This window comes from Ziziphus jujuba, chromosome 8 (assembly GCF_031755915.1).
Source record: "Ziziphus jujuba cultivar Dongzao chromosome 8, ASM3175591v1".
NCBI classification, from domain to species: Eukaryota; Viridiplantae; Streptophyta; class Magnoliopsida; order Rosales; family Rhamnaceae; genus Ziziphus; species Ziziphus jujuba.
The window spans coordinates 21454935-21524501 of NC_083386.1; the positions used below are offsets into that span (position 1 = coordinate 21454935).

Consider the following 69567-nt stretch of genomic DNA (forward strand, 5'->3'; position numbering starts at 1 on the left):
TATTTACAAATAATTTTTTTTTTATTTTATTTTATTTTAAGAACAAACAAAAACGACCATGAGTATATATATATATATATTAGAACACTGATAATAATGGCAAAAACACAGATCAATATTCACATGCTAACTGCAATAAACTCCAAAGAAATTTACTATGCATATTAACCATGTGCTCTGATACCAATTGTTAGATTTTTATGGATCTAAATATACATAATAAATTCCATAAGTCATAATTTACTAACCTCCAAACGCAGCCATTGATAAATTAGATCTTTAATCCTGCAAAATAGAAAATAATGTAAAGTAGTGCCTATGGACACACTACTCTCAAACCACTCTCAGATCTCTGAAAACCCTAATATCAAAATACCGTATGGCATCAATTGTTTGCTTGCCCTAGACCTTTAAATAGTCTCTGCAAGTCAGACTTATCCATTAATTTTGACACATATCAAATAATAATAATTTGATAATATAATTATACTAGGAAAAATATGGATAAGTCATTGGGCTTATAAAGAGAGTTGGTCCTCCAGTCCAATGGGCCAACTAGAGTCTTATAGAGAGTGTGTGACCAAGGGCCCTACTACAAAATAATAAAATAAGCCAGTCCCATTAATGGCATAAATAGGCCCTGTAAGTGAGTAATTGATTATGCCAAATCCACAAATATTAATTTAATTCAACAATACCTAGATAAGCATGATTGCTTAAATTTTTGAAACAAGTGGTAATTTAACTTTGTATCAGAGTCAGAAATTTAAAAAATTTTAAGTTCAAATCTCAACAACAACTCCACCAAAAAATAAGAAATAACAAATAAAAAATTAAAAATTAAAAAAAATAAAAACACATATAGGATCCAGAAAAAAGTTTGACAAAGGTAGACTTACATGTGAAGGGAGAGTGTTGAAGAAAAATATAAATGAAATAAAAAATTCACATTCTATAAATTTAAATTTTTGAAATCAGTGGTAATTCAACTGAACCATGTAATAAGGAATTTTGAATAGTTTATAAAATAGTTTATTTATCAAAAAAAGAAAAAAAAAAACACAAACACCTGTACTAAAAATTCATCAAAAGAAAAATAGCTCAAAATATTAAATAATCAGATTTTCTTTTTTTTTTTTTGGCTGGAATATAATCAGAAAATTGACCGCAATAGACCTGTGCAAATTGTACCGCTTAGGAATTTGACACTAATAAGTGGATTTTTTTTTTTTTTTTAAGAATAAGTGAAGTTTGATAATATACCAAATATGAGAGGATATTATTATATTAGAATGTGAAAGAGGAAAATGGAGATATAAAAGTTATCTAATTTAAATCAATTTAATAGTAGATTACCATAATGGAATTTTATGAAATTTTATAAAATGACAAAATAGAGGCCTTTGACCGTATTAATTAAAAGTTATGGGAGTGTATTTGTAATTATCCCCAAAATGAAACATAAATCCATTGAATTATACTTTCTCAAATTGAAAAATTCAATATCATCATGTATAGTAAAAAAAAATTTTCCCCGATAGAAATTAATAAAACATGGTAACTTATATTATCACAAATCACAATCTTCTAATTTAAGCTTTGTCGAAAACAAATATTATAACTTAATACGCTCTGCGTAACCAAGTGAATGATGTATAAAAAAATAAAAAATTATCAAAAGAAAAACTATAAAAGAAAACCAGCATTCCAAAAAAGGAAAAAAAGAAGAAAAAAAAGCGCACTTGGAGTACAGAACATATATATATATATATATATATAATTATAGTAATGTAGTTAATAAAAAAATGCCTATCAAGTTTGCTTCTGCCATTAAAGGGCAACGAGACGAGACAAGTCGTTTCCTTCTGCAATGTTGAACTTGAACTCACAATCAGAGAATACCGTGTTTCTAATGATTATAGTAAAATTAGTTGAAATCTGTGTTACACAAAAGACTGAGAATTTTGTTTTTAAATTCCATTTACAACTCAAATTTATAAAGTTTCAACAGGATAAAATCGTAAGGAAAAAGCCATTGAATTGTTTCTCAAAAAATTTCATGCATGAATGAGAAAACGAAAAGATGAAAATAATTAAGGTGGAGTGAGAGCAAAGAGAAAACAAACCTCAAGTTATATTTTAAAACCTAATTAAATATTGATCATTGGTGAAATTCAATAATCAGTAGTTCCTGTATGTTAATAAAATTTAAAACTCATAGATAACAGCTTCAATGCATATATATTTATTTATTTAATAAAAAAATTGTTTATTATCATTAGTGACCACTATTAATGGGTAATGGCAATGAGATTTTTATACCATTTGCTAATTTAAATGATTGTTTAATGAACATTCACTTCCTGAATTAAATTTTTTTAGAATAACAAATTAACACATAATTAAATTTTATCAATTTACAATTACTATATTAAGATTTTCCCACAATAATCATCATCACTGATGAAAAATAACAATACTCATTTATTAAATATTCATTATATTAATTGGTTAACTAGAAAGTAGTAAAAGCATATTTTAACAACTGTAATAATGAATAAGTTTCAAAATACTAAACTTTTTCATAAAAATACCCAAACTCACATACTAGTCCAAAACAAAACTTAGGCTTGTTTTATTTTCGTTATACAAGAAAAAAAAGAATTCCATACACATCTTTACTTATATTTAAAAGAAATTATTGTCTTCTTCCTTGATAAATTTTTTAAATCTTGAGTTCTTAACAATCAAATAAATATTATGAAATTCAAAAAGCAAAAAGAGGGGGGAAAATTAGATTTGACTAATTTGATTTTGTGTAGGCATGACAAATAAAAGCCCTTTTTTAAGTGCAAACACTAACCAAAAACCTTTTAATCTTTTTTTAATTTTTTTGCTGAAAATACCTTTTAATCTTATATTATACTGCAATAGAGATTTATAATTTTTTTTCCATATATATATATATATAAATATATCAATAGAAGCAAAATACTAATTACAATTTTGGTTCCTTTTTAATATTTTTATAATCACTAAACTACCACAAAAAAGGGGGAAAAAAACAAAAAAAAAACAAAAAAAGAACCCAATCTATATCCAAGAAGGAAAAAAAAGTTTATATATAAAGGAAAAAAAATAAAAAAGGGAAACGAAATTTTTTTTTTTTTTTTCAGATTTTTATTTCATTGTATCCCAGTATTCCACGAGTCGATTCCCAGCTACACTCGTGTGTGGCGCATCGCAGGGAAGAACATGCAGGGCATCTGATCAAACCGTTCTCATTGCAGGCCATACAAGTCCTAAACCCACTCTTCTCCATGTAGACCTTATGGCTTCCATCACATAGATCACACACAACAAATCTCAGCCCTCCACAAGAATCACAACCTCTGGGGTCCACAACTGGCAGCCCTTGGATCAATCTGTTCAATTCCCCACGCTCATGAAGCTGTTTGATCTCTTCTGCCCCACCAATGAATCTCCCACCGATGAAAACCACAGGGAGGTTCAGATTCTTATGCCCAATAATCCCCTGTAACTCGTCTAGAAGCTTGGCGTCCATAGACACATCTCGTTCGTCCATTGGCACACGAAACCCCCTGAGAATAGATCGGACGGCTCTGCAGGCCTCGAAGGTCTTCCGCACGACACGGAGGCTAGTGTAGTAGATTACGATCCGTTGATCACCATCTGGTAGGGTGGGGATGGTGGAATTACGGTGGGCCCAGACGCGGAGGATCTTGACCCGGTGGAAAATGGAGGCGGTTCTGGGGCTGAGGTACCCGGATTGGTGGTTGGGTTCGGATTCTTCTTTGCAAAGGGTTTGGATATCTTTAAAAGATGAGCAAGAGAAGCTTGATGAACGTGATTTTGGTCTTTGAATTCTGCTTGGTGATCTCAACCATGGCGACCACATCAGAGAGAGAGAGAGAGAGAGAGAGAGAGAGAGAGTGAATAGGGAGGTTTTTGGGTAGTGTTGGTGTACAGTGGTGGTTTGTTGGAGTTATTTAAAAAGGGTCATTAAATATAAGCAAAATGGGAAACCCCAATTTTAACGTAGGTGGATTATCACCCTTCTTCTAGATAGGAACAAAAATGTATTTCCAAGCCATAAACCCCACAAAAAAAAAAATAATAATAATAAATGCACGATTAGAATTTATTTTAATTTTTTGCAAAGAAATTCGCTTAAATTGATGTTGGAACAGTTTCTAATTGATGAAATTGGTGTCATAAAAGAAAATGAGAACTTGAATTTTATTTTAAAGCGACTTAATTTAATTATTTTTCCCATTTCTGAAAATACAAAAGAAAAAAAAAACATTATTATAAACATTTTATATGATTAAATTGGATTTTGAACTATTGGGCAGAGAAAGTGAACGTGGTTCGGCCAGAAGTGAGATCTCCCACCTATACATTTCTTATATTTTATAAAGAACAAAATTTGGAGTTTAAAATAACCAGTGCAGTGAGAAACCGCAATATGGTTTTGGATTGGAATTTGTTTTTGGTAAAAAATTAGGGAGAGATGGCAGTTAAGGACTAAAAAGCTGATATAATAAATGACCAAGGCATGTGCATGCACCCATGGAGTTATTTTTAAATAATTAAACCATGTGCAATTGTGAGTTGTTAATGAGTGCAAAACAACGTGTAATGACCAAATCTTCAACTAATCCATTGTGGCTCTCCACCCATGGTTTTCTTTTTGTTTTTTCAACATTATTTTATTATTGTTATTATTATTTTATAAATTGAAATAGAGATTTTAGCTTTAAGTTTATGGTATTCAGAGATTTGCAATTATCATCTATAGTCATTATTATCTATGTGATTCAAATATATTTTAAAAATATTATTATTTGTTATGATTATTTATTATTATTATTAAAGAAAATTTTACATATAATAATCATATCATAATAATTGATATTATTTTCAATTATCGTGTGCGATGTATCTTATAAAAATAATGATTAAAAATTCAATTATAAATGATTTATGATGACATATTAACCACATATAAGTTACATACTTTTTTTTTTTTATATATATATCATCAATAAGATTAATGGAACTAAATGGTTGTATTTAAATTAAGGATTTTTTTATTTTTTTATTTTTTATTTTTCATTTCATTTGTCCTCTACGCAGTTTGAATAATAAAGCTGACTAATAAATTATCTGCCTTGGATTTTCTAAAAAAGTGGTAGCAAAGTAAGAACCTTATTGCAAATTATATAGAAAATTTTAAGGTTATATGCACTTTGATATCCTTTAATTTTAAAATGTAGTAATTTACAGTTTTAGTTTTTAAACCTTGCACATTAAGCCTTCTATTTTTAATTTGTTTTACATTAATCCAATTATAATAAAATTCTTCAATATCAATAATATATATATATATATATATATGTTCAAGTTGTTTCGCATAATTTCGGTCACAACTCATATTTCGGAATTGCATTAGAAGTCAAACGCCATAATTATTTAGGGCCCATCTGAATCATCATAATGAGCTGTAAAAATAGGATTGGATTGTATTGCATAACGTTGAATTGGATAGAATAGTCTAATACTGTTACTCGTTTGAAACACTAACAAAAGTGGGATTGGATTATAAAATATAACCTTTTTTTTTTTTTTTTTTAGTTTGAATAATTTATAATATAAATTTAAAATAAAATTAATTAAAAATTATTTTAGGACTTAACCAAACCCCAACACAATTTTCATGAATTTTTCAACCGGCGAGAACCGATCATCCGGTGGTTAACACTGGTCAAAGGTCGGTCAACATCAATAAAAAGTTGGTCAATGCCAGTCAATGCTGACCCGGTTAAGGGTTTCGAATGGAATAATTCCATCTAAACCTATGATTTTCAATTGGATTAATTAACCTAGTTGGTTAAAAATGGTATGATAAGGGCTAGATGATACATCATCCAATTGGATGAGAAAAAAAAAAAATTTCAATAAACATGAAATCAGACTAAATTCATTATCATTCAGTCCAATTCAATTTAATACGGACTTATAAAAGGGTTTTAAGTTTATAAAAGGTGTCCTTTTAAAGACATACGACGGTTTAAAGGCATACATTTTACACATTTGTTTTATATGCGAGGTTTTGTATTCAAGGAATTTTTTTTTTCCCCATAATTGTGTTCAAGTAACCCTAATCATAAACCCAAAAAAAAAAAATTATATATATATATATATAAAACATATATATATATATATATATATATAAAAGGCTAAATGGGCACCAAATTAAAAAAAAAAGAAAAACTCAATATAGTGATTTTTAAAGCTAAAGGTCTAAATTACAATATTCTAAAATTAGAGATTACCAAAATACAATCAATCCAAAGTTTTGATACCAAGTATATCACCATGTTTTTTTTTTTTATTATTATCATTATTTTGTTGCCAGAAAAAAATTGTTATTTTGTAAAGTTCTTCTGAAAATAATTGCAATAATGCTATTTAGCATTCAATAATTTGCTAAAAGAAGGAGAACTAGCGGACCAAATAATGAAATGCTAAATATTGTTAAATTATATGACAACCATTAATGTTAATATTATTTTTCATTCAAAAAAAGTTTTAATATTATTTTATTTTTATCAATTCCTCCATAAAAGAGTCAGATGATTTTTTTTTTTAATAAAATAAATCCGAAACTACTATAGTATGTAAGTCATTAGCTTATCTCTGTGGAGCGAGTAATGAAAAACGATAGTCTCTCAATCAATAATGGAGAATTACAATTTTTGGGTCGATCATATTGTGTCTTCTCAATTTATAAGAATAGTTATAACTAGTAACATTTGTGCTTGCAAGATCATTAGTTAAATAGGAAACTTCTATTAGTTAAGCAATGTTGGCTCATTTGGTAAAAAAATAAATAATAATAATTGTTAGAGTTTGTGACCCGAATTCTTGTTGACCCGACTCGAAAAGCTCGCGGTGCGACCCATTTGGTGAAACTAAATTTTGGAGAAAAATTTGAGGCTTTGTGGTGGAAGCGGAGGTCTCGGGCCGATAGGCCCGAGACCGTAGCCCACCACTGAGCCCGATGGGGGTGCGGGGGCAACGCCCCCGCGGTATGGACCTGTTCAATTTTAGAGTTTCTTCTGTACTATATATATTTAGTTTTCGGCTGTAATTAGGGTAAAGAAGGTATCGCACAGTCAGGCTCACCTTTTGTACCAATCTTTTGATATTGGATTTGTTCTCCCTGCCCGTGGTTTTTCCCATCAAGGGTTTCCACGTTAATTTTGTGTTTGTTCTTCGCTTTCTTTGTTTCCGTTGCTATTTGTTTTTCTCCCAATTCCGTAACAATAATAATAATAATAGCTATTATATTAGCATTAAAATAGTGCAAATTTATAGTTTAGATTAAAAATAAAGTAATCCATTTGAGGAAAATATGAATAGGTCTAAAACGATACAAAAATCTCTTCAATAGCTATGTTTTAAAAATATGATTAAAAAAAAAAAGTTATGTTTGAAAAATATTATAATTTAAATGAAAAACAATTTAAGAAAACAAGAAATTAATAAACTAGAATAGACTATAGAAATCAAAGACTCAAAGTAGAAGGACATTGAAGCAAAATAAATAAATAAATAAATATGAATAGAAAGAAATAGCAAGATTTTGTAAAATGTATATGGGTATGTTTGGCATAATTGTTTTTGGGGTTAAAAGCTTTTTTTGAAGGCGAAAAGCTTTTTTATTAAAAAATAAGAATATTTGGCAAAAGTCAACAAACACTTGTTGATTAAAAAAACAGTTTTTTTAAACTGCTTTAAAGAAGTCCAAAGTTTGTGCTTTTCTAGAAAAATTCTTCTTTTTAACTTATATAAAAACTCATTAAGTATTTAATATAGCATCTTTAGGTTATATGGAAACTCAGTGAGCATTTAATGCAGTTTTTTATTTAAAACCAAACACTTATTAACTTTTTAATAAAAAAAATTTTTCTTTTCAAAAAGATCTATAATATAAATCTCTATAAATTAAAGTTCTACTTTCATCAGCTATACAAAACGGACTTTATATGAAAGTGTAAATAATTTCACCAAAAAGAAATGCAACTAAAAAAGTAATAAATAGTAAATAAATCATTTTATAACAGTTTTTGGTCGTCACTTTGATTTCTTTAGTTTATGGATATGGTCTTTACTTGTTTTATCCATTAATTTTTGTTATTATTAAAACATAATTGTTACGGAAATATTTTATGTATTTTTAGTAATCAATTAAAAATTTTATTTTGTATAGTTATAATTTTTTTATTTTATTTTAATTTTTAACCATAAACGAAGTTGACACTCCTAAATTGGCCATAATTTACAATTTAACAATGGCACAAATAGTATTGCCAAAAAAGAAAAAAAAAAGAAAAAGCACAACTATAACCATTGGGTTCGGCATAGTATGATTAACCTAAATTATGATCTTCCATATTTATAAAACGGAGATTACCTTTGTTCCAAATTAAGAGTATGAAACTTCTTAATTCTATACTTTTGTTGTGCAATAAAAATAGATCATGAATAAAATTCTGATCAGAAAATTTATTTTTATTTTTTTGAAAATTTAAAATTATAGTTATATTATAATTTCTTTTCTAATTACAACGAGGGATTATAGTCTATAAGCTGAAAAAACAACTTAAGATATAACTCATATAAAACCGTCCATCGCATTAAGAAACCACCCTAATTTTGGACTAAGTCGTGGCGATCAATTTTAAAATATTAATACAAAAACTTAATGAGATAAACATGATATCAAAATAAATATTAAAATATGTATAAATTATCCTTACTAATATAAATGTTCAATGTCATTTATTATTAATATTTTTTCAAATCTGTATAGTGTATAGATGAAAATATTAATAGTATTATAATATATGAAGTAAAGTTACTTGAATTACTCTAAAATATCTTATACTACAAAATAATTAACAAATTAATATTTTGATAATTAGTTTTTTTTTTTTTTTTTTTTTGGGTCCTTTGGCTATCGAGTGTCCCTGTGCCCTAAATTGGAAAGGGGCTTAACTATTCCAATTTAAACCTTTATTTTTGGCCAGGTATTTTGATAATTAGCTTCACAACATAGATAATCTGACATCGTAATGGACATAAAACTTATATTATATGCTTAGGAGTGTGATGTAGCTAAGAAAGCCACATATACATGCTGCATAACTCTTTTTTTTTTTTTTTTTTGTCTATATCTTATAACTAAATAAGCAAAAACGCTGCGTTTTGTTTCTTCTTGCTGATGTGGCTTTACTTCTTTTATTTTACTCACCCCACATGGTGGAACAAGGAATATAAGGATTAGCCTACTGAATGTAAGGGGCAAAGACCTTTATTTTGAAATATTGAACTTGAGTTTTTTTTTTTCTCTCTTCTGTTACTGTTCGAAAGAACAAGGAATTGGACCAGAGCAATTAGGGACAGGTTGAAGACCTGAGAATTGTTCTTTGGTGATTCCACTTTGACTCTCTATGTTAATTGGTATCAGAGCCACCGAAATCCTCTCGAAATGCTCATGGCCAATCTCGGTGAAAGCTCGCATCAAAATTCCAATGAAGAAAATCACTCGAAAATTCTTCTATCTGCTGTTGCCAAAGTAGAACAAAAATTTGACATTCTCTCAAATGAGATTCGGCAGCTTTGTTCCGTGCTTAGCTCCACTTTGGTGCAGAATAATGGGACTGCTACTGCTCATCTTCCTGACCATTCCGGTGACGGATCTACAACAACTCCGGTTCAACAAACACCTGCTCAGCTGGTAAATCTTCCAGATCCGGACCTTCAAGACTCTCCACCACCTCGATTCCCACGAGTTCAACGATGGCATTTTCACAATGTGCAACCCCGTGCTCCTCTTCCACTCGATTCAGACTCGAAGGATGAACTAGCAACCATGGCATTGGGTCGTGGTACTAAACCCACAACTAGCAGGTATGCCCGAGATCAAAATGCTTCCAATTACCATATTAAGGTAGACATACCAAATTTTGATGGGTCTCTGAATATTGAGGACTTCCTTGATTGGTTGCAAACTGTTGAATCTTTCTTTGAGTATATGTCAATACCTGAGGAAAAATAGGTAGCTTATAAATTCCATGGAGGTGCTTCAGCTTGGTGGGAACAAGTACTCAATAACAGAAGGAAACAAGGGAAGGGTTTGATTCAATCGTGGTCTCAATTACGTCGAATGTTGATGGGCCAGATTCCTCCCTGCTGATTTTGAGCAAATACTTTGTCAACAGTACCATCATTGCCACCAAGGTACCCATTCTATTAGTGAGTATACTGAAGAATTTTATAGACTGAGTGCTCGGGTGAATTTGAATGAGAATGAGGGACAACTTGTTGCTAAATATGTGGCCGGATGAATTACTCCAATTCAGGAGAGGTTGGAGCTTAGTACTATTTAGAGTCTCACTAAAGCTGTTAATTTGGCTTTCAAGGTTGAGAAATAACTAGAGAGAGCAACCATTAAGACCCCAACTAAATGGAAGCCACCGAATGACTTTTACCCATCCAAATCTAAGCCCCAGTCCTCCTAACTACCTCACCATAAGAATACACCCATTGAAAACTCTGTGAAACTAGTTTGCAAACCTCAACAGCCATCCAACAGGGCTTCTAATACTTATGCCCAACCTTATCCTTTGAAATGCTTCAAATGTGGCCAGCAAGGCCATAAATCTAATGTGTGTTCACTCCGAAAGCAACTTAACCTGGTGGAAAATCAAGAGAATTTAGGGGAAGAATTTGCCACTGTGGGAGATGAAACCGAATTGGTAGATGAGGACCACGGAGAACCAGTAGTTTGCATCATACAAAATTTTTTGTTTTCTCCCAAACATCGCACGGAGCCTCAACGCCATGTTATTTTCAAAACTAAATGTACTATCAACAAGAAAGTGTGTGAGGTGTTCATAGACAGTGGGAATAATGAGAATATAGTGTCCGAATCCCTAGTTAAAGCCTTGAAACTTTCCACCATGAATTACCAAAATCTTTACAAAGTTGGTTGGATTAAAAAGGGGATTGAAACTAAAGTTACCGAGCTATGTAAAGTCCATTTCAGCATAGGGAAGCATTATGTTGATGAAATTGTTTGTAATGTCGTGGAGATGGATGCATGCCACATCCTCTTAGGTCGGCCGTAGCAATTCGATAATTTCGTGATACATGATGGCCGAAAAAAATACTCATTCCTTTCATTAGAAAGGAAAGAAAATTGTTCCACTCCCTTCCAAGCCGTAACCTGATCCTAAATTCCTGCCCACACAAGGACTGCCACCAGCTCAACCTTTGGACAAGGCTCCTGTACTTTTAATAATTTCTCGGAAGCATTTTGAGTTACAAACAAAATAGTCACAACTTTATTTGGGTATTGTTGCCTCGGTTCAAGCCACAATAAGTCCTCAAATTCCTCAACCAATTCAGCAACTCCTTGATGATTTTGTCTCAATTTGTCTAAATGAATTGCTCGACTCCCTACCTCCCATGAGAGATATTCAACATGCCATTGACTTGCTGCCAGGAGCGAGACTTCCCAATCTTTCTCACTACCATATGATACCGAAAGAAGCTCACACCAAATAGTTGAAGACTTGCTGAAAAAGAATCTCATCGAAGAGAGTTTTAGTCCATATGCAGTACCTGCCTTTATTGTTCCAAAGAAAAATGGTGAATGGAGAATATGTATTGATTGCCGGGCCATCAACAAAATCACTACCAAGTACCGATTTCCCATTCCCTGCTTAGAAAATATGCTAGACAAGTTGAGTGGGCTCAAGTATTCTCCAAGTTAGACCTTCGCAGTGGGTATCATCAAATACATATTCGACCCGAAGATGAGTGGAAGACTGCATTCAAGACTCCTTCAGGTCTCTATGAGTGGCAAGTTATGCCTTTAGATTTGTGTAACGCACCAAGCACCTTTACGCGCTTAATGACCCAGATTTTGCAACCTCTCATTGGACATTGTGTGGAGGTATACTTTGATGACATCCTTGTTTATAGCCATCCAATGAAGTCCACATTGAACATGTAAAGCAAGTTTTCTAGATTCTCAAGGATCACCAGCTGTATCTCAACCTCCAAAAGTGTTCTTTTATGAGTATGGAGCTTCTCTTCTTAGGATTTATAGTGGGCAAACATGGCATCCAAAGTGGCTGCAATTAGTGATTGGAAAACCCCGACAACAACAACTGAAGTTCGAAGCTTCCACGGACTTGCCATCTTCTACACGCATTTTGTTAGGAATTTTAGTTCTATTGCCGGACCTCTAACGGATTGTCTAAAGAAAGGAAAATTCCAATGGGGCTTTATCCAATAGCAAAGCTTCGAAACTTTGAAGAAACATCTTACCGAAGCATTTGTGTTAGCATTTCCAGATTTTAATAAGGTCTTCGAATTGAAACGGACACATCTTCCACGGGAATTGGAGCTGTTATTATGCAAGAATAACGGGCTATTGAGTTTTTCAGCGAAAAGTTATCCCCTGCACGTCAACTATGGTCCGCTTACGAGCAAGAATCACATGCAATTGTGCGAGCTTTCAAGCATTAGGAGCATTACTTAGTTCAAAGGGAATTTGTTCTTCATTGCGATCACCAAGCTTTGCAACATTTCAATTCGAAGAAGCATATCAATAAGATGCACATCCGCTGGTCCCAATTCCTTCAGAAATTTCCTAATGTGTTTCACCATAAAGCTGGAAAACATAATAGAGTGGCGGATGCTCTCAACCGCAAGATGCATCTTCTCAACAAATTACAACTTGAGGTTGTGGGGTTCTCTGCACTTAAGGACCAGTACCCGGACGATCCTGATCTTGGTCACATTTGGCATAAGTGCCACTTGCACGAGGCAGCTGGAGGTTTTCATATTCATGACAGGTATCTTTTCAAAGGGCTGCAACTATGAAACCTTTAAAACTCTTTTTGTTTTCAGCTTATTAAAGAACTCCATGGTGGAGGCTTAACTGCTCATATCAGACGAGATAAGATAAATTTCCTTCTCGAGGAGCGTTATTTTTGGCCTCACTTAAAACGGGATGTCACTAAGTTTATCAAGTATTGTGCTGTTTGTCAAACTGCTAAGGGTCATCACCAAAATACCGGTCTATACACTCCCTTACCCGTCCCCACAGCATTTGGGAAGATATATCACTTGATTTCATTCTCGGTCTTCCTCTTTCACAACGCAAAGTTCATTCCATTTTGGTTGTTGTCAACCATTTCTCCAAGATGGTTCACTTTCTTCCTTGCAAGAAAGCCGTCGATGCATCCTATGTGGTCACCACCCTATTCTTTTGAGAAATTGTGAGGCTTCACGTCATACTAAGATCGATCACCTCCAATTGGGATGTCAAGTTCCTTAACCATTTTTGGAAAACCTTATGGCTCAAGTTTGATATCGTGCTTTAGTTTAGTAGTGCTTACCACCCTCAAACATATGGCCAAACAAAGGTTGTGAATTGTACCCCTAGCTCCATGCTTCGTAGCCTTGCTGGTGACTCTCCAAAACAGTGAGATTCATACTTGTCTCAAGCTGAGTTCACCTATAACAGCATGGTAAATTGTTCAATAGGATTCACCCCTTTACTATTTGTCTATACCAAACCACCTAACCACATTGTTGACATTACTTCCACCCTTTTCCCTCCTCACAAGATAGCTGAAACGTTGGCAAACAAAATTCAGGATATTCATACCCAAGTCACACATAATTTAAACGCCAACAATGTGCTCGTTACAAGGCTGCAGCTGATCTCCATCACTGCCATAAGACTTTTCAAGCTGGTGATCTTGTCATGGTCCATCTTCGAAAAGAAAGGTTCCCTACTGGCACCTACAACAAACATCAAGCTAAGAAGATTGGTCCTTGTCGCATACTGAAGAAACTTAGAGATAATGCCTACCAACTTGAGCTCCCTTCACATCTAAATATTTCCAACACCTTCAACGTTGCTTATCTTTTTGAATATCATCTACCTAATGTTGCTGATTGCTCTTCATCCTCCTCGCTCGTGGTCGAGCTCTCTTACAGTGGGAGGGAATGATGCAGCTGAGAAAACCAGATATACATGCTGCATAACTCTTTCTTTTTCTGTCCATATCTTATAACTAAATAAGCAAAAACACTGCATTTTGTTTCTTTTTTATTTTCTTGCTAATGTGGCTTTACTTCTATTATTTTACTCACCCTGCATGGTGGAAAAAGGAATATGAGGATTAGCCTATTGAATGTAATGGGACATAGACCTTTATTTTGAAATATTGAACTTGAGTTTTTTTTCTCTCTTCTATTATTGTTCAAAAGAACAAGGAATTGGACTAGAGCAATTCTAGACAGATTGAAGACCTGAGAATTGTTCTTTGCTAATTCCACTTTGACTCTCTACGTCAGAGTGTAATATTAGAAATACAAACAACTAATGCCTGTATATATTTTTGACTTAATTAAGATCTCTAAACTAACTAATCAGCATAAAATTAAACCAAAATATTTGCTTATTTGTTATTTCTCGTCTTCTTTCTATTGTTGTGGACTATTTTATATAGATTCTTGAATATCGAATAAATATGATTAATTATACTTATGATATGCATTCATATACTAAAATATCTATTTCAAAAAGTACGCAAGTAAATTATTTTTTGATACCTGACCAAAAAAAGAAGTATTTTTTGATATTGACATATATTTATATAAATATAACAATATTTAAGATCTTATATAATTGAAATGAATACTAAATTCCAATAAGAAATTAAACAAACAATAGTAAGAGGCAAAAAAAAAGAAATTGATTACAAAATATATAACTGTGAGTTAATGGTTGAGAAGAATTCAGACCAAAATAAAATAACAAGAGAAAATGAACAAAATTGTGGGGACAAATTACCATAAATCTAGAAAGTTTGTAAAAAACTAATAATCCTAAGATAAAATATTTGAAAAGTTGCCACGCTGGATCCGCCTCTCACCGCATTGCTTCACAGTTTTGCTCCTCTAGAAATGAGAATGTCTCCGTAAGGGTATTTTTGTTCCACTCTCAGAGAATCGCGAGTAGCAAGTACTGCATAGAGATTTTCCGTTACTTAACTTTTTGTTTTTTAAAATTAGGTGAAAACTCAAAATTATCAAGGAGAAGGGTAAAATTATGTGCATGGATGAGTTACCACAAGTTTGATAGAAAAGCAGAGCTGCTCCTTGTCGGTTCAGTCCGGCAGCTAAATTGTTCAACGATTCGACTTGAGGGGCTCCTGGTGTTTCAAAATGTGCCTTCATTTGCCTGTAAAGTATTTTCGTAAAATAGAAGGGTCATGAAAAAAAAAAAAAAACACTAATGGACCAGAAAATTGAGCAATTATTAGATGGAAACATACATTCGAATCGAATCGGTTATTTTGTCATCTGGGTGATTGATGAATGGCTGTTGGGTTTGGGTAGGTGCAGTTTCTACCAATAGTTCTGCCAAGAAAAGTAAAGAATTAAGGTGATCATTCCCATAGTGGATAACAATGTCAAAAACCCACAGCTTTGGTTACAGCACAAAAATCAAATGTTTGATAGGCCATGTACCTTGCCCAGGTGTCAGGTCATTTTCAGGTAGCCCTGATAACTTGAATTTTGAATCAGAATGATGCCACGGATACTCCTCAGCTACTGGCTCAAGTCCCCCACTGCTGTTTCTTGATGCAGAATAAGGCCTTTTCTTGCTTGATCTGTTTGATGGTCAATACTTCAATCAGTTTTTTCAGAAGAAGCAAAAGAGAACATTTATTGTTGTCAATCTAGCAAGTGGGGCTCATTCACTAACTTCTTTTGTTTTTTTCGTCCTTGTTTTTATTTTTTTATTTTTTTAACGCTTGCCCTGTAACTGTGTTTTTGAGAGATGTATACCAACTAACCTTCCTGAATTCATTTCTGAGTTATGTGAAGGAATTCCCTGTCCGGATGCTGAGCTTGGGACCGACCTTACTTCATGATCTCGTGAAAATTCACATGAAACAGTCACCATTGAGAGCATGCCCAAAATAATTTTTTGATAATTCACAAAACTTCTCTACAAAGAAGCGAGAGATACAAAGTGTGAACAGAAGTCAAGCCATTACTAGAATTTTCAGGTGTTTGCATTAGGTTTGTTTCAGTAATCCTGGCTCCGTTGTTTGTAAGATTGGCTATTAGTTCATCCATGAGATTGTTAATTGGCGTGTCAGGATTTGGCATTTGCCTTTCTATTGGAACTCCCTGAGATTGTGAACCAACTCCACTTTGAAAATCTTCAAAAGGCTTCACATTTTGAATTCATTATCATTTGTCAGGCTTTTTCAAGCAAAAGCTAAATAGTTATGTAAAAGAGAAGAAAAGTAACTTGAAAATGTTGGAGTGGCTTACAAATTCCGGTCGATCTTGATAATTCTCTCTTTGAGGTGGTGATAATGATGATGGTTCTGGGGGCAGGGGCGGGGAGGTCCTTACTGCAAGCAAAAAACCACTATATTCAACAACATCCCCTAAATTTCTTTCCAAGGAAGATAAGTAGTACAGACCAGAGGGCGAGTCATGGGGAGGTTGGGAACTTTTCATCCACTGCTTCAGAAGAGGGCTTGGATAATATATTTCTCTGCTTCCAGTTGTAAATAAATTATCCATTAGAACTTGAGGTGGCAATGCCATGAGGTTTGCTATCTTCATAGTTGACACGTTACAGGTACGCTGCAGAGATCACAGAAATAAGAACCTTATACCTTGATTGCGTGTATAAGAAGGTATTTTCCGTAGTGTATGGAACATCCTAGTTGTAAGATCTGTTGGATTTAGTGATTGAACTTCGAGTGCACCAAAGAAATGGAATAAACTTGAAATTGCAGCTTAGGGAGCAGATCGAAACCTTTCTGTTCCTTCCACTTGACCTTGAGGCAATATCCGAAACATCTCGAAGCCAAGACTGGTACACAGGACCAGGGATGATAGTTTGTTCATCCATGAGAAAGGCAGGTACTCTTCTTTTCCTTCTTATGGGCGCCTGCCTCTGTTGAACCTGGTTCATCTGTACTTTCTTGGTTGGTTTAAGTTTCAGTCATATTTTATAAATTAACTATCTAGAATATGGTATACATAAGTTTTTACTACCTGTCCAACTTCTTCGAGTTCGTCTTCTCTCTTATGGACTTGGAAGTCTGGAATTTCATACTGCATTTCATTAACAACTGCAGGGAGGGTTCAGAGGTTAGCCAGGAGACATGGTAAAACCTTTCAATTTTCTGAAGTTATCAAAGCTAGGAAATTAGGTGACATACACTAGAAGGGATCTCATTTAAAGAGAGGAAGAGAAACCATACATGCTGATAAGGAAGTCTTAAGGACAAGAATCTCATATCAAATGTATTCTATTATAAAATGTTGTCAGGTCACACGATAAAGCGTCTGAAAAACAAAAGAGGCAGATTGGTTTAGTACACAGGGAGGGCATTCTTTTCTTTTTTTGGCTGGGAAACAGAGGAGGACATATACAGATAAGGTGAACGAAGCAATATAAGTAGTATGGTTTGGCTTTTATCAACTTGAATTAGTCTAGGGGTTCTGAGTGAAGGGAGCAGCCACACTGAAGTCCTAATTTCAGCATCAACTCTCTATTGGCCAAAGTCATAGGCGTGACTTTAAGATGAGCAAAAAAGAAAAGGTCTTAAGACTTTCATTTTTCATAATATCCTCCACAAAAAATGTGAAAATTCTTTCTTTCCAGGAAAAAGTACATATAAAAATTGTAAAATTCTTTTGTTTCATCACCCTTCTCTGCCAGAATGTATTGTTTAACTATCATAAACGCATTAAACATAGAGAGGAATTTTTACAAAATGGGAGGTATTATCATCCTATAACCTGTTTGAGGCTCATCTGGTGGAGGTGGAGACCGTACAAGAGTGGCGGGGATCTGTGTATGCTCTCTTGAATTGAAGTTCAACTGCGTCCCATCATCCTCTTCAATATCAAATCTGCCACATTATCCGTAATGATAATATAAGTAATTTATCACAATATGAGAGCTTTATTTATCTATTTTTTTGCCTTAGAGGACTCAAAGGGAATGGGATCACTTGTTTACTAGAGAACCATCACCAGTATATTCACATTTTTCCATCAATACTCTGTTCTTTTGAGTTTCGGGACAGTGTGGGTAAATTGGTATAAACCCAAATTTACAATGCATTGTGATACGAAAATCACCTTTCAAAGCGATTGTACATATTTGCATCAGCTTGATATGAATCGAAGTGTTCGAATAATGTTATATTGTCAGCTTCAGCTGAATGAAAAAATAAACTTAGATTAGCAGATGGGCATTAGATATGGATGCGGCATACTAGATATAGCCGATACTAATAATAATGAGACAGGTCAGGGAGTGAAAAGATATACAACCTTGATGGTGTTGGTGAAGTGAATCTTCAACATTCCCGTTAATATAGGATTCATCCACGCTATCAAGTCGCTGCAAATATACAACGCATATATGAATATAAGAAGCCTTCCGTCATTTGGGCTTAGTGTAATTTATAAGTAAATTACCATAGCAAAATATCCAGTTTGTTGGAGCCCCATGGGCATGCGGGTGGAGTTGGAATAGTTAAGCGACTGCTCAATGTCCGCAGCATCGGCCGCTTCGTTATCAGGCAGAGTCACGGACTCTTTCCTGCAAGCATTAAGGTACACCCAAACAAAGTATTCAGTAAACTATCTCCCTACCTTTTCCCACATTCTCTGATTATTTATTGGACATTCAAATTGGAATTGTGTATTTCAGTTGCAAATGGAAGTTATAGATACTAAATAGCTAATACTAGTAAGTAGTGCAGAAATGGGAAAAATACAGAAATTAATGCTAAAACGTTTGTATCAACTATCAAAGCCGAAAAAAAGGGGGAACAAAAAACAGAAAAGAAAAAAAAGGAATAGAAACAAGCGAACAGTGCCTACTTGGCCTGAGATTTTCCTTTGGGGAGGACCGTGGGATCTGGAGCAGCTTTCATCTTCCATGCTTCGTTTATTTCAACCTGAAAAAATAAAGTCAGTGAAGCATAAAATTAAGAACTCCAAAAAGGAAAACAGTGAAAATAATAGCGAATAAGAACAGGGGAAATTATAGAATAAGAAAGTACCAGAAGACGATTCACATCATCTGTAGAAAAATCCCAAGTACATTCAAACAATGTATCAGAAATTGAAAAGTGAAATTGAATTTCAAAATTCCAAGAAAAGAGAAGGTTGAAGGGATTCGAAGGTTATACCGTAAAAGAGCTTAACCTTTCTTTGGTAGACAATCACTACTCCCCCTGAAAAGCAATGAACGAAGAATCTATGACATTGCAACTGAAACAGAGGCTGTTTAACAAAAATATTTCAGGGAGTAAAAAAAAATTAGATTACCCATGAGAATTCCGGAGAGTCTGAGAGCCATAGGAACTGCTGGATTCAAAATCTCCTCGCTACAAGATTAATGAGTAAGAAAAAATTAAACTGAAAAAAACTCCAGGAAAAAATAAAAAGAAGGAAAGCTCCATGATTATTCGTCGAAGGTACCAGATCTTGCTGATGTTGAGCTTATCTAGCTTCCTCCTATTGATCTTCGCGTGCAACGTGGCGGCCATCCTCCATTAAAAGAAAAACCGGGAAGACAGACTCAGTAAACAATTTACAAACGAATTGTAGGCAGTAAATTCAAAATCACAGAAACCAAACACTCTGTTTTTATTGAAGAACTTCACAGAAAACCGAATTACGCATTGAAGTCATTGACAAGGTCAGATAAGTACCATTTCAAACCATATTCACAAATACAAATCGAAAATACTGTTTTCAAGTAGATAGAGATATCGGAGATTACCAGATTTGGCCAAGAGAAGCTTTGCGAGCGAGAAGCTGGTGCGAGTAAAACATTTTTCTCCGCAGGTGAGAGGACGATAGCCGAAGAGGGAAAGAGATGGAGAAGAAAGAAGAAGTTGGAAGAAATTCAAGCTTCAATGGCTCTGAAACGATTATATATATATAGAAGAAGAAGAAGCTGAAACGAGTTTCTGGAGAGTGTGCGTGTTATGTGGTTTTTGGTTCTCTGATAAACGAGCTACTTGCCCGCCATAACGGAGAGTCGGAAGGAATAATTTATGATAAAGTTACCCCTATGGTATTTTGTTTTCCCGTGAAATGAATCATTGGCGGGACAGGTGGTGCGAAATGAGAGAGGGTCAAGGATGTATATCGATGTTACGGGTTAGGATAAGAAATCTTGCTTCCCCAATGTAGTCTGTTATCAGCGCGGCCCATTCAATCATTTGTTTTCACTCATAAGGAGAACATGAGAACCGTGGGAGTGCCTAATGACATAAACGGTATTTTTTTTTTATTATTATTTACATTTTTTTCCCAGACAAAAAAATTTTTAAAAAATAAATTTGTAATAAGAACTTATTTCTTTGAAGCTATCTAATCTTTGCTTTTAGTAACTTCATTTGAAAAGTAAAATTAGTTATAAAATAGACTTTAAAAGATTTTTAAATTGTTTCATTTTTTTTTTTAAAACAAACAGATTATTCGTTTCTTATTTAATTCAACAGAATTTTTAAATAAAATATTCTCCAAATATATTTTTTTGTTATTTCAAAAAAAATGTTATTTATTTATTTATTTATTTTTTTGTTTGGCAATGTAATATATTATGCTCAACTCAAAAAGAGATTGGCAGGTTGAGGATTCAAAATTACTTATACTATTAAATATTTTACACACAAATTTAATAAACAATTTTCTTATAAAACTTACTTTAATTTAAATCCAACTGAATACGTAAATATGGCTATGAAAATGTATATATATATATATATATACGTACATGTATACACAAACAACTAGAAAGAAGAAGAGGCTTGGTCCGCAAGGCTGTTTTTTGTCTCATTTATAAATCAAGTTCGCCATTCTTTGCCTCTCACAATTCGGGACCAGTAGAACACGTGCCAGTTTCTCAAAGCGAGAAGCATAGAATATATCATCACCATTGGAGCTACTGTTTTACTCTCTCTCAAGCTCACTCGCTCGCTCTCCCACTCTTCCAATGGAGAAGCTCGTGGAATTGTCAGAGCAAGAGGTCCGTATAGACTTCACATTGAATTGCAAATGCCGTGCTAACGTGCGCTTGAGGTCTCTAACCGCCACAACCCCCATAGCCTTCAAGGTCCAAACCTCTTCACCCGAAAAGTTCATGGTCAACCCTCCCACTGGACTCATCTCTCCCTTATCCTACGCTACCTTCCAAGTCATCCTCAAACCCCAGAACCACTTCCCAACTACCTACCCTCGCTCACCTTCCGATAACTTCCTCGTCAAAACCTCCCGATTCTTTCCAGACTCGTCCGATTCGACTCGCCCATTTTCCATCACCTCCTGGTTCTTATCCATCCCCAACTGCTCAACCGAGGATTACAAACTCAAAGTCGTGTTCGTGGGTCCCATGCTTCTACACCACGCGGTCAGCCGCGGAGACTGTGGCTCTGCGAAGAACTTAATCAAGAAGCAGAAGTCAATAATGGCCGAGTTGTCCCAGAGAGAGTCCGAGGCGCTCATCCGAGTTGCGACCGAGTTGGCTAACCCTGAGAGCATGGTTAATTTGCTTCTTGAAGCTGGGTTGAAGATTGAGGCGCGTGTACAGTTAGACAACGTGAATTATAAAGTGGATTCGGAACGGATATCCAAAGGCTGGGAGAAGCTCCACGTGGCCGCTGCTTTTGATCGGACGGAGGAGGTGTTGGAGTTTGTGAAGATGAAAAAAGCTCGTTCGTTGGATTGCAGGGACAATGACGGTAGGACTCCCCTGCATGTTGCTGTGGGTAAGGGAAATATCAAGTGCGCGAGGGTTCTGGTGGAACTCGGTGCGGATAAGGATGCTAGGAGCAGGGACGGTCGTACGGCTTTGCATAGAGCAGCGGTCAATGGGGATCGTCGGATGGTTGAGATGCTGATTGAGATGGGCGCGGACCCCACAATTGCTAATGATCGTGGATGTACGCCGCTTGATATTGCCCGTGATAAAGGACACGTAAGTAGCTTTGGATATACAATTTTAGGATCCTAGGACTGGAAAACCCAAATTACGTGGCAATAAAATGGATTATAAGAAGAAAAAAATGAAAAAGACAAAAATGTAAATTGGTTTTTTCAAAAGGAAACATTGGAGGATAAAAGATAATAATTTTAACTATTTCAATATTTATTTCCTTTTCAATACATAAGGAATTAAGGATGTAGACATAGCATAGAAAAAAAAAGATGATGAAGGGAAAGGTAAAAGATAAAGAAGAGAGAAAATATAAAGATGAAAGACTTATATTACATGGTGTCCAAAAAATTAATATTGTTGTCCAAATTATGCAATGGTATAATAAATTTATGATTAAATATTTACAGAGTCAAACACAACTTTGTTTAAAAATTTTCTTTTTAGTAATGAAACACTAAAAGGGAAAATAATGTTATGAAACGAACATTAAGCAACCTCCATCTAGACTGATATTGAAAACAAATTTAACATGCAGTAGGAATGTTTAAGCCACTGCACTGAAACGGGAATACACATGCATATATCTGCGTTTGTAGGGTCCAAATTAAATAAGTTGTGATAATATATTCATACTCGTTCACAATTTTAATTTGAGCCATGCACGTTGAAAAATCTAAAACTATGCGTCTTCAAGCAGTCCTTCAAAAAAATGTATAATATTAAATTATTAAATCCCTATATTGAAATTGTTTAAAAAGGTCATATTAAGTAAACGAATGAATAATAAACGGTTATTTATTTATTTATTTATTTATTTATTTTTTGTATGAGTAATAACTATAAAAAAGGCATAGCGTAAATGATGATGCAGAAGAAAGTGTCGGAAATTCTGGAGAGAGGAGATTTGGTGATAACAGCAGCAAGAAAGGGGGACCTGGAGAATCTACAATGGCTATTGCAAAAAGGAGCAACCATAAAGCACAGGGACGAGTACGGTTTCACAGCCTTGCATGCTGCAGCCATTGAAGGCCACAAGGATGTGGTACAGAAGCTGATTGAATCTGGGTCGGACTTTGAATCCCAAGACAGAGAAGGTCATACACCATTGCATTTGGCTGTGGTTGCTGGAAGCTTAGAGACTGTTGAGGTTTTAGTAAATGAAGGTGCTGATATCAATGTCAATACCAAGTTCAGGGCTACACCTCTGCACATGGCCACAATTCTTGGATACGATGACATTGCAGAGTTTCTCATTAGCAGGGGAGGCTTTTCTTCTCTGTGAAATTAACATTATTATTATTATTTTTCTAATTTTTTATTATCGATAATTTTTCTGTCGTTAAAGAACGTAAGGTGACAGAATATCTTAGCTTAGCGATAATTTTATCATAAAATTGGATTCTAGTCTACCAATAAAAAAATTATTCTTTTTTAAAAACTTGAACAGAATTTTAGATATATATATATATATATATGACATAAAAGATTTATGTAGCAGAGCAGAGCAAAGTATTAGTCTTTTGCCTAAAATTTCTGACTGACAATTAATTAATGATAAGGGAATGTGAACGTTGACAATTGAAGAAGGTGCGGATAATTTAGGGAACAGATTCAGGGATGATATTCAAACGCCAACATGTTTGGTGAAAGCTATGTTACCATCCATTAGACAGAAAAAGGAAGAGATTTGTAATGCCTAGATTCTTAATCTATAACAATCATTGAAAACTACTTCAAATATGAATGAAGGGAAATAGGAGGACAAACGAATGCCAACTGCTACTTTCTTGACGGAAATTTCGCATTTTTGGAGCTACTCTTCTGTGCAGAGTGTTGCAAGGGTGAGTCAAAATAAGACCCTTGTATGTATATCCTAACTTCCTAACTTTCTTGACCTTAAGCGCATTGCTATTTTTCCCCCCCCCCACTCAGAATGGCCTTAAGCATATATTACTACTACTCATTTATTTATTTATTTTTTTAATAACCAAAATTTTAACTTTTAGGGAAAATTACAAAATATTCCCTTTATTTTTATTCATGTTCAAGTTGCCGCATTAACTGTTTTTTAGCAATTTCCACCCTAAGCTGTTGCATGAAGTTTTTTTTTGTAATATAATTAGAAAAGAGGATTTTAATTTATAATTAGTAACCATCGATTAACTGAATTATTTTAAAAGGATAACTTGCTAACTAAACTATTTCAAAAGAATAACTATTGCATAAAGTTAAATTGCTTTTTTTTTTTTTCTTCCTTAAACTTTAATAGAATTAACCACGTAACATTCAAATTTCCTATTTTCATAATGAAAATATATCTAAGTTATAATTTTATTCTGAACATAATTTTGTTAAAAATGAATTGAAATAATTTTTTTTATTAATGTTGTTATTCTTTTTTTATTATTATTAATTTTGATTCAGAAAAAAGTTAGTGTATATATATAAATAAGTGGTTGTTTGAATATTAGAAGATCAATTTAATCAAATTCTAACAAAAAAAAGAAGAAAAAAAAGTAGTTTTAACGAAGGCAATTTGATATTATACAATAGTTTACTTGGAAAAATTGTTTAAACAAAATCTTTCTATAGGTTAAACTAATCGGGGTAATTAGTAATTTTCGGAAACTTTAAATTTCTTTCGAATTACTATAATTTTGATTTTTTTTTTTTTTTTTTGGTTAATGTTTGGTAAATGCTAAATGCTATGATTTCAATAGTCTCTTAATTAAGAAAGAGTAAAAAAATACAAGTAAAATAAACTAATGGCTTTCCATATAGGATCCTACGGATGGTCAGGTCTGACGAAAAATCGAATTTTACTATATAAAATTCAGTTTTGACAGTTACTTTTATTTCGAAACCACAACACCGAGACGCGCACTTGGTCCTTTCTTCTTCTTCTTCTTCTTCTTCACTGCTAACTCACAGAGCCTCCATTTTTTTTTTTTTTTCAATCCCCAAAATGATCACTTTCATTTTCCTTCTGTTCCTCTTCTTCACCAATCCGATCTCACCAGCCTCGATACCGGACCGTTTCACCAAATCCCTCTCACCATCTTTTCCCAAACACAAATCCCGAGAATACTTCGAGCTCTCTCTTCCCCTACCGACCAATTATCTGACCCCATCTTGCACCCTTCAGATCCTACGGCACTCCTTCGCCAACACCATCAACTCCCCACCGTTCACCACGCCTTACTCTCCGCCGTCCAATTGCTCACTCCCTTGGTCCCACATCGTCCTCGAATTCCGCGCCAAATGCAAAGGCGAGCAGTACGACCGCATTTCCGGCTTATGGCTCGGCGGTGTCGAGCTTCTCCGCACGAGCACGGCCCAGCCGACTCAGTGTGGAATCTTCTGGAAGGTTCGCAAGGATGTCACCAGGTATTACTCTGTTCTCTTGCAGTCTAATCTCAACCTCACCATGATGCTCGAGAACATCGTTAACCGTGAATATACCGGCGTCTACCACGTCGAGGTCGCTTTCTACTACTACAAGGATGTTGTCGTTAATGACAAAAACGACGGCGTTAGCTTACCGTTTATAGTCGGAAATAAGAATTCCGGCGGAAAATTAGGATTGGAAACCGAGAAATTCGAGAGGAATCTAGGGGTGGGAGCTGAAGAACCGGCCGATTTAATACTTCCGATATCAGATACCGGCGATAAGGGATTTTGGTACAGAATCGAGAGCGAAACGGCAATGCGTTTCAAGGAAATCCGAATCCCGAAGAACACTCGTCGAGTTGTGTTGGAATTCTACGTGTCGTTTCATGGGAACGACGAGTTTTGGTACTTGAATCCACCGAATTCGTATGTCACCGTCAACAACATAACCACGGGGCGGGCCAACGGGGCTTACAGAGAGGTTTTCGTCACCGTCGACGGACAGCTTGCCGGGTCGGAAGTCCCTTTCCCGGTTGTTTTCACCGGCGGAATCAACCCGTTGTTTTGGGAGCCGGTGGTGGCGATCGGAGCGTTCAATCTTCCAACCTACGACTTGGAATTGACACCCTTTTTAGGAACCCTTCTGGATGGGAAAGCTCATCAGATTGGAATCGGGGTGGCAGATGGAATTTCATATTGGCTGGTGGATGCCAATTTACATCTTTGGCTGGACCACAATTCACATTCGGTGGAAGCGAAATCGAAAGTGAATCTGAATCCCGTTTTCAGGATTGAGAGAGGCTCGGTGTTCAGGCAGCTCGATGGGTCTTTCAAGATCAAAGCAGAGAGGGTGTGTAACTCTATAGGCTGGGTCAAGTGGAGTGCAGGAAACTACACCACCACATTTTTGCAGAGCTACAAGTTCAACAACTTAATTCGATTCCAGAAAAATGGAACTTACAAACTGGTCAAGCAGAAAGTCAAGGCGAACAGACAGGTGAAGTTCGAGAATCAAGTGGGCCAAGTGATTGCCAGCAGAAGTGTTAAGAGGAAGTACCCTCTCAGTGTGAGCACTGCAACTTTGCCTGGGTCGCGCAAGAACACATATTTGCTTCTCACCAATGTTTCCCACTCGATGAACGAGAAATACTCTAATGGCGGAAGCAAGATTCATGTGCATAACAGTCAGGATTCTGTAGGGTGGATGGAGGTGAGGGATCACTCTGTTCTTTCCGGCAAAGCTAAGACGAAGCAGAACTTCATGTACAGGGATAAGTTGAATTGCTATTCCCGGAGTGTCAATGCCGGCGACGGCAAGCTACTCAGTGACAATGCAACCTTTCACTGTTTGGACTTGTTTGCATTGTGATTTCACCTTTGCAGTTAAGTCTTACTTACCGTCTTATGTACGAGTGTTTCCTTTCTTATTTCCTCATTTGTCTAGCTACGCTTTTGTGTATTTCAGTATTCCTTTCTGTATGATAGTGCCAAGTCGCTCAAACTTGTATCTTTCTGTAATTGTATGCTTTTGCATTTGTGAATAAGATAAGCCTTATCAAATTACAATGCTATTACAACTTACAAATTAAAGGAGAAACAAAATAGACCAATATCATTTCTTTGTTGCTTCTATTTAAAGTAAATTTTTTACCTATAAGCATACATCAATGTAAGAGTCAAATGAATAGGTTTTAACTGCGTCATGCTTTTCATGCACTCAATGAAAGGTATAAAAACTAAGTAAGATTCAAAAGTGGAAACGTTCAGATAACGAACTCCAATCAAACCGTTGGACGCCAGAACCCCTTCTTGCCAATAAGAAACCGATCTTGATGGAGGGTTAAAGACCAATGAAGTGATTGCAAGATTGGCCTAAGGTTTTTAATCATTTCCTTGGTCTCTTGAATCACTACATATCCACCTGGCCTCAATATGCGGTCCATCTCTGCGACTATAACCTCAATTTCACATCTGACAAACAGGTGAACAAAAAATCAGGATACCATAACTGCTAGAAAACTTAATAACCCATGAACCACACTTTATGTGCAAAAAAACTCAAGTTTGTACTGTGCATGAACCCAATTGACATGCAACTGTGGCTTCTATATTTCCATATAATCAATCATAGGTTACATGAGCAGTGAGTAGAGGTACCCATACCTTTGTGAACGTTTTTCGAAGAGAAAGCTAGAATGTATAAGATCGTATGTCCGAGGGTAGGTATTTAAAGACTCGCACCAGTCATGGTAGACTCCAATCAAGCCTCTGTCAAATATGAAGGATAGAGTATTTGGCATATCAACAGGAACCACATTCATCACCCAGACTGGCAGATCCACAAGTGCCGCGGCAAATCTAGAAAGCAAGCATTTAAACCACTTACAAAAACCTTAAGGGTGATCTGGTACCACCAACTTGATGACACTGAAATTATGGAGAGAAAAATGGAAAACACTATGGCTGACTAGTAAATGAAAGCTGACATGTCCATCCATTCATTTGTAAATTCAGGTTTTAACGAAGTAAAAAACAGAAAGCACTCAAAACATCTAACATCATAAACTAAATAACTATATTCATGAATTTACCCTCCAAAGCCAGCATTCATATCCATGATATTCCTCACACTTGACCAGTTTACTGAAAGACCGTCCAGATAAACATCTGGCACAAGTGCAGACCAATATTTGGTATCCTTGTAAAATGTTTGGACAGTCTCTCCACCTGATAAGCTTGGAGGTTGACTGTTAAGCCTCTGGGGCCATGGCATGGGCCACCTCAACAAGTTACCCTCGCTATCTGTTGGAAGTTGGGAAATACAACTACCAAGAGGCACATACCTGTGACACAAATGTAGACAAGATTAGCATGCATATAAATCAAGCATGACATTTTTTTTTATGTTCAGCATGTTCCTCCTAGCTTTCCTATTTATGTTTTGTAAGAAGTACAATCTGTGATATAAAAACTGAAAAAGTAACACAGCAACAGCAGCAGCAATATCAAAAATAGGAATAATATATTCCAGGAGACTAACAGTAACACAGAAACAGCAGCAGCAATATCTAAAATAAAAATAATATATTCCAGGAGATTACCATGAACTGTTTTCAGCCTCTTTATCATCACAGATAGGCGGACTATTTTCTTTGCGATTTTCATAGCAAGAATATGAGTCAGGTTTCTGGTATATTACAAGCCCAATTCCAGAAGAATCAACAGTCTTAGCAACAGTCTTCCAGCACATAGATTTTGTTATATTCAACATAGCTGCAGGAGGTACGAGTAAATATTCAAATTACACCTCTAAACTTTTAGAGCCTATTACACAGGTAAATAATAAAGTAATTCAAATTATGCATATAGATGACAGGTTCAAGTAAAATCCTTTCACATAGAACAGAAAGTTTCCGGGAAATGAGAGTGAAAGCTCAATTCACAAACCCTTCCATACATTCTGATCTCTTTCATCATCACGATATACTGGTGTAGCAGACCATACGAAAAAACCACCAGGCCTAAGAATTCTATTCAGCTCCAATAATGGTTTTCCTCCTATTCAACCAAAACCATCAAATTAAAATGTAAAGGAGTTGAATGAATAAAAGAATTTTAGACTAAAATCTATATGTAGTGACAATCTGGTACCATTGGCATCCCAATGAACCCTGCATCTTGCGCAATGAATCATATCATACGCATTGTCTGGAAATGTCAGCCTTTGTGTTCCAATGACTGAAAGAGTAGCAGGAATTCCTCGTTCTAATGCAAACTGTATCTGAGCTTCATGTTCATCCTTTGGCGCAAATGACATGGTAATAACATTTTTGTCCAGCAAATAGCCACCAAAGCTAGCAACGCCACAACCAACATCTAAAACAACCCTTATGTGCTTCCCCCATTTAATGCTTGGTAAAGTCTGTAGCAACATAAGAAAGTGGGAATTTCTTGAGACGATGGATAAACAAAACTAATTATCAGTCCAAATCCAATAACATATCAGTGGAATGCATGAACAATGTTCACGACTGCATAAGCAAAACAAGTGAACAGTAAGGACAAGTTCCTCATGCAAAGAACCTACTTTAATTAAGCATCTATTAAAAAATTAAAATCTTTACCGAATTAGAACCATTGTAAAATAATAAGTCAAAACATCCACCAAAAATGGGAAAGACTTTGCTAGCTTCCTTTAAAATGGAATCACTAATGGTAGCCCAAATGAGCACATGTACAGCAGTATTAAATAGAGGCAACATATTGATGGACAATCTTCAACGTTCCCATGAAAAACATCCGCAGCAGAGTTTTACTTTGGGCAGGAAATCCACAAAACTAGATTACCTGTTCTATGAAGTCAATGTAGCTAGAAACTCCATCCTTGAACTGGGTACCGCCCCCAGGAAAAACAAGATAGTCTCCGGACTTTCGAACCCAATTTTGCTCTTTCTTGTACTCAACAAGTTTTGGATGAGGAACATTGTCATACCATATCTGAAAATTGACATACAAAGCCAAATTTGATCATGAAAGTTGACATACAAAACCAAATTTGATCATCTATATATTATTTAAGTAATGAAGCACAACAAAAATTATATTATCATACTTTTTGTCCTGCATCCAGTTTGGAGAAATTTTGCTTTGGAAAATTATATCTCAAGGGCCATAGCTTTTTAAATATCAGAACCAAACGCAATTGGTAATAAAGAAAACAACTCAACTTTTGTATTGCTCTTGAAATCTTATGTCTATGGCTCAAAATTTTCGAAACCAAAAGAATTGCAAACCCATAACATTTAAATTGCCCACTTCATCGAATCGAATCAAGATTCAAATTTCATGGAAACCCATCTCTAGAATCCATTAGAAAGGCCAGCCCAAAATAAATAAATAAAATAACATACGAAAAACCTTACCAAACTATCAATCTCACCATGTCCCTGCTCTTAGGCCACGGAACCGGCATCTTATATCCAACTGGAAGTGGAATCAAACACCTCGGACTCGGGTCGGGGCAGTGCCGCTCGCGATGCTCCATATGCCTCCTCGACTTCAAAGCCTTAATTGCTTTGAAATTGTCCAGACAGGGTATGTAATCAACAGCCAGCGGACCTTTACAGAGTTCCCAATTGATATCAACACGGACCACTGCATCATCATGATCATGATCATCATCCACAGGATTCGCAGGGACGGCGTCGTCTCTCTGGGGAGGTGTAACAGGAGCTGAGTCAACGTCATCCGGAGGAACGCCGTCCTTTTTCTGGGGAGGTGTAACAGAGCCAGGAGCTGAGTTGGGCTCGGACTTGGAAGAAAGTGTCGGAGATGGAGGAGAAGATATGGAGACCGAGTGGGTCCGGGTCTGGGTTTGAAGATCGGAGGAGAAGAAAGGGTACTGGAAATTGTTGCCGAAGATGAGGAAAATGGCGCTGAGGAACAAGACAGAGATGGTCAAAAGGAATGGGAATGTTCTTTCTTTCAACAAGTTTCGTACTGAGGAGGAGGAGGATGAGGAATTTGCCATTTTCTTGGTTATTGCAGCGGCAGCAGCAGCAGCTGAATGGTGAATACCACCAAACGAATCTGAGTCAGATAAACAGTTCGATCGAGATCCGAATTACGATAGAGATTGAAGAGAGAGAAACAAACGCGGTTAATGCTACTGCCATTTTTTGGACTTTATTTGTTTTTGCACCATCACCGACTCTTCTTCTTGATTTTTTATTATTATTAATCTTTTTTTCTCAAGTGAACAGAAATTGCTTTGGTGGGAACTTTTTGTGCTACTGGATCTGTTTATCTATTTTTTTCATTTTGGTAAATCTAAATCTGTTTCTCTACTGATAATTATGCTTCCGACCCTTGTACCTTATTTGTTATTTTTACTGTGTTTTCTGTTATGATATAAGTGTTCTGTTTTTCAGGGAAAAAAAAAATTATATATATATATATATATATGTTTAATATAATAATGATTAATCAGCTATTTTTATTCATATTGGAATGACCAAAGTTCTTTAACGTGAAGTCAGATTAAGATACTAGTTTATGATCGATTTGATAAATACATGAATAACTATAACATAGTTTTTTTCTTTTTTGAATTGAAGTATAATATCAATATATATTGAAATAGGGGATTATCATTTCTTAGTACCTTTTATTATTAGATTATCTCTGTCATCCATTTAAGCAAGATAAAATAAATAAGTAAATAAAAATAGGCAAATACTGACAGATCTAGAGTCATGACGAAATAAAGTGAATTTTATTAATTAATTTAATTCACCAAAAAATAAAAGTCAGTTTTATTTAATTTATTTATAACTCCCACTCATCATTTTTTTTTTTTTTTTTTTGGGTAAACCTCTCACAAATGCAAACATGCTCACTGAAAAAGCTACAACGGAATATGTACAATTTCAAAGTGACAAAAATCAAAATCCAACTTACCCAAACAAATTTAAGAAAAACAGAAAGAGCCATCTATTGCAATTCAACTTTCATCAAATTGTCATATCACTTCACTCAGATTGCAACTCCTGAACAATTAGTATAAATTACAACCACACAAATAACTAATTATAATAAAAATAAAAATAAATATGGTACATATAAGAACCACTCTCACACAAGCAGTAAAGAAGTGGAGGCTATGCTGTGGAGAGAGATAGGAATCATAGCACAGACGCCATGACTGGAGGTCATAGCAGCTGTCAGAGAGAGATGGACGGAGAAAGTTTGTCGTAGACCTCAATGAAAATGTCGCCGGAGCTGTGGGTATTAAGGCTTGGGGAGAGAAATGTGAATGTGATAGCAAATTTTGCTTGTGTTGTTTAAGTAATATTTATTCGTAGTAGACAATATAAAATAAAATAATAAATAAAAGAAAGTTTTTATTTTAGTGGTCTGTCTAGTTTGTAATTTTTTTTATAAACATATTTTTATTTTTAGTGCAAAAATATATAATTTTATTTTAGTAAAATTACAATTTAACCCTCCTTATTTAGAACTTTTTTAAAGAATATTTATATTTTGTAATTTTTTTAATAAATTTATTGTGCAATCCAATTGAATAGAACATTGATTTGGATTTCAAACATTTTCTTTATGACCAAAAAAAAAAAAACCTTAGAATTTACATTAAAATAACATAATTAACAAATAATTTATTTTAAAAATTTGTTATATTTTTAATAGTTGTGTACTTTGAGTTTTTAAGATACAACATTTAATAAGATGAATAATATTATAAATTTAAGGCAAATTTAAAAAATGATATATATATATTTTAAAAAAAAAGGTTAATTTTTTACAAAAAATTTCAAAAATGATGTTATCTATTAAAAAAATGCAATAATTTTATTGCATTTTTCAAAAATGAAGTAATAAAATAAGACATAAACACAAAACGCTGTAAATTTATAGCAATTTTGAATTGACTTAATCACCCCCCGCCAAAAAAAAAAAAAAAAAAAAATTGGAATTGATTTTCTAGAACTGAACAATTAGACTAGTATTATAACTCTATAAACTATCAGCCACGTGGCGCATAAAGTATCAGCCGCAATGTGCTTGACGGGCACTTGTTTTTATGTTTTCTAAAAGGTTTTATATAACTATAGTCTTTATGGACCAATTCCTCATAGACCGCAAGAGAGCACTACTACTATGATGAGAGAGAAGTGAATATATTATTTTTCTAGATGGTGTAAATCCGGGCTTGGCAAGTTCTGACTGAAAAAAGGAATTTCATATGGGGTGGTCCGATGGGATCAATGTTTTAAATTTGAAATTTGGTGTCTGGTTTTTGGTTTTTATGAGCATGGAGATAGATTTTGGTTTAAAGTTTAGTCTCAAAATTAGAATTTAAAATTTAATTCAAAAACAATTATATATATATATATATATATATTATATAAGGTATCTTTAATAATAAAAAAATAATTTATTTATTATTATTATTATTTTTTACATGTGGGAGTTTTTTTAAACAGGTTTGATTGGGTTTTGAACTTTTGAATTTCTCTTACATCCCTTTACAAAGTTTACAAACTCAGTGAAAAAATAAAGAAAAAAATTTTCCATTACCATAATTGTTTACTTGTTCTTACAATTACTTTTTTTTTTTTTTGTATAATACAATTACTTGTTGATTTGCTTCTATATATCATAATAAATAAAAATTTAGACACACACTTTAATTTATTTTTCCAGGCTTAACATATAATACAAAATGTTTATTTTTTATATATTTTTTATGTAAGAGAAATACCTATTCATAGACATTAAAAAAAAAAAAAGAGAGAGAAAATGAATATTATTTGATTATTAGTTTTGAATTAGATTTAATATTTAGGCTTTATAAATATATTTTTCCCAAAAATATCAAATTGGATAAAAATTATTTAAAAATTAAAATTTGCAATTATTTTTATGTATATTTAATATGAGATAGCCAATCTAAATTTAAATATATTTTACATGTGATAAATATTTTTTTATTTTTGAAATGAATGAATATCAATTCTGAACAAAAAAAGAAAAAAAAAATTATATACCAAAAATACAAATATGTACAATTTGCAGGGACAAAAATCAAAATCCCACCTACCCAGACAAATTTAGAAAAACGAGCCATTTACGTCAATTTAACTATCATCAAGTTGTAGTAATACGTATCAGTTCTCTCTCAGTTCGCAACTTCTAGACAATTGGTATAAAAATCACGAGTAACATAAAAATACTTATAATTCTAGTTAAATTAAAAATAAAAATGGTATAAGCAGCCGCTGATCTCACGCAACCAGTGTTCTCCACATCAACTTCTCCCATTCCCGTGTCTTCTTCTTCTTCTTCTTCTTCTTCTACCTCACTGTCCTCGTCACCACTGACATCCTCGTTAGCATGCCATAGCCGACCCATATGCTCTGCGAGCAATTTAGCATCCTGTTCACTCACCTATATATCAATACACCATCACATATTTATACCCGCAAGTAGAAAGTCATGGAAAATAACATAAATAGACAACATACGCAAATGCTATCATTACAAGAAATTCAGCTTTTACCGATAAAAGAATATTATCGGCAAAAACATAAAATTCGTCGGTAAATGGCAATTGTATTTACTGATAAATTTTCAATTTTTAGCGGATAAAACTTTTGCCCACAAAAGTTTAGTTTTCTCGAAAAAAAAAAAAAAAAAAAAAAAAAAACTATTCCCAACGAATCTAAAATCGTCCGTACAAGGATTTGGCGACAAAATATAGCATATGGAAAACTGGTGAAAATATAACTAGGGACGAAATTATTTGTCAAGAGTCTAGGAGAAATATTGACACTCACGGCTCTAGGAGCCTCCTTTACGACAAGATTCCCCTTGTGTTGTTCTATTGCTTGGGTGCAGGCTACAACTGCTTCGTTTAGAACTGAAATTCCTTGATCCTGTGCAAACTAGAAATTACAAAGTCTTCCAAAATAAAATATTATTTGACCAAATGAAATAAGATTACAGTTTGAGCTATAACCTTGTCAAGAGTCTCAGCGGTCATAACATAAAGTGGAGCAGCAACCAGTTTAATTTTGACAGGACAATCATTATTGCCTACAGCTTCTGCTTTCCGCATGGCATCCTGCAATCACAAAAAAAGAACAAGTGTGTGTAAGCAAATGACAGCTAAAGATTAACAATTATCTAAATGATAAATGCATATGATAATTCAAGATCCAATACAACAAAGACAATATTTAAGCAAAGGTCACAAAAGAAACATAGTAAGACCTTAATGTGAAGAACACCGTCAAACTGGAAACATTTCATTTCGATATCTGCCTGAAATTTCAGAGGCTGTCGGGCCATTCGTCTTCTAATATTCTTTATTAGAGCATCTTTCACATCCTCTGAAATGGCAGGAACCACCCTAGTCACCTACATGACAAGAAGGTAAACGAATTTAGTCATCAACTGGAGAAAAATTTGGCACAAAACTACAAAAACAAATTTTACCTTCTGTCCGTCAGGGCCAGTTTCTTTTACTTTACGTGTGAGAGAATTAAGAACTGAATCAGGATCAGTCGCAATTATTTTGAAAGCCTGCATAAAGAATAATTCAGCCTCTTCATTGCATATCTAAAACACCTCAAAAACGTGAAAAACATTTTACCTTCCATGCATGACCATATCTCTGGTATAAGGGCCACCCAATGTGGACGTACAGTTTCTGTAATAGATAACATATAATCAGTTGTAGCATATGACAAAATGGAAATGGTTTAAAGCACTACCACCAGTCAGAAGTTTGCTTAAGCATGCCAAATTCAAAGGTAGCTTAGAGATACACACTAGAAGACAATTAAAGCCTTCATTTTGACACCAAAAAAAAAAAAAAAGGAAACAGTTATACAACAGTGTACCTAGAGTAGCAAACACCTTAAAATGAAAGACAAAATTGCACCCGAGTCAATAATAAAAGGATATCCAGTGTTCATTTTAAATTAACAAGTTACATGCAAGCTAGCTATAGATCTTGCATTCAATTGTCAACACGTACCAATTCTGGGTATTGAGAAAAATCAACCATCTTTGCTAATATTGTTTGTTTCGGACGTTTGTTGAAACTTCTTATAAATTCAAAATTTTTATATATTTTTTTTTGCCTTTTCATACACAGGAATCCACATTATACGCTTATTATTGCAATAGAAAAAAAAAAAAACAAAAACAAAAATAAAATAAACGGGAAATTAAAAATATTTAATATATATGACCTCCAAATCGATGCTCACTGTCTCAGCCACGTGGCGCATAATGGAGTGAACAAGCTTGCTCTTGTTGTACCTCTCATTACAGGCTTGAATATCATTCTTTGATACTCTACTTTTGCTCAAATCGATATAACCCTTGTCGGATTCCACCCTGAGGACCATCATGGGTTCGATTAGACCAACCTTGAGGACGCTGTTCACACTTCGAATATGACGTCGTGAGAGCTCCGTGTTTAGGATCAAGCCCTCGATGTTGTTGTACTCCAGGAGTGACAGGCACTCATGTCGTCGGCGATGGTATTGACCTGAACCATCACCACCATGTCGACCTCTGGATATTTTGCCTCGTACATTCGGCACTCTAGATTCGGCGACTGGGTACCCATAATTTTAAGAAATTGATTGATTTCTTTTCTTCTGAGTTTAATTTTCTCAGACGGAAATATGTTCTCGGAAAATTAGAGGTGGCAGAGAAAGCCCAAGTCGCAGTGTTTCCTGTGTTGGAAAAATATACCTGTTAGGTGATTTTTAGATGGGTTTACCAAATTAGGTAATAATAATAATAATAATAAAAAAGAAAAAAAAATAGAAGACAATCATATATACAACCTAACCATTCAAACCCAATACACATTAAGAAATTAGAAAGGATCAAGAAAAAACTCAAATACTGCAAGGGAAGCGAGCTCAGACCTCAAAGAACTGAATGGGGCAGTAACATTCAGAGAGAAAGAGACTAGGCCGATGGTGAGTTTTACAGAGAGATCACTGGGCAGTAACTCAATAATGAAGGGGGTTTTACGTAGAACGAAACTGGATGGGGAAGTAATAAAGCAGAGAGAAACAGAGAGGGTTTTGGGTTTTTGAGCAAGAGAAAAAAAAAAAATAATAATACAGAGAGTTGGGAGGCTTACCTTGGTGCCCAGAAAGAAATTGACAGAACCAAAAGACCAAAGAACTCTACTTTTTTAGCCAACTCCACTCCACTCCTAGCTTCATTACTGGGCAAGCATCCTTACTGGGCAAGCAAACGATAAGCGGTTCAAACCCAAAAGTAAATGGACGCATTGCGTCTATGCTCAAAAACTCCCTCTAGCTTTTATATATATATAAGCGTAACCTGTAAGTAAGGGCCTGTTTGCCACTCTTTTGAGAACTGATTTTTGTTTTTGAAAATAAAAAATTGTTATCAAAATAAAAACGTATTATTTAGCTGTTAGTTTTCAAAAATTATTTTTAGAAAACAAATGGGAAAGAAAACAAATTCATTAAACAATAAAGGTGTTTTGATTCACTAAGAACTGAGTATTGGTATAGGAAAGAGAAGGTTGTGCTAAGAGGAGGCCCACATATTTCACTTTCAACTCAAGATATTAAAAATGTTTAAGCAAATTTGTATTTATTTATTTTGCTTAAAAATAAAATTACACCAACAACATTCACCCTTCCCAATTTTACATAAATGTTTTTTCATCTTATTAATAATAATAATAATAATAACAATAATAAAATAGATAGGTTGATCCTGACTTTTTTTTTATACAGTAGTTAATCCTTTTGCTTAAATTAAAATAAAAAAATGTGCCAAAAAAAGGTAATGAAAATTATAATAACACTTGTTTTTATGTGATTAACTTTATTTATCACATTATATATATATATATATATATATATTATATTTTAAACTAATTAATCCTTATTATATGCATAGTTTAAAATATAATTTAGGTTTCAAATAAAAATGGATAGAATTTTCATAATATCTATTGAAATTTCAGAAATTTTGTTAAAATTTTATGAAAATATCTGTAAAAATATCTACATCAAATTCTTAACAATTTGGTTAAAAAATCTATAATTTTCATGAAAATTTTTGAAAGTTCCATGAAATTTCTACTGAAATTTCGAAAATATCTATGGAATTTTTTAATTTTTTTAAAAATTCACAAATATTATTAATATTTAGTAAAATTTTTTATCAAATTAACTTCATTAATAATTTTTTTACTCTTTAATTGCTTTTTAAGCATTTAATAATATAAGCAAAATAGAATAAATTGAATTGAATAATATCAATAAATTCTACTTATTGAATATCGAAAAGGCAAAAATACAAAGATTGTGAATTATATTTTTAAACTTGAAAAATCTTATTATCGGAAATATCTGTTTTATAAATGTGGGTAAATAGATGATGAAACGTATACATAAAGATGTCACAACAAGAAGAGAATTTGATTTCTATAAATTTTGAATCAATAAGGGTTGGAAGTAATTTTCATAACCCTTATTCAGTGGATATTTATGGAATGTCACCAAGTACAACTCATGGGTACCATCTCAAATTTAACCATAAAAAAGTAGTAGCTATGCAAATAGTCAACCAATAATGTAAGATCCATATGATTAATATATTAATAATTAGATGCAACATTATCAAGGAGATATATTTTTTCATAACTATTTTTCACATTTCACATCTCAAAATCAAAATGATGAAAAAATATATAATTTTTAACCACCCAGAAGTTCTATATGGTATTAAGATAACATTTATGAACTATAATATAATTGTAATAATCGTTTTATATATTTTAGTTTATAAATAATTATATCATATATGCATTTTTTGATATATTTTTATTAGTAATAATTTATCTATGGTCATTGATACTTATTATAAATCAATTCACTAAGAAGAATATAAAATTCATTCAATATTTTAGCAATTTTTATAATCAATTTGATAATTGATGGATTAGATAAACTAATTCTAAAGTTTCAATAAAAATTTCTATTTTTTAAAATAAATTTTCATTATTTTTTATAATTTTTATCGATATTCGATATTTTCATAAAAAATGTTATATTTTAAACTTTCGATATTTCCATTGATACCAATTTTTTGAACCTTGATTATATATATGCTTTATTTTTTCTCAAACATAACTACAAATAAAAGTAATTCCTTTTTTTAAGTAATTATTTTCAAAAATTAATAAAACCAAATTATTTATATGTTTTTTTTTCCACTGTTAATTTATTCACGTACTATTATAAATTGTCTTTAACATTTTAATGCTATTCTTTGCTTTTATTTGCTTATAAAATTCAAATTACAAATTATTTTTGATAAAATGTAGAACTATTGTTTTTTCAATTTTATAAGCACATGTGGATATGACCGTGTATATATGACATCAATTAACGGTTTTTTTTCTTTTATTAAATCAATATTAATAGATATTATATAAAAAAAATTTATAAACTATAGATGCTATCTCGAGCTACACTACCAAGGGGGGTGCCATGTGTAACGGTCCGCACCTTTAGAATGGCTTAGTGGCATTTTCGTAAATATTTGAAGGTCGGGATCTTCGATCCCGGGCCGTGGGAAGTTCTTAAGAATGTCACTAGGATGGTGCATATTGAATGGCAAGCCAAGATGTGAAGGTTTGCTAGAGAAAACCCCATTATGATTCCTCGCACAAAGTGATATCTATGGCTGCCAGAATGGAAATGGCTCAATAAGCTCTTTAGGGGGGGTGGTCCGTGTTGGCTCTCCACGGCCCCCGGCTCCGGCTTCTAGCTTGGGCTAAGCGAGCCTCCCATGGGCGACGGCAAGCCATGGGGCGGACATATAGTGCCACGAAGGTGGGCATATGTCTCCGAGGGACAGGGAGTCCCGAGGACAGTACCGGTAGGCGCTACGAGCTGGTATTGCGCGTCACTCCTGTGTCAGAGGCTAAGTGTAGCATTCGCTATGCCGTTTTCTATCGGCTATGCCAAGAACACACGTAGGCCTTTGTTACAAGGTTGTGGCAAATGTGCCAATGAGCGGGGGCTCGGGTTCTGCCTCGCTCAAGAGGGTCGGAAGCTAAATAGGCACGGACGGGGCGACACCGTGCCATCGGGTGACATTCACATGTGGGCTTCCAATCTTGTGTTGCTATCCTGAGGGCATGTTGGCACGATGCTGGTGTGCATGCTCTAGGGTCGGATGCTATTCGAGATGTGCATGGACCAAGGCCCGAGTGAAGAGATGGGTTGCTGGCTAGATCTTGGCACAAGATTAAGTAACAAGCTACCGAGTGGGCGCAAGGCCATCGGGCTAGCTTGCTGAGCGACATGAGCCATGATGACTATGGGAACCTCATGAGTATACAATTGGTATCAGATGGGTCGATATATGAACTCGGATAGTGAAAAGGCTGGCCATGACTGGAGAGTCTTGGCGCCGCACGGTCTATTCCGCTGCATAAAATGTAGGACCGTGACAAGTGGTATCAGAGCCCGGTTTGTCCTGCAATAGGCGAACCGAGGAACGGATGGTATTGGTTGGTGATGCTTGGATCCGTAGAACCCCGATGCTACTGTAAAGGGGGCGTTCTTGCATGGAGCGTGGTTAGTTGTGGCAGCATGCCCAACTTGAATATGATGTGGGGATGTTCACCAAACGAGTACCAGTGTGCGATACAAATATCTTTAACTGGATGCTCGAGCAGCGAGGCAAATGCGAAGTTCATGAATGGGACAAGCATTTGGAATAAGTGACTGGTGCTCAGAAAGGAATTCATGCGTCGTTAAATGAGAGCACAAGCCGTAAGTAGTGCAGTTCTCTTGAATAATTGAGGGCTTGTTAGCCATGTGTTTCTTTTGGGGTATTGGTCTTAAGAATTACAGAAAATACCAAAAATAGATCCATTTTGACGAAGAGTCTTGACAGCCACAAAGAGTGGGGAAAAAAGAGCAAGCCAGTGCGGCTGGGTGGCAGAGGCCACGTTTGTCCAAGAGAAAAGACAACCTTGTCGAAGCGAATGAGAAGTCAAGACGAGTGGATGCGTGGAGCACTGTAAATTTGCCAGAGGGCAAAACTGGCTCAGAGGAGGAGCCGAGATACAAAAGTGAGCAAGATCGAGGCAAAGAACTAAGGAAAGGACTTAGTTCAAGACGACACTAGGTGTCAACAGCCGAAATAAGGGGGTCGCAGAAGAGAGGACCTCCATTCAAGATGTGGTAACTCGTCGGGAAGAGGATGCCACTTGCGCAAGGGTTGGCGTTGGAAGCCACAAGAATAAATGCACACTCGAGGGATGTTGTGCATAAATTTGCCTTTGGAGAAGGCAAAGCTAGCTTGAGAATTGCTAGCACATCACCATCGTGGAGATGGAAATTTGAGATGCACACTCGAGGGATGTTGTGCATAAATTTGCCTTTGGAGAAGGCAAAGCTAGCTTGAGAATTGCTAGCACATCACCATCGTGGAGATGGAAATTTGAGCGCGGGAACAAGAGCTAAGAAGGGAAACTTAGCTCGTCACGGCAACAGAGTGCCGAAAAAGCATGAAGTGGAGTTCAAGAGAGAGGAGAACTACCACATGAAGAACTCTCGAGTTTGGGTACCGTTGGGATAGTTGACGTAGGGGCACCACCTGAGAGGAGACGGTGTGCTCGATGAGAGGGTCAATGTCACCATCGGATTATCTGGTAGAGTTCGGTCCACGGGAGGACCTTGAAGGCAAGAGAGTGCCTTACTTTGGAGCTCGGGAAGCTATTCGTCCAAGAGGGACAATAAGCGTTGGCTTGGGTGCCAACAAAGGAAGAGAACATCGTCCAAGAGAGGACATGAAGTTGGCTAGAGCGATGCCAACAAGTGAAGAGAACATTTGTCCAAGGGGGACATGAGTCTGGCTTGGGTGCCAGCGAGATATACAAAAGGCAGAATTCGTCCGAGGGGGACACCATCTGCATATGGAGCTGAAAGTGCGGGGCGAAGCACTAATTTATGCACAAGGAGGTGCATGTTTCGAGGAAAGCTTGAGTTTGGGTGAACGCATGCAATAGGTCCTTGGCCAAGTCCAAGAGTGGGCGCGCGAAGGTCGTCACAGAGGGTGATTCTACAGAGGTAGAGGGATGACGTATGCAGGATCTTGAGTTTGAGCCTAAAGAGCTTATGTGGATGAAAGGTGTTGCGCGGAGTGCAGGAGTCTTGAAGATAGCAAGCGGGCACGTCGATGAGGGCATCGACGTAATGAAGTGGGGGAGGATGTAACGGTCCGCACCTTTAGAATGGCTTAGTGGCATTTTCGTAAATATTTGAAGGTCGGGATCTTCGATCCCGGGCCGTGGGAAGTTCTTAAGAATGTCACTAGGATGGTGCATATTGAATGGCAAGCCAAGATGTGAAGGTTTGCTAGAGAAAACCCCATTATGATTCCTCGCACAAAGTGATATCTATGGCTGCCAGAATGGAAATGGCTCAATAAGCTCTTTAGGGGGGGTGGTCCGTGTTGGCTCTCCACGGCCCCCGGCTCCGGCTTCTAGCTTGGGCTAAGCGAGCCTCCCATGGGCGACGGCAAGCCATGGGGCGGACATATAGTGCCACGAAGGTGGGCATATGTCTCCGAGGGACAGGGAGTCCCGAGGACAGTACCGGTAGGCGCTACGAGCTGGTATTGCGCGTCACTCCTGTGTCAGAGGCTAAGTGTAGCATTCGCTATGCCGTTTTCTATCGGCTATGCCAAGAACACACGTAGGCCTTTGTTACAAGGTTGTGGCAAATGTGCCAATGAGCGGGGGCTCGGGTTCTGCCTCGCTCAAGAGGGTCGGAAGCTAAATAGGCACGGACGGGGCGACACCGTGCCATCGGGTGACATTCACATGTGGGCTTCCAATCTTGTGTTGCTATCCTGAGGGCATGTTGGCACGATGCTGGTGTGCATGCTCTAGGGTCGGATGCTATTCGAGATGTGCATGGACCAAGGCCCGAGTGAAGAGATGGGTTGCTGGCTAGATCTTGGCACAAGATTAAGTAACAAGCTACCGAGTGGGCGCAAGGCCATCGGGCTAGCTTGCTGAGCGACATGAGCCATGATGACTATGGGAACCTCATGAGTATACAATTGGTATCAGATGGGTCGATATATGAACTCGGATAGTGAAAAGGCTGGCCATGACTGGAGAGTCTTGGCGCCGCACGGTCTATTCCGCTGCATAAAATGTAGGACCGTGACAAGTGGTATCAGAGCCCGGTTTGTCCTGCAATAGGCGAACCGAGGAACGGATGGTATTGGTTGGTGATGCTTGGATCCGTAGAACCCCGATGCTACTGTAAAGGGGGCGTTCTTGCATGGAGCGTGGTTAGTTGTGGCAGCATGCCCAACTTGAATATGATGTGGGGATGTTCACCAAACGAGTACCAGTGTGCGATACAAATATCTTTAACTGGATGCTCGAGCAGCGAGGCAAATGCGAAGTTCATGAATGGGACAAGCATTTGGAATAAGTGACTGGTGCTCAGAAAGGAATTCATGCGTCGTTAAATGAGAGCACAAGCCGTAAGTAGTGCAGTTCTCTTGAATAATTGAGGGCTTGTTAGCCATGTGTTTCTTTTGGGGTATTGGTCTTAAGAATTACAGAAAATACCAAAAATAGATCCATTTTGACGAAGAGTCTTGACAGCCACAAAGAGTGGGGAAAAAAGAGCAAGCCAGTGCGGCTGGGTGGCAGAGGCCACGTTTGTCCAAGAGAAAAGACAACCTTGTCGAAGCGAATGAGAAGTCAAGACGAGTGGATGCGTGGAGCACTGTAAATTTGCCAGAGGGCAAAACTGGCTCAGAGGAGGAGCCGAGATACAAAAGTGAGCAAGATCGAGGCAAAGAACTAAGGAAAGGACTTAGTTCAAGACGACACTAGGTGTCAACAGCCGAAATAAGGGGGTCGCAGAAGAGAGGACCTCCATTCAAGATGTGGTAACTCGTCGGGAAGAGGATGCCACTTGCGCAAGGGTTGGCGTTGGAAGCCACAAGAATAAATGCACACTCGAGGGATGTTGTGCATAAATTTGCCTTTGGAGAAGGCAAAGCTAGCTTGAGAATTGCTAGCACATCACCATCGTGGAGATGGAAATTTGAGATGCACACTCGAGGGATGTTGTGCATAAATTTGCCTTTGGAGAAGGCAAAGCTAGCTTGAGAATTGCTAGCACATCACCATCGTGGAGATGGAAATTTGAGCGCGGGAACAAGAGCTAAGAAGGGAAACTTAGCTCGTCACGGCAACAGAGTGCCGAAAAAGCATGAAGTGGAGTTCAAGAGAGAGGAGAACTACCACATGAAGAACTCTCGAGTTTGGGTACCGTTGGGATAGTTGACGTAGGGGCACCACCTGAGAGGAGACGGTGTGCTCGATGAGAGGGTCAATGTCACCATCGGATTATCTGGTAGAGTTCGGTCCACGGGAGGACCTTGAAGGCAAGAGAGTGCCTTACTTTGGAGCTCGGGAAGCTATTCGTCCAAGAGGGACAATAAGCGTTGGCTTGGGTGCCAACAAAGGAAGAGAACATCGTCCAAGAGAGGACATGAAGTTGGCTAGAGCGATGCCAACAAGTGAAGAGAACATTTGTCCAAGGGGGACATGAGTCTGGCTTGGGTGCCAGCGAGATATACAAAAGGCAGAATTCGTCCGAGGGGGACACCATCTGCATATGGAGCTGAAAGTGCGGGGCGAAGCACTAATTTATGCACAAGGAGGTGCATGTTTCGAGGAAAGCTTGAGTTTGGGTGAACGCATGCAATAGGTCCTTGGCCAAGTCCAAGAGTGGGCGCGCGAAGGTCGTCACAGAGGGTGATTCTACAGAGGTAGAGGGATGACGTATGCAGGATCTTGAGTTTGAGCCTAAAGAGCTTATGTGGATGAAAGGTGTTGCGCGGAGTGCAGGAGTCTTGAAGATAGCAAGCGGGCACGTCGATGAGGGCATCAACGTAATGAAGTGGGGGAGGATGTAACGGTCCGCACCTTTAGAATGGCTTAGTGGCATTTTCGTAAATATTTGAAGGTCGGGATCTTCGATCCCGGGCCGTGGGAAGTTCTTAAGAATGTCACTAGGATGGTGCATATTGAATGGCAAGCCAAGATGTGAAGGTTTGCTAGAGAAAACCCCATTATGATTCCTCGCACAAAGTGATATCTATGGCTGCCAGAATGGAAATGGCTCAATAAGCTCTTTAGGGGGGGTGGTCCGTGTTGGCTCTCCACGGCCCCCGGCTCCGGCTTCTAGCTTGGGCTAAGCGAGCCTCCCATGGGCGACGGCAAGCCATGGGGCGGACATATAGTGCCACGAAGGTGGGCATATGTCTCCGAGGGACAGGGAGTCCCGAGGACAGTACCGGTAGGCGCTACGAGCTGGTATTGCGCGTCACTCCTGTGTCAGAGGCTAAGTGTAGCATTCGCTATGCCGTTTTCTATCGGCTATGCCAAGAACACACGTAGGCCTTTGTTACAAGGTTGTGGCAAATGTGCCAATGAGCGGGGGCTCGGGTTCTGCCTCGCTCAAGAGGGTCGGAAGCTAAATAGGCACGGACGGGGCGACACCGTGCCATCGGGTGACATTCACATGTGGGCTTCCAATCTTGTGTTGCTATCCTGAGGGCATGTTGGCACGATGCTGGTGTGCATGCTCTAGGGTCGGATGCTATTCGAGATGTGCATGGACCAAGGCCCGAGTGAAGAGATGGGTTGCTGGCTAGATCTTGGCACAAGATTAAGTAACAAGCTACCGAGTGGGCGCAAGGCCATCGGGCTAGCTTGCTGAGCGACATGAGCCATGATGACTATGGGAACCTCATGAGTATACAATTGGTATCAGATGGGTCGATATATGAACTCGGATAGTGAAAAGGCTGGCCATGACTGGAGAGTCTTGGCGCCGCACGGTCTATTCCGCTGCATAAAATGTAGGACCGTGACAAGTGGTATCAGAGCCCGGTTTGTCCTGCAATAGGCGAACCGAGGAACGGATGGTATTGGTTGGTGATGCTTGGATCCGTAGAACCCCGATGCTACTGTAAAGGGGGCGTTCTTGCATGGAGCGTGGTTAGTTGTGGCAGCATGCCCAACTTGAATATGATGTGGGGATGTTCACCAAACGAGTACCAGTGTGCGATACAAATATCTTTAACTGGATGCTCGAGCAGCGAGGCAAATGCGAAGTTCATGAATGGGACAAGCATTTGGAATAAGTGACTGGTGCTCAGAAAGGAATTCATGCGTCGTTAAATGAGAGCACAAGCCGTAAGTAGTGCAGTTCTCTTGAATAATTGAGGGCTTGTTAGCCATGTGTTTCTTTTGGGGTATTGGTCTTAAGAATTACAGAAAATACCAAAAATAGATCCATTTTGACGAAGAGTCTTGACAGCCACAAAGAGTGGGGAAAAAAGAGCAAGCCAGTGCGGCTGGGTGGCAGAGGCCACGTTTGTCCAAGAGAAAAGACAACCTTGTCGAAGCGAATGAGAAGTCAAGACGAGTGGATGCGTGGAGCACTGTAAATTTGCCAGAGGGCAAAACTGGCTCAGAGGAGGAGCCGAGATACAAAAGTGAGCAAGATCGAGGCAAAGAACTAAGGAAAGGACTTAGTTCAAGACGACACTAGGTGTCAACAGCCGAAATAAGGGGGTCGCAGAAGAGAGGACCTCCATTCAAGATGTGGTAACTCGTCGGGAAGAGGATGCCACTTGCGCAAGGGTTGGCGTTGGAAGCCACAAGAATAAATGCACACTCGAGGGATGTTGTGCATAAATTTGCCTTTGGAGAAGGCAAAGCTAGCTTGAGAATTGCTAGCACATCACCATCGTGGAGATGGAAATTTGAGATGCACACTCGAGGGATGTTGTGCATAAATTTGCCTTTGGAGAAGGCAAAGCTAGCTTGAGAATTGCTAGCACATCACCATCGTGGAGATGGAAATTTGAGCGCGGGAACAAGAGCTAAGAAGGGAAACTTAGCTCGTCACGGCAACAGAGTGCCGAAAAAGCATGAAGTGGAGTTCAAGAGAGAGGAGAACTACCACATGAAGAACTCTCGAGTTTGGGTACCGTTGGGATAGTTGACGTAGGGGCACCACCTGAGAGGAGACGGTGTGCTCGATGAGAGGGTCAATGTCACCATCGGATTATCTGGTAGAGTTCGGTCCACGGGAGGACCTTGAAGGCAAGAGAGTGCCTTACTTTGGAGCTCGGGAAGCTATTCGTCCAAGAGGGACAATAAGCGTTGGCTTGGGTGCCAACAAAGGAAGAGAACATCGTCCAAGAGAGGACATGAAGTTGGCTAGAGCGATGCCAACAAGTGAAGAGAACATTTGTCCAAGGGGGACATGAGTCTGGCTTGGGTGCCAGCGAGATATACAAAAGGCAGAATTCGTCCGAGGGGGACACCATCTGCATATGGAGCTGAAAGTGCGGGGCGAAGCACTAATTTATGCACAAGGAGGTGCATGTTTCGAGGAAAGCTTGAGTTTGGGTGAACGCATGCAATAGGTCCTTGGCCAAGTCCAAGAGTGGGCGCGCGAAGGTCGTCACAGAGGGTGATTCTACAGAGGTAGAGGGATGACGTATGCAGGATCTTGAGTTTGAGCCTAAAGAGCTTATGTGGATGAAAGGTGTTGCGCGGAGTGCAGGAGTCTTGAAGATAGCAAGCGGGCACGTCGATGAGGGCATCAACGTAATGAAGTGGGGGAGGATGTAACGGTCCGCACCTTTAGAATGGCTTAGTGGCATTTTCGTAAATATTTGAAGGTCGGGATCTTCGATCCCGGGCCGTGGGAAGTTCTTAAGAATGTCACTAGGATGGTGCATATTGAATGGCAAGCCAAGATGTGAAGGTTTGCTAGAGAAAACCCCATTATGATTCCTCGCACAAAGTGATATCTATGGCTGCCAGAATGGAAATGACTCAATAAGCTCTTTAGGGGGGGTGGTCCGTGTTGGCTCTCCACGGCCCCCGGCTCCGGCTTCTAGCTTGGGCTAAGCGAGCCTCCCATGGGCGACGGCAAGCCATGGGGCGGACATATAGTGCCACGAAGGTGGGCATATGTCTCCGAGGGACAGGGAGTCCCGAGGACAGTACCGGTAGGCGCTACGAGCTGGTATTGCGCGTCACTCCTGTGTCAGAGGCTAAGTGTAGCATTCGCTATGCCGTTTTCTATCGGCTATGCCAAGAACACACGTAGGCCTTTGTTACAAGGTTGTGGCAAATGTGCCAATGAGCGGGGGCTCGGGTTCTGCCTCGCTCAAGAGGGTCGGAAGCTAAATAGGCACGGACGGGGCGACACCGTGCCATCGGGTGACATTCACATGTGGGCTTCCAATCTTGTGTTGCTATCCTGAGGGCATGTTGGCACGATGCTGGTGTGCATGCTCTAGGGTCGGATGCTATTCGAGATGTGCATGGACCAAGGCCCGAGTGAAGAGATGGGTTGCTGGCTAGATCTTGGCACAAGATTAAGTAACAAGCTACCGAGTGGGCGCAAGGCCATCGGGCTAGCTTGCTGAGCGACATGAGCCATGATGACTATGGGAACCTCATGAGTATACAATTGGTATCAGATGGGTCGATATATGAACTCGGATAGTGAAAAGGCTGGCCATGACTGGAGAGTCTTGGCGCCGCACGGTCTATTCCGCTGCATAAAATGTAGGACCGTGACACATGGATCTGCTGGCCAGCACTTACTCAACCTAAAGCCTTGAGAGGTTTGGGATTTCGATCTTTCGAGGAGTTTAATCGGGCTCTTTTAGCTAAACAATGTTGGAGGCTTATTCTTTATCCTCATTCGCTGGTTGCTCGAGTTTTAAAAGCAAAATATTTCTCTACGGTATCTTTCTGGGAAGCAATTATTGGAAGAAATCCATCTCATGCTTGGCGAAGTTTACTATGAGGACGACAAGTGCTAGAGAGTGGTGGGATATGGGGCGTTGGTGACGAAACTTCTATACGTATATATAAAGATCATTGGTTGCCTCGTTCTGGAAGCTCACATGTCTTATCACCACGGTGTCTGGATTCTAATTCCAGTGTTGCATGCTTAATCACATCTTCTAGAACGTGGAACATGGACCTTATTGATTTAATATTCTTTGATGAGGAAGCTGCTATTATCCAGAGTATACCAATTGGTGGGGTGGGCTGCTCCGAACGTTTTGCATGGAGATACAGTGATAACGGTGTGTATACCGTTAAAAGAGGGTATTGGGAAGCAAGAAAACTTGGAATTGGCAGTAAGCTAAGTGGTCCGAGCAATGGACATGTTTTGTTTTGGTGGCGCGCTCTTTGGAGGCTTCAAGTGCCCAGTCAAGTTAAGATGATGCTCAGGCGATCTTGTCATAAGACAATTCCATGTTTCAATTCTTTAGCCTCTAGACATGTTGCTGATTATAGTACCTGTTTTATCTTTGAATCTGCTGCAGAAACCACGTTGAATGCATTATGGGGTTGTTCGAGAGTGGTTGATATATGGAAGAGATATGATTTATATGCACAGTTAAAAGGGAGACTCTATGATTCTTTTGCTGGTTTATGTTACTCTGCCTTTGATCTTCTGTCTAATTGCCAATGTGAGAGTTTTGCATGGACTTGTTGGTGTTTATGGAATAATAGGAATGCTTTCTTGCATGGAAATTGCGTTAAATCAAATTCTTCCATTTTGGATACAGTAGCTCGCTTAAACTTTGAATATAAGGAAGCACTGGGAAGTTCTACAGTTAGTAGATGTGCAAGAGAAAGTCTTCATTGGTCGCCTCCACATGGGGATGTTTTGAAAATAAATGTAGATGCTTCCATCAAAGCATGTAATCAGAAGTTGGGAATCAGAGTTGTTGTTAGAAATGCTGCTGGTGAACTGATGGGGGCTTTAGCTAAACCCTTTCACAGGTTCATGGCCAGTCCTTTATGCAGAGCTTTTGGCAATTCATGAAGCATTAATTTTCTACTTGGAAGCAGGTTTTACCTATGGGGAAATTGTTAGTGATTGTCTCCGGACTATCTGTTTAGTGAATGAGAGAAGTATTGGCCAACAGTTGGGTCCTTTCTATTTCTTAGTTGAAAATATAAAAGCACTGCTGTCCAGTGATGGTTCTCTGGTCTGTTCTTTTAACCCAAGATAAACTAATACTATAGCTAATTCTATTGCGAATTATGCTAATGGGTTAAATGTTTTAGAAACCTGGCTTGAAGTAGGCCCACGGTGGCTTAATAGTGCTCTTCGGGTTCATTATTGTACTTTACTTTCTAATTAATGAAACTACTTCCTATTATTAAAAAATATATATATATAATTGACTAAATATTTATTATTTTTATAATATAATAGAAAATTTTAAAACTAATATTTTAAAAACTAAAAATAGAAAATATGACCAAACAAAATTAATATTCCGGCTGTGATTTATTGTTGGCCTTGGTTTTTGGGGGGTGGTTAAGCTAGGTTCTAGTTATGTAATCGTATTGGAAATGTAGTTATGTTTGTAATCTTATTCGGTTAGACTTTGTAAAGAATAAAAGAAAGGTCATAATAGCTCTTTTGACCACTGCAATTTTTGGACTACTTGTCACCTACTCGTCTCCTCGGTTTATTTATTTATTATTCTTTTATAACACTACAAGAAACAAGAGTAGTTGACAATGGACATTTCACTCCCCTTTGAAAATCTTCCATTGCCAAATGCGTGGGCTATGCTAAAAGCCCATTTTACTTTATTTACGGGGCCGTGGCCCAATTTCTTGGCAAGCTTGGCAACGGATAAGAGAGTTTATTTTGAATTCAAAGCTCCGAAGCTCTTCTTCCTCTAAAGCTCGCATGAAGCTTTTCTCGCCCACTTGTCTGTAAGTTAAAGAATTAGTTTGCGATCAACAATAAGTCTGGCTAGGTTCTGAATAAAACCACTATATGTATAAATGGAAATTAAAATTTTCGTGCACTACTGGGTATATATGCAACACCGGCATTACGTGCTAAGGAACAACTTTTTTCTGGAACATGGATGGCGGGTAGGAGTTGAGGCTGTGCACTATTTGGATATTTCTGTGGATTTAATATTTCATCATGTATTATCTTAATTCAAATCCTAAACACCAATCTTAGAACTATTTGCTAATTTCAATGCTTTCTGTTTGTTAGTTCAAAGGAAAATATCAACAACTCTTGAACAAAGCAAGTATCATTTTTATGACCAAACTTTAGAAAGAGTTAGATTAAATAAAGCAGAGCTGATGAAAATAGAAGTAGAAACTTTGGAAAACAAAAATTCCTTTTGGAAATTAAGCATGAGATATGATTCTATATCATATCCAGAGCATGTAAGATAAAGGGCAGGGTTTTATTTGTTTCCTCTTCCTTTGTCTATAAATTAAGCTTTTTGGATTCAATATTTCCTTTTTGCTGTCTATCTTCCAGAATAGGAAAATTATCATGAAAGTATACTTTGCATTCCAATTGAAACTCATTTTGGTCTTTTATATTCATTTGCCTGTGGTTTACAAATGCTACATTAGATTATATACTTGGTTGTATTGTTTATTTCTACGGCTTGTAAATACCCGTTATAAGCAGCAGAGGTTAATCAGAATAGGTATTTCCATCCATTCTGTAGTTTCTGGGCTTCTTCACAGTATAATGGTGACATATAAATTCTGATTTTCATTACATGTGCAAGATCTGCCAGCCTTGGTTGCAACCATAGATGCTGATTTTTCTAAAGTGGATTCTATGTTTTGTCGTCTGCCACATGGAAACACTCAGGTTCTTTTAAATTTCCATTGTAATTCTTAATTTCTCAACAAACAAAACCAGCTCCTAGTTCGGTTCCTAGATCTGTTTGGGTTTTTACTTACAGGAATTATCAAAGGCCTTACGAAAGTTTAAAGGTTGTTGATCTCTCTGCGGTATGCTTTGGCTTATTACTACTTTGTGCTGCAAATGTTTTCTGTTTCTTTTTCTTAGCTTTTAAAAAAATCAAATGGCAAAAAATTGTTTATGCACATTAATTGGAACTCGAATTTTACGGTTTATAAATTGTATGTGGTGTGTCTGCTGGACTTTCGGGCTTTCGTCAACAAGATATATCTGAGCATGAAATGCGTTATGGTCAAGCCTACACAGTACCAAATTTGCAGGTAAAGTATTATTTCCCTTTTTTCTGTGTGGCCGTCTGTCACTACTTTTTTTACCCTTTCAATGACTACTATTTTTTTTTTTTTAATGTATATGCTACTTTTTGGAGAAATATTTAGAATTATATTAGGCAATAACTGATGAATGAATGTTATAAGAGCATCTTTTTTCTTTCCAAAACTGAGGTTTCTTGTTCTCTGATGACTGGATTGGTGCAACTCTGTCTCGTTCTCTCTTTCTTTCATTTTCATTTACCCATTTGCACACACAATGACATGTGCTTGCATAGCTACATGCATGCACATGTGGGCGTTTGATGACAGTAACTTGCATATCTTATTTTTGTTATTCACAAATGGGCTGAAATTATATGGCAGGCACGTCTAAGTGTTGATTTCTTGAAGGATAAAGAGGTGATAGGGACTTTGCTGAACATATTGTTATCTACTTTGTGCTTTCCTTCTTTCCTACTTATAAGTTTGCTACTTGTTTGTGGAGGCAACTTTATAACTATTTGGTAAGAATTTAAAAGCTGACGCAATTCTCCTTTTAGTTTCACATTAAAATGGTTATTCTTTTACTGTATTAAGGAATCTACTACTAAATTATTTTAACTGGCACTTTGTATGTTTGGCATTTGCTGTTGATTGTTACTGTTCATAGGTTACTTGCAATAATGCAAATGATTTTTTTTATTTGCAGACAAAGGCAAGTGTTGCCAGTTCTTTTGGAACATATATATATATATATAATTTTTTTTACCCCAAATGCTTAATTAATGTGTAGGTGTGCCATTCTAAGTCATGAGAATGTTGAAATTGAAAACAGATTTGAATTCAGCTGAGTTTCTAGAAAATATGAGAAAAAAAGGTGGATAGAAAAGGTTCGAAACTCACTGCTCTAGGCGCCTCCTTTAAGACAAGTTTCCCCTTGTGTTGTTCTATTGGCTAGGGTGCAGGCTACAACTGCTTCATTTTAGAACTGAAATTCCTTGAGCCATGATGCAGTCCAGCTAACTGGTAAATTGAGCACATGACAAAACTGTATATCTTTATGGTAATTCCAACTTCCCCAAATGTCATCCTCCTCTTTAAACCAGCATATACCTTCTTCCAACTTATTAACATTACACATCTAGGACTCACATACCAATTCTCTATAGTTTGTTTGTTTCTTTCCAAAACTTAAATTCAAAGTTCTTGCCCAACAAACAAAATAAAAAAAAATACTTCGAAGAGAATCGCCCACCGTGGGGCTCGAACCCACGACCACAAGGTTAAGAGCCTTGCGCTCTACCGACTGAGCTAGACGGGCAACTTGTTTGTGGTTTATTACAAAATATAATAACATAAGTTTTGGTGGCCTGCATGCTCTTCAGCGGTGAGGAATGGAAGTGAACATGTTTCTAGAAAGTGTTAAGTTCGGGCTTGGCAAGCTCGGACTGGAAAAAGAATTTCATAGGCTGTCGAATAGGATCAATGTTCTAAATCTTAAATCTTGAAGGTGGTGTCCGAATTTAAAGCTTGTGCTCAAATATAGGGGTGTAAAATTTAATTAAAAAATACATATATTTTTTAGTTAAATTATCTTTAATATTTAGTAATAATTAAAAAAACGAAGAAAATTCCTTTTATACTTCTTATGAAAAGTTATTAATACAAATCATCATTTTTACCCCTTTAAAGTCTTGAAAAATTATCATTTACCATCTTTGGAATTCATTTTTGAGTGAAATTTATCAATGAAAACTCTATTTTACTCTTTAATTTGAAATAAATATCAAGATTTTATTTTATGATTTTTTTCTATATAATGATATATTAAAAATTGTAATTTATTATCATTTTTAATATATTGTTTATTATTATACAGATGAAATTTATAGTAAATGAAATTTTTTGATATAAACTATTGTAAAGAAAACGAGAATAATAATGTAATATTTATATGGATACCTAAAGGTAAAACAAACTTTTTATAAGCCAATTTTACAAAAATCAACTCCTTTCTCAAAACTCGAGATTCTAGATGGAAATTTTCCTTTATTTATGATATTTATAAATAAAAAAAATGACAAATAATAACAAATACAACTTTGACATGTAATAAATTTTTTATAATACATTAAATTAAAATAAAAAATAAAACACTCTTAAATTATACTGGACTATACAATTGTGCTATTTTTGGGATTACACTAAAGTCCTAAAGTCAAATCTAACCCAAATAGAATTGGGCATGCTCCGGCCATTATTTCAAGCATTGAATAAATTTGGGCCGGATTTTATTAGGTTTTGAGCTTATGGATTTTTTACATCCAAAACAAACTCGTTGAGAAAAGAAAGAAAAAAATTTCCATTACCGTGATTCATACTTGTTCTTATAATTACTTGTATTTTTTTAAGAAAATTTTTGTGTAATACAATTACTTGTAGTTTGATTTGCTCGTATATCATAATAAATAAAAATTCAGAGACACACTTTAATTTTATTTTTTTCCCGGTTAACATATAATTTAGTTGTCATTTATAATTACAGTCATTCACTGTGCGTATGCTCCGCTTCCACTTTTCATAACAAATAATAATTTTTTTTATCAAAATAAATAAATAAATAAATAATAATCTCAATTTCATATATAAGAAATTTAAAGTAAATTAATTTAAGAACTTTTTGGAGTGATGAGACACGGCACAAAAGAAGTGATTTTATAAGAGAGAGTTAATTTGGTAGAGAGACAGAAAATGAAAAGACAAAATTACCTCTCTTTCAGATGTTCAGACACCACATGCTCAGATTTTACCGCTAAAATTAACGATTATTACGTTTTGGGACGCTTAAAGAATAAATAACATCTTGTAAAATTTTTAAAACTTTTCCAATAATATTTTTTATTTTTATTTTATTAATGAATATTTATTGTTATGTTTATTTTTTTTTTTGATTTTTTGATAATAAATAATAATTAAAATATATTGATATAATATAATAGTTTTAAAATTTAATAAGTATTAAATAATATTAATATAATATTAGATATAAAAAGTGAATTTGGCTTTTCAATTTAGAAAATCAAACCAACTCTTATTTTTTAAAAAGTTAAAATACAAAATGAATTAAAACTTATTTTTAGAAATTAACTTTTTAAAATAAATAATTTATAATGGATAAAGAACCTCTTGAAATGCTCTAAATCAATATTTGCTCACTATAAAAGTCACTCTTGCGGAGAAAGGGGAAAAAAAAAATGGAGGCAACTTATCACCAACGCAAAGCTTAAAGGCATAGGTGTTAAACAAGCCATCAGAATATTATACATTTTTTTTTTTTCGGATAAAAGAACATTATACAAATATATCAAATAAAACGATAAGACCCATTTTAAGAATAGACAATAGGCTCTTCCAACAATATATTTAAAAAGAAAAAAAAGAAAAAAGGGACGATAGGTAAATATTGACACATATACAATATATATATATATATATATTTAAAGCAAAAAATAAATAAATAAAGTGAATTTTTTTTAACGTATTTATAACCCTCAGTCAATTGGTTTCTAATATTGTTCTGTTTGTCATATTTTCAAAACCTCTCACAAAGCAAACATGCTCACTGAAAAGCTACAACGAACTATGAATAATTTCCAATTGACAAAAATCAAAATCCCACCTACCCAAATACATTTAAGAGAAACGAGTCATTTAAGGCAATTAAGCTTTCATCAAATTATAATACCATTGAGTTCTCTTAGTTTGCAACTCCTAGACAATTGGTATAAACTACAAGTCACAAATGAAAATAAAAATTCATAAATTATAATTTAAATAAAAATTAAAAAAATGGTATAAGCAGCCGCTCTCACAAAAGCAGAGCACATAAATGGAGTTATGCCATGCACCCTCAAAAACCGCTAAAATTATATTTGCAAAAAATTTCCTCAGCTACGTAGTACCGTGTGTTTGGTTTTATATAATGGTTGAAAAATCAAACAAAAATTGTTCCACAAACAATTATCCAAATCTCTGCCACATTTTCACTCTCTAATCCCAAAACCAGCGTTCTCCACATCAATTTCTCCCATTCCCGTGTCTTCTTCTTCTTCTTCTTCCTCACTATCCTCATCAGCACCGACTTCTTCATTAGCAAGCCGTAGCTTATCCATGTGATCGGCTAGTAATTTATCATCCCGTTCACTCACCTATATCGATGCACCATCGCATAGTTAGATCCACAAGGAGAAAGTTATGGAAAATAACATAAAGAGACTAATATAAGCAAATGCTTTGGTGAGTAAAAGTTAAAGCATGTCCTGAGAGGTTTTGAATTAGAATGTTGAAAATACATCTGAATTCAGCTGAGTTTCTAAATGGTATGAGAAAATAAAAGGTAGATTCTATAAAAGGATTGACACTCACTGTTCTAGGCGCTTCCTTTACAACAAGTTTCCCCTTGTGTTGCTCTATTGCTTGCTTGCAGGCTACTATTGCTTCATTTAGAACTGCAATTCCTTGTTCCTGTGCAGATTAGAAATTATAAATCTCCCGGGAAAAAGTTTCAAAAAGGAGGTACATTTTTTTTTTTATGGGTTAACCGTATTACAGGTCCAATGTTTCTATTGATTCAACAACCTCAAAGATTTCACTTCAAAAGCTTCATTAAAAACATAACATCAAATGTTGATATAAAGAACATAATGTGGTATGGACTATGGACCATGGAGTAGTGTGTACAAAACATGCAATTTAAAATATTTTTTGACCAAACCAAGTAAGATTATAGTTTGAGCTAACCTTGTCAAGAGTCTGAGTGGTCATAACATAAAGTGGAGCAGCAACTAGTTTAATTTTGACAGGACAATCATTGTTGCCTGCAGCTTCTGCTTTCCGCATGGCATCCTGCAATCACAACAAAGAACAAGTGCGTAAGCAAATGACTAAAGATTAACAATTTTCTAAATGATAAATGCATGATAATTCGAGATACGACATAACAAAGAAAATAAGCAGAGGTCACAGAAGAACATAATGAGACCTTGATGTGAAGCACGCCATCAAACTGGAAACATTTCATTTCGATATCTGCCCTAATTTTCAGAGGCTGTGGGGTCATTCGTCTTCTAATATTCTTTATTAGAGCATCTTTCATACCCTCTGAAATCTCAGGAACCACCCTAGTCACCTACCAGACAAGAAGGTAAATGGATTTAGTCATCAATTGGAGTAAAAATTTGGCACAGGACTACAAAAACAATTTACCTTCTGTCTATCAGGGCCAGTTTTCTTCACTTCACGTGTGAGAGAATTAAGAACTGAATCAGGATCAGTTACAATTATTTTGAAAGCCTGGACAGAGAATTAATCAACCACTTCATTACATATCTAAAACAATGCTAAAAACACCTCAAAAATGTGAATAACAATTTACCTCCAATGCATGGCCATATCTCCTGTATAAAGGCCACCCAACATGAACGTACAAGTCCTGTAATAGGTAACATATACTCAGTTATAGCATATGACAAATGGCAATGGTTTAAACATACCACCGGTCAATATTTTTGGTTAAGCATGCAAAATTTAAAGGTTAGAGATACAAATTGAAGACAATTAAAGGCTTTGTTTGGCCACCAAAAAAAAAAAAAAAAAAAAAAAAGAAACAGATATAGTTTTTTATACAACAGGGTACCTGGAATAGCAAACACCTTAAAATGAAGGACAAGATTGCACTCGAGTCAATAGGAAAAGGATATGCATTGTTCATTTTAAATTAAGTTAACAAGTTACATGCAAGCTAGAGATCTTGCATAGCAATCAATTTAACCATCTAGCAGAATTATCAATAATAGGTGCAAATTACTTGAATGATTCTTCTTCCAGTAAACTTAAACATCTCAAAAAAGGAACCCAGTCCATCTAGCCGCTAATTAATTGAGCTCATTAAAAATGCATAATCTTACTATTATTATAACTCCCACATCCCCGGATGCCATCCTTCCTCCTTAAACCAATATAATGTCAATATTTATAATGAAACTTGTTAAATTTATTCAAAGTTTAGCAAAATTTATCTTCCTTTATAATTTGATATCCTGAGTCAAGTACATATTCTGATATTCATCGTTGAATATTAATGTTAATAATCCTGATTACTTTTAATTAACATGCGTCATCTTGGAAGAAAAGATCAAACATATAATTGTGTCTCATTCATTATAAAACCAATAAGAAGACAAATAAAGACTACTAATTAGTAATTACAAGTTAATTAGTCTATCTAAATGGAAGCCTAGTTAACATGCCTGCTAAATAATGGGGAAAAATTGCATTCAATTGTCAACTGTTCTCACATACCAATTCTGGGTATAAAGAAAAATCTAACCATATTTGCTAATATTGTTTGTTTTGGCCTTTTCTTGACACTTGTTATAAAATCAAACTTTTTATAAATTTTCCTATTCATGCTAAAGAATCCACATTACACACACACATATTGCAAATACAAAAATAAATAAATAAATAAGAAAATAAATAAACAGGAAAATAATTTATATTGCCTCCAAATCGATGCTCATCGTCTCGGCCACGTGGCGCATGATGGAGTGAACAAGCTTGCTCTTGTTGTACCTCTCATTACAGGCCTGAATATCATCCTCTGAGACTCTCCGTTTGCTCAAATCGACATAACCCTTGTCGGATTCCACCCTGAGGACCATCATGGGCTCGATTCGGCCAACCTTGAGGACGCTATTCACGCTTCGAATACGACGTCGTGAGAGCTCCGTGTTCAGGATCAAGCCCTCAATGTTGTTGTACTCCAGGAGTGACACGTAGGCACTCATGTCGTCTGCGATGGCATTGACCTGAACCATCACCACCATGTCCACCTCCGGGTACTTTGCCTCGTACATTCGGCACTCTAAATTTGGCGACTGGGTACCCATAATTTTTTTATTGCTTTTTTTTTCTCTTCGAGTTTTCTTGGACAAGAAAATATTTTCTAGGGAAAATTATTGGTGGGAAAGAAAAAGATCAATTCTAACAAATTACGTATGAAAAAAAAAAAAAACAGAAAGAAAAGAAAAAAAGAAAATTGTTTAACGGAATTGGAAGTGTTTAACAAACTTATTTATGGAGGATGAAGATAGAAGGAAAACGAGCAGTCTCTGTAGTCGTACTCAAGACTCCCTTATATACAACTTCAAGATTTCCGCGCGCCAAAGCAAAAGGAAAAACGTGCCCTACAAGCAATCCTGTGCAACTACGAAGCCCAAGACCAAAAGAAGGCCCAAGCCCAAAAAAGGGGCAAAATACAGTCCACCAGTTTATGGTTCGAACCACAGCCACAAGGCTAAAATGCTTTGCGTTCTAACAACCAACCGAGACAGGGCCTGAGCCGATACGGTGTCAAAAGTTTATACATAAAAATTACTACTTTAGGATATTTAAATAGCCCACCAAAATTGAAATTGCACGCTTTCGGACCAGGATTCAAAATGAATTTGGACCGGACTTTTCCATACGGGTTTTTTGGATGTTTGGGCTTTGTTGCACCAGGAAAAAAACTCAATGAAAAAATAAAATAAAAAAAATTTCCATTACCATGATTCTAACTTGTTCTTACAATTACCCGTAGTTTTTCTCTCTGTCTCTCTCTTTTTTTTTTTTAGGGAATAATACAATTAGTTGTAGTTTACTTTGTTTCTATATCATAATTAAAAAAATTGAGACTTAAAAAAAACTTTTCATGGCTTAACACAATTTAGTGAAATATGCTCTACTTTCTATAACAAATAATAATAATAATAATATTCTAAATTTCATATAAAAACAAAAAAAAAATTGAAAGTAAATTAATTTATGAGCTTTTCAAGTAATGAGTCTTGGCCACCTAGACTTCCAGCCTATTATAGACAATAAATTTATTATAAAATTGGCAAACATTTATTAAGCTAGTTTATTATACATCTTCTATCTATTACATTATTTTACATATCCTGTGCTTATTATTATTATTATTATCTGAAATAAATCAAGATCTGGCTTTTATATCTGAAAAATAAAATGATATTTACTAAACCTTCAATTAGTAAATTACTCGATCAAGTAAAATCCAAAAAGAAAACCAATAAAGACAATAATAAATTATGCCAGAGGCACACAAATTAATGCATTGGTACTTCTGGTTTACTGCGACAGATTTTCATCAGTCATTTCCTTAGTTCCAAAGCAAAAAGAATTCAAAGGCAGTTTCTCACACAAAAAGCAAAATACCACCACTTCCATTTTTTTCCTTCCTTTCAACAAAGCAAAAGCAGAAAAAAGAAAAAAAAAAATCGAAATAAACAAAAAAAGTCAAAAAAGTGCTTCCAGTTCATGATCAAATTCCATGGAGAACTTGGTTCAGGTTTCAGGTCTGGACGCTTTGACGCTGTCGAACATGATTGTATCGTCGGCGCGCAACGCCATATCGCACCGGCGGAACTGCGAGCAACTCGCGGAGCACGTGAGGATAATCGGGAACTTGCTGGAGAAGCTGAAACAGACGGATTTGATGGACCTTCCGGCGACCAAAGAGCCCTTGGATGGTTTACAGGAAGCTTTGAAGAAAGCGCTTGAGTTGGTACAGAGCTGCAGGGATAATAGTTACTTGTATATGCTTGCTATGGGGTGGAGTGTAGTGTATCGATTCCGCCAAGTTCAGGCTGAGATTGATCGTTACCTTAGACTCGTGCCCTTGATCTCGATCGTCCATGAGTTCCGTATGCAGGTGCGTGTACCCAATAATTTAGACCATGTCTGTGACACCCCCTTGTTATTATTTTAATCCTTTAATTATTTTATAATTCTGAAATTTCTATTTTTAGTACATTTTGGTCTTTAAATTGTTGTTTATCTAGTGAAATTGAGGACCAATTTGCAAAAGTCTAATAATTATTCATTGGAAAACTTTGAGAAAAATCATGCTCCTTTTCTTCTTACGAGGACAATAATGAAGAAAACCAGGGTCCTGAAGATTCTAGCTATTTTCTTAGTGAGTTTTTGTCAAACTGGGTCCTAATGTTCTTTTCTTTGTTCGGAACATGGATTTCGATATAAGCGAACAAAAAGTTCCTGTGAATCTGGGCCGTCCATATCAGCTCGTTCTATCATCACAACAATCCACATTAAAAAATGGTGTGAAAATATTACAGTCAAATATAGAGATTATGGACCACTGTAGACACTCCTGAGCAAGTGTCGGTCTAACCGATATGAGTTTGACAAGTGTACTTATTTGTAAAATGTGTCGAGCTTGTCAAATTTGGTACAGTCGTGTGTAGGTAATCATAAGATTTGAATAAAGCTTTGCTTTCTCTTACCTTTCCTTTTTTCTTCCACGGCTAGGTAATAGACCCAAGACACCATACACACACACACACACACACACATATATATATATATATATATATATTTTTTTTTTTTTTTCTCTCTTTCTTTTTTTTTGTGGAATTAGGAACAATGTTTTTATTAAAATTGTGTCCTTGAAAACAAAAAGTGGGGAATATCAATTACTGATTATAAATTGAATTTTACTACGTTACAATTATCTGGCTTATACTTTCTGTTGGTTTAAGAGCGAAAGCTTTTCAATATATATATATATATATTTATAAATTTTTAATTTAGTATAGAGATTTTACATGGATAACTAATTTAGTAGCATAACAATGAAAGACAGAATCTGGAGGAAGGATTGGAAGCTGTGGATAAGGACCAAAGAGATTATAGTCTTGATGAAGAGGATGTTGAGGCACAGAACGTTGTATTAAAACGTGATCGAACAACGAAAGATGCAGATATATTGGAGAAGTCTCTGTCTCGCAAATACCCTGACATGGATTTCCATGAGGCACTCCTGGAGGAGAAAGAGAAACTCAATATTGAGCTGCAACGATCAAGAACCAATAATGATTCCAATCAATGCCGAGTCATTGAACATCTTATTGATGTGACAGACAATGTTGTCAATGTTCTTCCAGCGAAAAATGTTCATAAACTTGTTGCCAATGAACCAACTTATTCAATATCAGGGTAAGTTCTTGACAAGTTTGAGCTTCAATTATATTAGGAAAATAAATTGAAAAATAAAAAGAATAAAAAAAATAAATAAATAAAAAAGAAGATAACCCCTCACCTATGATTATGTTACAACGATATAGGTACATAACCAATGCAAAATCTAGTCATGAAGACCTTGGATTAAAGACGCAGAATGAAGTTCAATCAGATTGGCAGGCTGATCTTTTCGGTTGTTGCAGCGAGCCTTGTCTTAGTGAGTTTTTAAACCGCTTAAACTCCTCATAATAGTTATTTGTTGAATCAAATTCTATATTGCCGATTGTGTCATTTAATATTGGTTATGGAAACCACATTATTAATGATCATACTCTATTGTGCTCATGTAAATAACTATAGGTTTGAAGACTTTTTTCTACCCCTGCGGAACATTTTCATGGATAGCTAACGTAGTGACAGAAGGAAAAATATGTAAGCAAAGTCAATATTTTATCATACACTCTGTTATCACTGAATGATGCTTAAAAGTAAAGAGTCCTAATCACTTTCCCCATTTTCACTTGCAGCTCGTGAACGAGCAATAAATAACCTAATGGGATACTCAGTATTTGGAGGTTGTTGCTGTTACAGCTGCTGTATCAGAAAAAAGTTGCGGGAACATTTTAATATAGAGGTATTCGGGTTAGTTTTTGTCCAAGAGTTCTTCGAGGGATAATTGCTGAGTTACTGTCCCCTTAACCGGCCGGTTTTTACTTTGTAGGGAGGTTCATGTGATGACTACTTAACTCACCTCATGTGTTGCTGCTGTGCAATGGTTCAAGAGCGGCGCGAACTCGAGCTCAGAAACTTTCGGGGTAGGTTTCCTTAGTCCTAATACAATGTTTGGTATCTGAGAAACGGTCTTTCTAACACCTTGAATACTATCAATCATAATAAATGGTGATATATTGGAGTTGACTGCCAGTCTCGGTACCTTTGCAGGTTGCCAAGGAAGAAAGATGGTTCCTCCACCATTCCAATACATGAAGCCTTGAATCCCTTCCTTGATTGTATGAATAAAATTTTATCTACGAAGCAGCTAGTTAAGAGACTGACATGAAAATATACACATGCAAAGAGAGAAGAATTAGTTTTTAAGAGACTGTCGTGTATGCATGCGTCAGTTCTATGCATAAAAATATGTAAAATTTTCTTTTCTAGCCCATCTGTTTCTCGAGAAACAGAAGGATGAAAAGCGCGCAGGTTGGAAAAGTTTAAGAACCTATTAATCTAACACCATCATTTGATTTTGCTGACAAACAAAACATAAATGAGAACAGAACAACCTGTACAGTGACAAGTTCAATATTTCACGCGTTGCGTAGTGTTTTCTTTTTCTGAGTTTGAATTTTGTCTCTTTTTATTATTATTATTATTTTTTTCTTTCGAATGGATTCGGATTGATTTTAAATGTAAAATGGGCTTATTAAATTGATGGAGACGAAACATATTAACTAGCAAAGCCTCTTTTAATAATTTTATCCTTGTTACATATTAACATTGCATGACATTATGACCGCTTGCTTTGCATTTTTTGACCAAAGCAACTAAAAAAACGCTCTGTTGATTTGTGGATTAAAAGATTTAAGCCACTTAAGAATTTTTAAAGGAGAATGAAATCTATAGATATCAGACTTTCTACGAATACAACAAATATGACCTAAGGCAGACAAAATAAGTTTTAATACAACCATGTTTCTCTCCACGAGCACATTACTCCATTGAGCCAGTAAAATTTGTGCCAGGAGCAAAACTACTAGACAAATTAAAATGCAAAATTAAGAACTCTATCCCTGGCCCCTGATACTTCAAAATTCCGATCTGAGACAAAGGGATCGTAATTCGTAACTGAAAACTCAGACGGGGTACAAAACAGGTTTCCAAATTAGCAATGATATCGATCCAGAGTGGAAGTCAGGTCAGCTAGAAGGAAGAGCTGGTCGTAGCTGAAAATCATGCAAGGCAGTCCCAATAAGGATACAAAGCATTTAAGAAATATTCCTTTCTTTCTTGTAAAAAAACAAACTACAATTCATCTTTTTGGGACCGTTTATCGTCTTTCCCCGGCGAGAAGATTGACAAGAGCCAACGGAACAGTAGAGATAACTTACTGGTTGCAGGCATCTGCACTTCTGTTTCCACATTTGCATTGCAAACTGTATCATAATCATGCTTCAAATGAGGAGCAACTATTCTTTCCTGAAAAGCATACAAGCATCAATCAATGAGCATGACATGAAGGATCCTATCCATTACTCACTGAAGTAGGATGATAAAAGTACCTTAAAATCTTCAAACGGGCAGAAATCAGAACCATCACAACCCTATTCACCAAAACACAAAGAGTTCAATACAAGGATAGATTAGAAAGGGGTACAACATAATTATTATTGCAACCGCTAACCAATGTTTACCTTCCATATGAAAAAAAATAATAACAAAAACAATAAAAAATTGATAGAATAATTCGTACTAGAGATTAAGCTGCCCCCAGCACATTTTGAACGTAAAAATCAGACTCAAATTCCAAAAACTAAATATAGAAGGGGCAAAAAAAAAAGTGTTCTGAGGTGATTAGCAAAAAGATGGTAGAGGTAAAAAAAGAGTCTTACTGGCATTGGAATGGGATGCTCATTATGCAGTACTTGCACAAAGTAATTGCTTGAAGTGTTAGCATTAGATGGACAGCTGTATAGAACCAGCATGTTATTCCCCGCAAAAGGTGCCACAGTGCTTCCCCTCCATTTTCTTTTTTGGGGTGGCTTAGGAGGAAGTTGCAAGGGTTGTTCCCTCTGTATTTGTTGAAATTCTGAAATGTTTAGAAACACGAATAGTAAGAAAGATAGCACACAGCACAAGTTACATGGATGACCTTCTCCCTCTTTTCAAAGCCAAAAAGAAAAAGAAAAGGAAGAAGCTAGATCAATGACCATAAAGCGTGTCCAGAGCAGGTTACCATTAAAACTCACTCAGCTCCTACAAGAAAGTTAACAATGTAATAGTGAAATCACTCACCAGATTTTTCAAGAAAAAGTCCGAGCAGACATGAAAATGGAACCACAGTTTCTGCATGAGCAAACCTTAACCTTGCCTTTTCATAACTTCCAGGAGGATGGTTCTCTACAATGATGATAGTTAATACATTAACAGTCATACAAGTATGATACTTCTCTCACAACATTGCTTTTAGAGGTTGAAGCATCAGCACCCATTACAACAAGAAGATAAACTTCTATATACCTATATACCAAAATTGCAACAATGAAACTACACTACATACAAAATTTCCGAATCCCTAAGTGCATAAATTAGGAGGCATGAATGAGAACAGAAACAAGAACCCCCCCAAGGGTAAATCAGAAGCACATTAATGTAAAGGAACAGAAAACCAGGATATTTATTTTCACCTTCCTTGGCCTGAATAGCTTGCTCCATGGATTGCACAACATCTTCAAGTAATGGCACCCCCATTCGATAATTCAATGATTTACCATAACCCTTCAATATAAACACTTCCAAATCATCTGTCCACTCCAGCAAAGCAACCTAAACAAAGAAAAATTTGCAAGCAGAATAAGCAAAATAAGCAGAAAAACCTTGGAGAAGTAATGCCTTTTTCAATTGACTACTGAATTGTAAACATTTTAAAAGAAAGAGAAATAGAAAAAAATAAAAAACTTATTAAGGTTACTAGATACAACAACATACAATTAGTTGGTGTAAGTCTGACCACCTAATTTGCTAGTCCCCAAACCGACAACTTAAAAGATAAGGATTTATTCCTAAAGTGCTTTAAGTTTGTTAATCATCAATACAGTATTAAGTGATATTACAATTAACAGTCAAACAAATTTAAGTTTCTCATATCATCATACTAAAGTTGCACAGCATCCTTTGTTAATTATCAGGGGAACAATCTTCAGTTTCCATAAATCTGAGATAATAAAAAATAAATCAAACATAAGAATAGATGATAATGAATCCCATATACCTCAGAGGGACTAAAAAGACCACAAGCTTGATCAGTTATATCCAACAAGGATGCTTCCTGCCACCACGTTGGAAGATAACAAAAACAGTCAATATTGATTACAGTAATTATTCATTCAGAACTAATCAAAGACAAATTTCGTGTCTACCACAAAAAGAGAAGAATATGATCACCTGTTTGCACAGAAACCAGAGAGAAGAGGTGTCCTGCCTTGTAAAATTCAACTCATAGCGCCGCACTAGAGCAGAGGTGATCTCATCAAAGAAAGGTTCCTTAAGCTTATGAACAAAAGGCTCCTGACGTTTCCTGAAGTCCTGCATCCGTAAATAATTCTCAACAATATAAAGCACCACATCACAGCTTTCCTCCCAGCTATCAACTATTCACTGAGTTGACTTGATATACACCCACTTCCTAATAGCTTAAAAACTTATGAACAAAACAATATTTACCAGTCATCCACATGTGGAGATGTTTTACTAAGAACTAAGAACCAATAGTTTACATATTAAATCAGATTGACGTACAAAAATAATCATAGGAGAACCACTATAGAGAAGGTATTTGATATTTTTCATGATATGTAAAATTTAGCATAAAGCAAGTTTTTTTAATGACCAGTTATGATCATCGTTTGCTTAACATCAATGCTCTATAGTTGTTTGTGCATGCATTGAAACCAAAGAAAAAAGTTATCAAGACTGCAAAATTACCTTATAATTTTCACAACAATCATGAAACCGCAGGAATATATCACTTGCACGGCTTTCAGTGCTTACAGCAAAAGCTCGATGGTGCCCTGGTCCTAGACTTCCTCTCCCAGAAAACAACCCCATGCCAAATGCTACGGCACTAGCCGATGCCCGAGGAACCTATCCCGTCAAAGAATGGACAGATGTATAAGCTGACAGGTTAAATCAATCCGAAAATTCAAAAGCCACTATCACCAGACAATGCAATGAACTTTGATCAAATCAAGGCCTCATGCCAAAACAAGAAAATGGTTTTCTCAAGACAATCCAAAAGTAAAGATCCAAACTAGTACATATATCATGCAGCACACTGAATATATCCATCAACCTCTCAAGCAATTTTTCATTATTTCAAAAATTATAGAAAGAAAAAAGCACGTGCTACTTTATATAATGAAAAAACAAACACAGCTCACCTGAGTTGCTTTCATTGTATACACATCTGGGTGGTATTCATCATTAAATAAATCTGAAAATTTTTCTCTAATCCTGGTCCCGAGATCATACAGTTCGTCCTCTCCTTTGCTGATCAATTCTCCACCCTTCACTTTTCCTTTCCAAGGAGATTTCCAATTGCGTAACCAGGTAGGAATTTTCTGTAAAGACAATTTTTGTTCTTCTGCATCTTTCAAAAGTAGTTCCAGATGAGCTGCCAAGTTGTCTAACTCCCTAATCCGTTTCTTAGTAGGAGAACGAGTTCCATGCCTTGACTGAGAAAACAAAGTAACATTACAATCACTACTTCTCCCACTCTTTCACTAAGGCATTAATTTAAAATTCTAGAAAACATAAGTTTTCTAGAAACTTAAAAAGAAATGCATTGATACCAAATGCCAAAACAGGCTAAACTTTGAATTAGGATGGATTGATAGATCATTCTCAAGTTTATCATGCATCAAAATATTTACATGCCTAATCCCAATTTCACAATGCACTGATTTAATATATAATGCTACTGAAACAGGATGGAAGGGACTGATATTAGCATATAAACTATCTTTCTCTACAAAACAAGAATCTATGATGTAAAAAATTCAATATTTCCATTCCTGATAAATCTAATTCTTTGTTTCTTTTTGGATTCGGGGGAGAGTCTTTGAACAGGACTTTTTCTGTTGTCTACAAGTCTCAATCATTTCCAATTTTCTCAATGATGGTACAGAAATTGTCTCCTTGAAATGTCCAATATAGAAAGCCAGGCAGCTAATATTATAGACAATTCTTCCAATTTCATTTTCAAGTTAACATATATACATACATTTATATATATATATATATATATATATATAAATCGAAACCTACAGATAGTTAGGCTTAGGCATGGAAAAATGAAAACAATCCCAAGAAATAAAATTGTGAAAGAAAGATTACCACAAGGTTGAGGTGGATAGGAGTACATCCATTTGGAATTTCCGAAGCTACAAAGGAATTGTCAGCAACATCCTTGACGACACCGTATCTGCACCATAAAATTACAAAAACCGTGCAAGAACACCTAAATAAATTTGGCACTTGTTTATTGCAAGAATTAATATAAAAATCGTAACCCAAAAAAAAAAAGGGGAAAATTTAAAGAGAAAAAAAAAAAAGAAAAAAAAAAAAGTGGAATCTCGTAATGAAAGAAACCTGGTAACCGTGGAAATATGTTGACGAACATCAAAACATTCTTCTCCGGCGGCATCTGAATGGACCAACACGGACAACACTATGACCAAACCCACGACCATCGCTCTCTCCATTCTTCCTCTTCCTCTCTCTCTCTCTCTCTCTCTCTCTCTCTCTCTTGCTCTATGAGAAACAAACCAAAAGAAACGCAGACAAAAAGAATGACAACAATTTAAGGCCTGAAAAGTTCAACAAAAAAGGTTTTTTCTCCCAAAAAAAAAAAAAAATTTTTAAAAAGAAAGTCATAAAGCGAATAGCATATGTTTGTCAGGGTGATGTGGCGGTTTAGGCCTGATTTATTGTTATTATTTTTCTTACAATAATTCTGACTTAAATCTCCATTCAAAATTTTTTTTTCCTTAAAAAAAAAAAAATATATATATATATATATATGACCTAGAAAAAGCCAAAATATATATATATTTGAGAAAAGTTATCTTATAATTTTAAATAGTAGATCTATTGCTAAAAAGAGTAAACTTGTGACCATATTTCTACTAAAATCGACTTAAACTAATATTTTATTAATTGAATAATCTTTTAAACTATTATAATTCTTTTTAGTAAAAAATATATTATAAATTATAAAAATGATAAGTACATTAAAATTATAAATTGCTGGTATCATACATTCCCCATTTTTTTTATTTCTTACCACTGATCCACCCTCTTGGGTGTTCCTATATTTTATTCTTATCATCTTATAAATAAGAAATATAAATATTATTCTCACCATATGTTATTAATTTGGTAGATGTTGTAACAATTCCCAAAATAAAAAAATAAAAAAAATTCCCATCTCCTTTATTATACGAAGTGTCGGGTCGGTTCGCAC

At 35.9% G+C, this 69567-nt stretch overlaps 8 protein-coding genes, 1 non-coding gene and 1 pseudogene across 12 annotated transcripts; 3 read left to right on the forward strand and 7 right to left on the reverse strand.

Moving 5' to 3' along the window:
* Positions 1-3074: 3074 nt before the first annotated feature.
* LOC107413889 (uncharacterized protein At5g39865) lies at positions 3075-4074 on the reverse strand. The gene has a single exon (XM_016021943.4). It carries the CDS (start codon positions 3917-3919, stop codon positions 3173-3175), a length of 747 nt encoding a protein of 248 aa, XP_015877429.3. The 5' UTR covers positions 3920-4074; the 3' UTR covers positions 3075-3172.
* A 10784-nt stretch (positions 4075-14858) lies between these two features.
* On the reverse strand, positions 14859-20379 carry LOC107413904 (sister chromatid cohesion 1 protein 1). 3 transcript variants are annotated; one of them, XM_025072131.3, is made up of 20 exons: positions 19958-20379; positions 19654-19722; positions 19501-19559; positions 19362-19406; positions 19233-19252; positions 19051-19127; positions 18643-18766; positions 18496-18565; positions 18301-18379; positions 17956-18068; positions 17206-17282; positions 16964-17122; positions 16623-16788; positions 16468-16550; positions 16185-16362; positions 15981-16050; positions 15652-15794; positions 15456-15540; positions 15249-15361; positions 14859-15145 (listed from the first exon to the last, which is right to left on the reverse strand). In XM_025072131.3, exons 1-20 carry the CDS (start codon positions 20008-20010, stop codon positions 15063-15065), a joined length of 1866 nt encoding a protein of 621 aa, XP_024927899.1. In that variant the 5' UTR covers positions 20011-20379; the 3' UTR covers positions 14859-15062. The 3 variants fall into 3 exon arrangements, with proteins under 3 accessions (XP_024927899.1, XP_015877444.1, XP_060675423.1); XM_016021958.4 differs by having other exon boundaries at positions 15981-16059; XM_060819440.1 differs by lacking the exons at positions 19233-19252; positions 19654-19722; positions 19958-20379 and having other exon boundaries at positions 15981-16059.
* Positions 20380-21115: 736 nt separating this feature from the next.
* LOC107413900 (protein VAPYRIN-like) lies at positions 21116-23558 on the forward strand. The gene is made up of 2 exons (XM_016021955.4): positions 21116-22159; positions 22992-23558. Exons 1-2 carry the CDS (start codon positions 21179-21181, stop codon positions 23400-23402), a joined length of 1392 nt encoding a protein of 463 aa, XP_015877441.4. The 5' UTR covers positions 21116-21178; the 3' UTR covers positions 23403-23558.
* Positions 23559-24916: 1358 nt separating this feature from the next.
* Positions 24917-27070, forward strand: LOC107413910 (peptide-N4-(N-acetyl-beta-glucosaminyl)asparagine amidase A). Its single transcript, XM_016021963.4, has one exon. The coding sequence runs from the start codon at positions 25086-25088 to the stop codon at positions 26877-26879; it is 1794 nt and encodes a 597-aa protein (XP_015877449.3). The 5' UTR covers positions 24917-25085; the 3' UTR covers positions 26880-27070.
* A 25-nt stretch (positions 27071-27095) lies between these two features.
* On the reverse strand, positions 27096-31379 carry LOC107413909 (probable methyltransferase PMT23). The gene is made up of 8 exons (XM_016021961.4): positions 30450-31379; positions 29858-30007; positions 29162-29432; positions 28958-29068; positions 28612-28783; positions 28102-28353; positions 27674-27868; positions 27096-27481 (listed from the first exon to the last, which is right to left on the reverse strand). Exons 1-8 carry the CDS (start codon positions 31038-31040, stop codon positions 27292-27294), a joined length of 1932 nt encoding a protein of 643 aa, XP_015877447.2. The 5' UTR covers positions 31041-31379; the 3' UTR covers positions 27096-27291.
* A 2697-nt stretch (positions 31380-34076) lies between these two features.
* On the reverse strand, positions 34077-37193 carry LOC125421293 (eukaryotic translation initiation factor 2 subunit alpha homolog; annotated as a pseudogene).
* A 16275-nt stretch (positions 37194-53468) lies between these two features.
* Positions 53469-53541, reverse strand: TRNAK-CUU (transfer RNA lysine (anticodon CUU)). Its single transcript has one exon. It is a non-coding gene; the product is annotated as a tRNA-Lys (tRNA).
* Positions 53542-56051: 2510 nt separating this feature from the next.
* Positions 56052-59369, reverse strand: LOC107413907 (eukaryotic translation initiation factor 2 subunit alpha homolog). The gene is made up of 7 exons (XM_016021959.4): positions 58784-59369; positions 57655-57711; positions 57486-57572; positions 57262-57408; positions 57021-57125; positions 56646-56744; positions 56052-56428 (listed from the first exon to the last, which is right to left on the reverse strand). Exons 1-7 carry the CDS (start codon positions 59168-59170, stop codon positions 56264-56266), a joined length of 1047 nt encoding a protein of 348 aa, XP_015877445.3. The 5' UTR covers positions 59171-59369; the 3' UTR covers positions 56052-56263.
* A 997-nt stretch (positions 59370-60366) lies between these two features.
* LOC107413897 (protein MID1-COMPLEMENTING ACTIVITY 1) lies at positions 60367-63660 on the forward strand. The gene is made up of 7 exons (XM_016021952.4): positions 60367-60996; positions 61948-62300; positions 62429-62541; positions 62685-62756; positions 62852-62958; positions 63046-63139; positions 63267-63660. Exons 1-7 carry the CDS (start codon positions 60616-60618, stop codon positions 63317-63319), a joined length of 1173 nt encoding a protein of 390 aa, XP_015877438.3. The 5' UTR covers positions 60367-60615; the 3' UTR covers positions 63320-63660.
* A 257-nt stretch (positions 63661-63917) lies between these two features.
* Positions 63918-68959, reverse strand: LOC107413891 (uncharacterized). 2 transcript variants are annotated; one of them, XM_048470151.2, is made up of 12 exons: positions 68694-68957; positions 68439-68526; positions 67484-67777; positions 67029-67187; positions 66489-66629; positions 66316-66372; positions 65732-65870; positions 65340-65444; positions 64937-65133; positions 64607-64648; positions 64436-64523; positions 63918-64270 (listed from the first exon to the last, which is right to left on the reverse strand). In XM_048470151.2, exons 1-12 carry the CDS (start codon positions 68804-68806, stop codon positions 64248-64250), a joined length of 1446 nt encoding a protein of 481 aa, XP_048326108.1. In that variant the 5' UTR covers positions 68807-68957; the 3' UTR covers positions 63918-64247. The 2 variants fall into 2 exon arrangements, with proteins under 2 accessions (XP_048326108.1, XP_048326107.1); XM_048470150.2 differs by having other exon boundaries at positions 63918-64523; positions 68694-68959.
* Between the last annotated feature and the right edge of the window lie 608 nt (positions 68960-69567).

Excerpts from the sequence above, each read along its gene's own strand:
- LOC107413907 (XM_016021959.4), bottom strand. The coding sequence starts at position 59,170 with ATGGGTACCCAGTCGCCAAATTTAGAGTGCCGAATGTACGAGGCAAAG. Across the intron at positions 57,712-58,783 it reads CGATGAGCATCGATTTGGAG|GACTTGTACGTTCATGTTGG; the intron begins GCAATATAAATT and ends TACCTATTACAG. Across the intron at positions 57,409-57,485 it reads CTGGCCCTGATAGACAGAAG|GTGACTAGGGTGGTTCCTGA; the intron begins GTAAATTGTTTT and ends CTTGTCTGGTAG.
- LOC107413904 (XM_016021958.4), bottom strand. The coding sequence starts at position 20,010 with ATGTTTTACTCGCACCAGCTTCTCGCTCGCAAAGCTTCTCTTGGCCAA. Across the intron at positions 16,551-16,622 it reads TCCCCATGACTCGCCCTCTG|TAAGGACCTCCCCGCCCCTG; the intron begins GTCTGTACTACT and ends TTTTGCTTGCAG. Across the intron at positions 15,795-15,980 it reads TCAGAAATGAATTCAGGAAG|ATCAAGCAAGAAAAGGCCTT; the intron begins GTTAGTTGGTAT and ends ACCATCAAACAG.
- LOC107413897 (XM_016021952.4), top strand. The coding sequence starts at position 60,616 with ATGGAGAACTTGGTTCAGGTTTCAGGTCTGGACGCTTTGACGCTGTCG. Across the intron at positions 62,301-62,428 it reads CCAACTTATTCAATATCAGG|GTACATAACCAATGCAAAAT; the intron begins GTAAGTTCTTGA and ends ACAACGATATAG. Across the intron at positions 62,542-62,684 it reads TTGCAGCGAGCCTTGTCTTA|GTTTGAAGACTTTTTTCTAC; the intron begins GTGAGTTTTTAA and ends AAATAACTATAG.
- LOC107413891 (XM_048470150.2), bottom strand. The coding sequence starts at position 68,806 with ATGGAGAGAGCGATGGTCGTGGGTTTGGTCATAGTGTTGTCCGTGTTG. Across the intron at positions 66,630-67,028 it reads ATTGTTGTGAAAATTATAAG|GACTTCAGGAAACGTCAGGA; the intron begins GTAATTTTGCAG and ends TTACGGATGCAG. Across the intron at positions 64,649-64,936 it reads AGCATCCCATTCCAATGCCA|GGTTGTGATGGTTCTGATTT; the intron begins GTAAGACTCTTT and ends TTTGGTGAATAG.
- LOC107413910 (XM_016021963.4), top strand. The coding sequence starts at position 25,086 with ATGATCACTTTCATTTTCCTTCTGTTCCTCTTCTTCACCAATCCGATC.
- LOC107413900 (XM_016021955.4), top strand. The coding sequence starts at position 21,179 with ATGGAGAAGCTCGTGGAATTGTCAGAGCAAGAGGTCCGTATAGACTTC. Across the intron at positions 22,160-22,991 it reads TTGCCCGTGATAAAGGACAC|AAGAAAGTGTCGGAAATTCT; the intron begins GTAAGTAGCTTT and ends ATGATGATGCAG.
- LOC107413909 (XM_016021961.4), bottom strand. The coding sequence starts at position 31,040 with ATGGCAAATTCCTCATCCTCCTCCTCCTCAGTACGAAACTTGTTGAAA. Across the intron at positions 29,069-29,161 it reads GGTTCATTGGGATGCCAATG|GAGGAAAACCATTATTGGAG; the intron begins GTACCAGATTGT and ends TTGGTTGAATAG. Across the intron at positions 28,784-28,957 it reads AGATCAGAATGTATGGAAGG|CTATGTTGAATATAACAAAA; the intron begins GTTTGTGAATTG and ends TACCTCCTGCAG.
- LOC107413889 (XM_016021943.4), bottom strand. The coding sequence starts at position 3,919 with ATGTGGTCGCCATGGTTGAGATCACCAAGCAGAATTCAAAGACCAAAA.